At 38.8% G+C, this 72,089-nt stretch overlaps 1 protein-coding gene and 1 pseudogene across 3 annotated transcripts; both read right to left on the bottom strand.

Moving 5' to 3' along the window:
* Window positions 1–27,743: 27,743 nt before the first annotated feature.
* On the bottom strand, window positions 27,744–63,045 carry RIPK2 (receptor interacting serine/threonine kinase 2). 3 transcript variants are annotated; one of them, XM_045842182.1, is made up of 11 exons: window positions 62,669–63,045; window positions 53,993–54,146; window positions 51,520–51,675; window positions 44,207–44,364; window positions 43,425–43,474; window positions 42,503–42,664; window positions 37,038–37,123; window positions 34,466–34,555; window positions 33,380–33,473; window positions 31,609–31,758; window positions 27,744–30,179 (listed from the first exon to the last, which is right to left on the bottom strand). In XM_045842182.1, the coding sequence occupies exons 1-11, from the start codon at window positions 62,839–62,841 to the stop codon at window positions 29,842–29,844; spliced, it is 1,611 nt and encodes a 536-aa protein (XP_045698138.1). In that variant the 5' UTR covers window positions 62,842–63,045; the 3' UTR covers window positions 27,744–29,841. The 3 variants fall into 3 exon arrangements, with proteins under 3 accessions (XP_045698138.1, XP_045698140.1, XP_045698139.1); XM_045842184.1 differs by lacking the exon at window positions 62,669–63,045 and adding an exon at window positions 53,337–53,466 and having other exon boundaries at window positions 53,993–54,117; XM_045842183.1 differs by lacking the exon at window positions 34,466–34,555.
* Window positions 55,773–62,228, bottom strand: LOC123820912 (annotated as a pseudogene).
* Window positions 63,046–72,089: the final 9,044 nt, after the last annotated feature.

The raw sequence follows: 72,089 nt of genomic DNA, 5'->3' as shown, positions 1-72,089 counted from the left end.
CAAGGATTTAAAGAAGCCATATTCATCCAGACAGGTAGGAGGGGTGGAGCTGAGGAGCTGGGAAGGAGAGGACATGGTGTGGTGGCAGTGAGGTGGTGGCAGTGGCTGGCAGAACAGACAGTACCATATTTATGTGTGGTAAATAAAAATTGGAAAGGATACCTGGGGAGTGAGTGATCTCAGCTCCAGGCCAGACTGAGCAGCTGAGGGTTCCAGTGCTGGGAAAATAAAGCCTCATAACTTCTGGCTGTAAAAACCAGTGGGGTGTGGGGAAGTAGAAAAAACTGCTGGTCTCTCAGGAAAGTCTGTTTAAGGGGCCCAGATTGTCTTACAATGTATGCAAACCCACCCACTCTGGGAACCAACACCAGAGTGACAGCTTAGAGGTACTCCAGTCTCATGTGGAAAGTGGATGAAGTGACTGGAAAGGGGTAAGTGCTGAGTGAGCCTCCAGAAGCCAGTCAGCAGTACTGTCCCCTTTCTGACCCCTCACCCACATACAGAGCCACAAAATGGTGAAGTATGTTGCTCCATGCTGGTGAATACCTAAGGCTCTGCCCCATACAACTTAACAGGTGTGCTAAGACAGGGTATCAAAGCAGCTCTACCTAATACACAGAAACAAACACAGGGAATCTGCCAAATTGAGGAGATGAATATGTCCCAAATGAAAGAACAGAAGAAAACCCCATAAAAAGCACTAAATTAAATTGAGATAAACAGCCTATCAGATGCAGAGTCTGATAGGCTATCAAAACACTGATGATAAAGATGCTCAGAGAACTCATTGAGTATGGCAAAATAATAAGGGAAGAAATAAAGGCTACACTAAGAAAAGTAAAGAAAAATCCATAGGGAAACAACAGTGAGGGAAAGAAGTTGGGTTCAAATCAACTATTTGGAACATAAGGAAGTAATAAACAGTCAACCAGAACAGAATGAAGAAATAAGAATTCAAAAACAAGGCAAAACAAAACAAGGAAAGAATAAGACTCTGGGACATCTCCAAGTGCCAACATTCAAATCATTGGTGTGCTAGAAGGAGAAGAGGAAGAGCAAGAAATTGAAGACTTATTTGAAAAAATAATGAAAGAAAAATTCTCTAATTTGATGAAGGAAATAGATACAAGTCCAGGAAGCACAGAGAGTTCCAATTAAGTTTGACCCAAAGAGGGCAAAACCAAGACACATCATAATTAAAATGCCAAAGGTTAAAGACCAAGAGAGAATCTTATAAGCAGCAAGAGAAAAGTGGAGAGTTACCTACAAAGGAGTCCCCATAAGACTATCAGCTGATTTCTCAAAAGAAACTTTGCAGGCAAGAAATGACTGGGAAGAAGTATTCAAAGTGATGAAAAGCAAGGACTTACAACCAAGATCATTCTATACAGCAAAGCTATCATTTAGAATGGAAGGGCAAATAAACTGCTTCCTAGAAAAGTTAAAGCTAAAGGAGTTTGTTGTCACCAAATTCTTATTATATGACATGTTAAAGGGTCTTGTTTAAGAAAAAGAAGATAAAAACAATTAACATTAAAATGACAACAAACTCACAGCTATCAACTGAATCTAAAAAACAAAAACTAAGCAAACAACTAGAACAGGAATAGAATCATAGATATGGAGATCACATGGAGGGTATCAGTGGGGACCGGGGAGGGGGAAATTGGGGGGATAGGTGCAGGGTTAAAAAGCATAATTAGTAGGGACAAAATAGACAGGGGGGTGTTAAGAATAGTACAGGAAGTGGAGAAGCCAAAGAACTTAGATGCATGACCCATGGACATGAACTAAGAGGGGGGATTGCTGGAGGGAAGGGGAGGACTGGTCAGAGAGGCAGTGGAGGAAAAATTGGGAGAACTGTAATAACTCAATAAAATACACTTAAAAATGAAAATCCCAAGTAAAAGATTACATTATTTCCCTTTGGGAAAAATATTTGTTATATTAGCTTAATTGTATAAAATTTCTTCTGTCCCCCATTTTACATGATGAAATTTCCTTCTTTGTCTTTGGAAGTAGAAAGAATCTCGTTATTGCCTTTTAAAAATATTTAAAGATTATCTTCAGAGAAATGGAGAACAAGAAATAGAATCCCATTATCAAGCCCTTTTGTGCTGATGAGTAAAGTCATTCCCAGGGAGGACAAGCCAGTAGTGGACAGAGGAGTTCAACTCATTAAACTGACTCCAAACTGGGCTTTCTCTCCTATCCTTCTTCTTTCCCTTCTTTTCAGAGATTTGTGTCCTCTCAACACCTCTCATTTCCAATTCTGAGGCACAATATTTATACAGATGTGTTCACAGGGACTTGCTGATGCCTGAAATGTTGTTTCTGGTGCTCTCTGAGTCACCCTCCCCCAATGTGAGAGGGAAAGGATGCTCTGCTTAGTCTTTTCTATGTGACAGGCCTTTTTTCTCCTGCTAACCTGAGGAACCAGACTAGGAGCTGACAGCCTATTTTCACTTCTTCAGCTTCATCTCTCCTTTCTTCTCCCCTTTCTCCATCAGGCCTTGGAAGAGACCTGGAGAGCACATCCCTGTAGACACATTCTTTTTTTTTAGTGTGCACTAATTGTTTTTTATTTAAAAAACATGTAATATAAAATCTACCCTTTTAACCACTTTAAGTGTACAGTAATGTTAACTATATTTACATTGTTGCATAATAGATCTCCAGAACTTTTCCGTCTTGTAAAACTGAAGCTCTATACCCATCAAACAACTCCCCATCTCATCCTCCCCCAGTCCTGGTACCCACTGCTCTACTTTCTGTTTCCATAATTTTGATGATTTGAGGTATCCCATATAAGTGGAAACACAGTATTTGTTTCTTTTGTGACCGGCTTATTTTACTCAGCATAATGTCCTCAGTGTTCATCCATGTTGTAGCCTGTTATAGGAAGTCCTTTCTTTTAAAGGATGAATCATATTCCACTGTACGTATCAACCACATTTTTTTTATGTATTCATGTATCAATGACATCTGGCTGCTTCCACCTCTTGGCTGTTGCAAATAAGGCTGGTGAACATGGGTGTGTAAATATCTTTTTGAGATTCCGCTTGAAATACTTTTGGATAAATACCCAGGAATGGAATTGCTTGGTTATGAGGTAGTTATTTTTTAATTTTTGAGGTAACTCCAAACTTTTCCAGAGTGGTATGCCAATTTACATTCCCACCAACAGTACACAAGAGTTCTGTTTTTCCATATTCTCTCCAATTCCCACTATTCATTTTTTCTCCCTTCCCCTCCCCCCTCCCTCCTCCCCCTCCCTCCTCCCCCCTCCCCCCTCATCCCCCTCCCCGCTCTCTGCTCCCCCCTCGCCCCCCTTCCCCCCTGCCTAGCCCAGACCCGCCTCGCCCCTGCCTCACCTAGGCTCGCCTCGCCTCCCTTGCCTTTCTTCTGTCTCAGATAGTGGCTTACTGTGATTTTGTTTTGCATTTCTCTAATTAGCAAGTATGGTTCTTTTTAAAAAATTAACATGCTTTATTTTCACAATTGAGTACATATTGTGGTGTGGTGACCATTGCTTAGTGCTTTACATGCAGTAGTTCATTACTTTTAAACATCCTGTAGCCGAAGAGGTATTATCTTTATTTTGCACATGAGAAAAGTGAGAATCAGTGTTGGGGACCACTTTGTGTAGTTTCAAAGCATGTAGCCCTGCACAAGCAAGGCCTTTCCTATGAGTCTCAACTAGAAAGCCAAATGTAGGTGGCAGACATGACCCAATGTTAACACTGAGAGTTCCCTTGGAAAATCAGACGTGAAGTATACATTGTATCCTTTGAAGCTTGCTGTGCTTTGCTATAGCCCTGTCCATGTAAACCAGATGTTTAAATTCAAAGCATAAAGAGTAAACTCCTTATCTTAGGAAATACAGCTTAACAACCATCTGGTGCCAGCATGTCCAGCAGACCCTGACCTGATGCAGATCTCTGTGTTTCTTCAACTGTCATCTATAGATAATATCAGTTTTTTATAACTATAGCATTTAGACAATGATTAATGAGCTATGCATGTATGCTGTATATCCCTACACCTACCAATCCCAATAAAAGCCATTGGAGAAGGGCTCAGGGCATTCTCCACTAGAGGGAATTGCCACCCACTTCCCCACCAGAACAACAGATTGTGTCCAGGATGACTTATTCTCATCCATGGCAGCCAGGAGAGCTCCGCAGGATGGGGCATCCCACAAATCATAGTTTAAGTCATTTTCTTAAGGAAAATTAGCTTTCTAGCTACTAAATAGTGAAGCCAGAATTCAAAACCAGTTCTGACACCAAAGCTCCTATTGCTAGTCCTGAGCTGTTCTCTCCCGGCTTTTTGCTTAACTCATTCATTCCCTATAGCAAGTTTGGTGACTAACCCCAAGTGCTGCAGGAAGGAAAGGGAAAGTACCATTTGCTGGGTGCCTGTTTTGTATTGGACAGTTGCTCAAGGCTTGCAGACATGCTGTGGGGTGTTGAGGGGGAATTGAAAAAGAGAAGTTCTGTGTTTGGCATATACTCCATCTGCATGGTTAGCCATTGGAAGTCAGCAGTGGGGAGAAAACTGAATTTGAATTGCTGACAAACACTGAGTCTTTGTAAACTTAAGGTTGTTTAGTACTGTAAACATACTCCCAAGAAATGTGCAAGAATTTCAGGCAGAGAAATTCCTGTTCCAATTAAGCAGTTGATTAGCCCAGTGTGGAGAGGGAAGCTTGCCAGGAAGAGGCTGCACAGTGATAAGCTATAGGAGAAAAAGGGCCGAAATGGAACAAAAGGAGGAAAAGCAAATGACTGTGTGAGTGTAGGAGGCACTGGTGGGCTGTTGGCTCTGACACTCGCTCTTCATTCCCATGTGAGTTGCTCACACTCTGCTCCCAGGCTGGATCCCTGTCCTGTACCACTGTGCTTCCTGCCTGGGACAAAAGCAGTGTCAGGAGCTATAGGTTCTGTTTTCCTCACACAGTGATAAATGCACAACTCATTGTGACATTTAAGATGGCCCAAAACCCAGGAGAATTGGGCCATGTGAAGACATGACTCTGACTATCTATGGGAAATTCCCAGTACTGAAATATTTAATCCAATAATCATTTACTCATGGGAATCATCAAGAGAACAGGAAACCAAAATAATTTTGTCTGTGCCTTACATTTAAGAAGCACATTAATTCCCGCTCCCATTGTCTGGATTGAGATTGGTACATATTACTGCAACATTTCAAATTTATAGCACCAACTATAAACATAAACATCATTAGATAAAAGATATGAAATCCCCCAATAAACTTATAAAAGAGGCATTAAAATGTTGGTTGGTATTTACAATATTCATCAAATTCTGCCAATGATGCAGGAACAAATATGCTAGTCAGTATTTGTAGCCGAGTGTGGGACCATCTATACAGTCTTCAAGGGTAAATCTGCTAGCCAGAAACAGCAAGTCATATTATCTCAGTGTTTCTAAATTGTATAGATTTAGAATTGCTGAGCTGAAATGAGACTACCAAATATATTGAGTGCTTCTCACAGGTATAATGTTACATCCTATGGATCATATCTGTCAACATAATACACAGATTTGTCATTCTATTTCATCTGTTCTCATTAAAAATTCTTTTATTTTGCTTTCTTTTTCTCTTCTATGTGATTTATTATTTCCTTCTTTTATACTCTATTCATAATTCAACCTTTCTTAATGAAGTTTCTGAATGAAACTTCATTATACCTTCTTTTGAATAAAAATGGTTTATGACGGGAAATGAGAATACAAATCAAGAAAACAAAACTAGAAGTGTAACTTCTTGAGGTGATTAGCACTTTATTTCTACTGCTTCATCTTAGTTCTTAATTTTTATGTACCATTCACTAGGAAGATGGTCTAGTTATCAGGTCCTGCAAAGTACTTCACAACATAGCAGCAGGTCCTGTTGGTTATTTCATTGATGAGATGTCAGGGTTAAATCTGAAATGTAAAGTGTGTTACAAAGGTGACAATTTTTGAGAGTAAGTGACTTTCACATGAATATTTTTACTTATTTACTTTTATTTATTACTGTATTCATTTTAATTGTTTTTTTCTTTTTAAATTGTTGTTCAAGTACAGTTGTCTCCATTTCCTGCCACCACATTCCCTCACCCCACCTACCCCTACCTCCCATGCTCAAGTCTACTCACCCTCTGTCTTTGTCCATGGGTCCTTTATACATATTCCTTGACAACCCTTACACTTCATTTCTGTGTTATCCCTCTCCCACCTCTCCTCTGGTTACTGTCAGTTAGTTCTTTATTTCAATGTATCTAGTTATAATTTTGCTTGCTTGTTTGTTTTATTGATTAGGTTCCACTTGTAGGTGAGATCATATGGTGTTTGTATTAGTTTATTTCACTTAGCTTATTTCACTTAGCATAATGCTCTCCAGCTCCATCCATGCTATCACAAAAGATAGGAGCTCCTTCTTTCTTTCTGCTGTGTAGTATTCCATTGTGAAAATGTACTGTAGTTTTTTGATCCCCTTATTTACTGATGGGTCCTTAGGATGCTTCCAACACTTGGCTATTGTAAATTGTGCTGCTATGAACATTGGGGTGCATAGGTTCTTTTGAATTGGTGTTTCAGGATTCTTAGGGTATAATCCCAGCAGTGGAATTGCCAGGCCAAAAGGCAGTTTCATTTTTAGTTTCCTGAGGAAATTTCATATTATTTTACACAGTGGCTATACCAGTTTGCATTCCCACCAACAGTGCACTAGGGTTCTCTTTTCTCCACAATCTCTCCAGCACTTGTTGATTTGCTTATGATGGCCATTCTGACATTTGTGAAGTGGTATCTCATTGTGGTTTTATTTTGCATCTCTCTGATGGCTACTGATGCTAAGCATCCTTTCATATATCTCTGGGTCCTTTGTATGTCCTTGGAGAAGTGTCTGTTCAGGTCCTTTGCCCATTTTTTAATTGGACTTTTTGTCTTCCTGGTGTGGAGTCATGTGAGTTCTTTATATATTTTGGAGATCAAACCTTTCTTCAAGGTATCATTGGCCAATATTTGGACAGCTATATGCAAAAAAAAAAATGAAACTTGACCACCAACTTATACCATACACAGAATTAAACTCAAGGTGGATAAAATACTTACATATAAGCCACAACACTGTAAAAGTCCTAGAAGAAAACATAGGCAGGAAAATCTCAGATAGTCTATGCAGTGATATTTTCACCCATATGTCCCCTAGAGCAAGGGCCATAAAGGAAAGGACCATCAAGGAACATGTATAAAGGACATATGGACAAAGTCAAAGGAGGTAGGTTCAAGGGTGGGAGGTGGGTGTGTATGGGGGGGCATGGTGGGGTGAAAATGGAGACAACTGTACTTGAACAACAAATAAATAAATGAGTAAGTATATACATAAATAAATAAAATAAGCAAATGGGACTTCATCAAAATAAAAAGCTTCTTCATGGCTGAAAATAAATCAGCAAAATGAAAAGGGAATCACATGAATATTTTAAAGGGGAATTTCAATAAAATTTTTATAGTAGGTGAATTTTAGTTAAAAGACAGTTGTTCCTATGAGATAGATTTTACAATATTGGTATTTCTTGTTTACAAATAATGAAACAGATGTTCAGTGAGATTAAAGGACATGCTCAAGGTCACTTGGTTTAATATAACTAAGTGGTATTTGGATCAGCATCATCATTTTCTAAAGTCTGTTTTTACTCCACCTACTGCACTAATGTTACTTTGTATCATGTCATTTTCATTTGAATATTTTGTCATTCATATTTCTGAGTGTTTTATATGGACATCATTTTTAATAGCTATACAATTCTCCATCAAGTTGATGAATCCTCTTTTGTTGTTTGGTTTACTCTTACAAAGGAAGGTTTAGTTGACATTGTTACACATTTTTTCTGTTGAATTTTGTTCTTAGGATAAATTCCTAGACATGTAAGTGTTGAGTGAAGAATGATTTTTTAAAAAATTGTCTTTGCTTCTTATAAGTTATTTTTTATTTCAAAAATTTAATAAGAAACCATATAAATAATGCATAAATATGTACTAGTGAAAAATCCTAGTAATTTAGTGAGACATTTCCAGATATTGTATATTTCACTTTTTCTGATTGGCTTGGTCTTTCAGGCTGGGTTTTCCTTAAGTTCATTAATCCTGTGATTGAGAACCTGACCTAGAACCAGCAGTGATTTCTTCACTGAAGAAATGACAGTGAATGAGTTAAAAGATGACCCTCCAGAGGACATATCACAGTGCCTATGTCCCACCAGACCAAAGGATGCATTTGGTGTTACACAGATGAAATTTTAAGTTCATTGGTCTAAATCTCCAGTATCTCACAATGAATCCATTCACAGTAAATACAGTCATGCTTATTAATTAAGATCCTTTCCTAAGAACCTTTTATAATGTAGTTCCTTATGGATCTTCACCAACTCAGCCTTTCAGGTTTCTCTCTGGAAAACCCTTTAAACTAATAATTTCTTCTTACTGTGAACACTCCGTAGCTTATTGACTCTCATGACAGTTGGTCATTCATTTTTCCAGCAGGTCTCTGCCAGGTCTTCTAGAAGCTGGAGACAGGGCAGTGTCTAAGAGAGAGAATAAGTCTCTTTTCCCATAGATCCTATAATATTATTGGGGGAGCTGATAATACATAGTAATATACATTTTTAGGTTTAATAAGTACTATGAGATAGCTAAACAGGGAGATGGGAAGAGATGGTCTGAGGCAGGGGAGGGGAATAGAGCTGTGTTAGGTGCTAATGTAAGATTCTCAGAGCTAGAACCTGAAAGTGGAGGACTGAACAGTGCAGGGACAGCAAATGCAAATGCCCTGGGGAAGGAAGAGGTCGTCCTGTCCTTTAAAAGAGACAGAGAGAAAGGCCAGAGTGATACAGGTCAGTGGGTGTGGCAGGGCCTGATCATCCTGACATTGTGGATCAAGCTAGGGAACTTGGATTTTATTTTGTTTGTAAGGGGAATGTATCTTTGGAGGATATTAAATAGCAAAGTGAAATGATGAGCTCTACCCTTTTTAGAAGACCACTTAGCTGTTGTGTGTCTTGTCCAGAATCAGTCTCCACATCTCATAGTGACATCTAGCATCTTGCAATATTAAATGCTGAACAACTCAGCATACATTGTCCATTTATTGTCCAGTATCTTCTATGTAAGCTCCCCCTTTTAAGTGCCCTTTCACCCATTTCCCTGACCACAAGGAAATCTCCATTCATTAAACTCAGCCAGAGCACTACTGCCCTGGAAGTCTTGCTGATCTGCTGAAGGAGGTGGGGGTATGTTGCAAGGCCTCTTGCAAGCAGCCCTGGGTCTATTCCCATGCTGTTCTACATTGGTTTCCAAGGGCATTGTTAGATGATGCCTCTCTTTCTGCACAGTGCTTAGCAAGTCTTGTTCCTTTCTCTCACTTAATCTTCATGGACTTGTTAACATCATCTGCACATATTCCATTCCACATAAACTGGCTTTAACTGTCAGTTATTTCATTCAACTTTGGAACCAACTCCAGAGAGTGAGGCCTGACTAGAAGAACTTTCTGGACCTTCCTAAACCAACTTTGCACCCTTCACACTGTTTTAGCCTCACTCCAGGTAATTCTTGTTTTGCACTAACTATTGTCTCTTAACTGCCTCCAAGTTAAACCCATTTTTATTACTATACATGAGTTCTCTGAGGACAGAATCAAGTCTTATCTCTGAAACCATGGTCCCCTCCACCATATCTGGCATATAACAAATACTCAGCAAGTGGTAATAATTATTAGTCAGAGATTCTTAAAGCAAAGATCTCTGTTGTTTTTCAAAGACTAGCTACATGAGTAGAAAAGATACTAAAATCTTCCGTTCATAATATTTCTAAGGAACAACTATTTTTCAATCAGAAGGTGTATTTTAATCTTTTTCAGTGGTTCATAGGTGCGATTCATAGAACTAACTCTTTATATGTGGAAAGGATAGAAACTTTAGTCCTGTACGTTAGAAAACACCAGTCATGTTTAAGCACAGTCTCTGTGTGTTTTACTTAGTTGGCAAAGATTTGGTGTGATGCTCAAATGTAATTCCATGGAGGTGAGATTTCCTGGCTGTGGTCGGTGATCATCAGACATGGGAGTGCAGGAAGGGCCAGAGACTGCAGTGATGGTGAGGGTTCACAGACAAAGTCTTTATTGTTTATTTTTATTTTTGAACACGTGGGTAGTCATGGTAGGAAATTAGGAATTCAGCCAAATGAACATCTGCACTGTCTGTTTCATGGTTAGAAGAGAGCCCACTACATGCCCTCAGCACTGAGGCAAGTTGAGCATCTCTGAGCTCACTTCCCTTCCCCACCTGAGATTCCTGAAACAAGGAGTAAGCCTCACCAGGAAGGACTGTGTTGTCTAGTCAGTGCACAGTAGGGGCAAAACTGCTGCAGAGAGGAGCTCATGGAGAGTGGGTGCGGGCAGAGGGCATGAAGAAGGCACATGTGGGTTCAGATCTGTGTTCTGTTTGTCTCTGGTCAATGTCTGGCCCACAGTCTTAGGTCCCTCATGGATTTGGAAGCTGTAAGATTCCATTTTCTGTGGAGCCAAGAGAGATATAAACCCCTGCACTCCTTATATTAACACTGGTACAGATGTGTGATACCATCCAATAAATGAACAGGTAGAATGAGTGGGACAGAGAGGACTTGTTGTCAGTCACTGTGTTTGTAAGATCCACATCAGGTTTACTCACATTGGTGAGAAGTGCAAGGATGGTGTGAATGTTCCCCCAGGTCCTCCTTGAATGCACAGACTGTGCCCTTGTGTTGAGCCACTAAAAGAGCCTGAGAAATGGGTATGAAGAGTGTCAGAGCTAGATACTCTACAAACACAATGCTGGTATTTCTAATGTAAACACAAATGGCAGGAAAGAGGAATTCAGATGGCACATATGATGAGGTACTTTTTTTCTGACTACTACAAAAAAGTTGAAGACCACATAGGAACAAGACAGTAGGACAGGAAATCCCCCTGTACTTGCCCTAGTGTCTGGTCACTTACAGGAGTGAGGGGAGGGTGAGAGGAGGGCAGACAGTACCACGAGCTGCCCTGAGATTATCACAACTTCTGAACAAGATGAGCAAGAGCAAGTGAAGAATTGGAGCCAAACCACATCTTTATCTCGACAGGAGCAGACCTCAGTCACCACTGGCTAGAAGCAGAGAGGTGCAATGCCCAGGGAGCTAGAGTCAGAGGACTCTGGGATGTGGGTCCTGAGCCCTGCTACTTACCAGGACCTTGGATAAATCTGTTAAGTTACTTTGAAACAGCTGGTTTACTCAACTCCAAGAAAAGGGCAATGATACTGTTATCAGCAACAATTTCACAGCATTTATTGTAAATGAGATAAAATTAGCTAAACTAATTTATTATCATTTCGGTAAAAACAGATTCAAATGATCCTGGGTACTTAACCAATCCTTACTACTTACCATCCCAAATTAGAAACATGTCCCCCAGATCTTCTTTGGAGCACACCTGTACCCTAATCTGTTCTGAGGACCCCCATTCTTCCAGCCAGTGGTGGGGCCCAAGCAGACACACAGGAGGGAGCTGTGGGCACTGTCGCAGCAGAGCTTCTTTTAGACACACCCTGCAAAGAATGAACTTCTTGAGTCCATTTAATGTGGGCCATATTCATGCATCACCAGTGAGAGACAAAATGCAAGCATAGTTCCTGTTTTAGCACTGAAATCCTTGAGGTAGGTTTATGGTATATCAAGACCAGGAGAAGATGGGAAGTCTTAGGTGTTGTGCATGGGTGACCTGAACGTTTCCCTTACTGGGCCCTGATGATGTCCACAACCCGTAGCAATTTGATTCTCTAAGCTGGATGCTGTAATGATAGATGAATTCAGTCCACCGAAATAGGACCTGGTCACTATGATAGGAATTAGCCCTAGCAGGGCCAAGCACCCTATTCTCAAATGTCTGGGGCAGCTGGGATGGGGAGGATATGAAAAGGAAACTCACTGGGAAACTATAGTTTAATTTAGCACTAATCTCAGGTTATAAAGATTTGGAATGAAATGGAATGGACTTAATGCTACTTAAGAATTGATAAACTGTACAGATTATATCACAGTTTGCCCTGTGATGATGATTCCTGTGGTTTGTGTAGAGAAGTAGCTAAGTTAGCTAATTAAAACCTGAAAGAAAAATAATTCATGTTTATAAACATTCTTCTAAATTCAGTTCTCTTCAACTACGTAATGCTAGATTTATAAAGTCACATCAGGCCAGACTCTGCTGTTGTGTCAGGCCTAAGAATGTTGTTTTTCCTTCTTTCTCTCTTGATATATAGGAAGTCAGAATATCTGTAACAATGTGGCCATGGGAATGTAGGGGTGTCTAATCTGGAGTGTTTCCACAGGTGGAAATGAACCACCAAGAAAGAGGAGTGCAGTTGTGGGTGTGTAAGTATATTCTGAACAGTCAACCCAACACAATCCCCAGCAACCAGCCTCTGCACATGAATCTGCTGTAGACATGGCTTGCACTGTTTGGAAGCACCTGGAGGAGTTAGCTCAGGCCCTGGAACCACTCAAGCAGGGGTGCAGTGGCATAAACCACATTTGGTGCCGGTAAGCACTTCTCACTCCACGGGTTGGTTTTCTAAATAGACAGTTATATTTGTATGTTGTTTTCCTCTCCCACTAGAATGTAAGTCCCAGTGAAATACATCTTTTCCATGGCTTCTCTGCTTCCTGACATGAGGTCAGTGCTCACTGGCAATTTCTAGAATGAAAGAACAGTGAATTATGGCTATGCTCCTTTTAAAGAAAAGGGCACCTCAGCAGGAAGTCAGCTACCTAACATCGTGGGTGATGCTGTCTAGACAGATTGTGCCCAGGATGTCAGCTAAGCCACTGCTCTTCTGTCTCCCTCTGCAACCCCATGGGGTGTCTACAGTGTTTTCCAGTGGAAGCCTTTTACAATCTCAAAAGATAAGTTGACATTGGTAGAGGCAGTAGAGCATGCCATACCTACTGAAAGGAAATTTTCCTGTAAGAGGTACTACATTTACTATAGTTTATTCATTGATGTTACATTTCTTCTATAGTAACACAAGAATATTTAAGGAAACATTTTTGAATAGTTATCATTGGAAATAATTATTGCAAAATCTGAGCTTGTCTGGAAACAAACATATAAAAAGGTTTTCTCTGAGTCCCTGAAAACAATCTGTATTTATTAAGCTCTGAAATCCCTTCATCCACACCTAGCATGCCATATGAATCACTGACAAGTCACTGAACTGAAAGCTAATGGGAAACAAATCACAGTAGTAAAAATATGTTCAAAACAGTATACAAAATACAAATGGAATAGAAAATGTCATAGTTCTCATTTGGTTTTAATAAGTGAAAAATTTTATTTATAATAATGAAGATATGGGAACAACTTAAGTATCCATCAGTAGATGAAAATATAAAGAAGTGATGTATATATACATATTATCACTTCAGTGAAAATAGATTCAAATGATCTTGGGAGTAATATTCCATTATGTATATTCCATTATATATATTCATGTGTGTGTGTGTATGTGTGCCTGCATGCATGCGTGCACATGTGTGTGTGGCTATATATAATGGAATATTATGCAGCCACAAAAAGACATCTTACCATATCCAGTAACATGGATGAAAGTTGAAGGTATTATGCTAAGTGAATAAGTCAGAGAAAGACGAGTACAGTATGATATCACTTACATGTCAAATCTTAAAAGTCAAACTCATAGTATATGTGAAATCTTTTTTAAAGAGTCAAACTCATACAAACAGAGCAGAAAAGTGGTTGCCAAGGCTGGGGGTGGGGGAACAGGGAGATATTGGGAAAGGGTGCAGACTTCCAACTACAGATGAATAAGGTCTGACGATCTGATGTAAAACATGGTGACTGTAGGTGACAACACTGTATATGTAACTGCAGTTTGCTAAGAGAGTAGAAGTTAAATGTTCACACACACATGAAAGAAAAGTATGTGAAAAAAAGAAAAATTAAGGTTTGACAGCTTATGTGAGACAATTGTTCTTCCTGTGGTTGTACAGGAAAATGTACAGTGTGGTACAGTGTATGAGGTTACTCAATTTTATCTTAATAACTCATAAAAGAAGACAAGGTACATGGGATGGAGTTGAATTTCTGATTGGTAAAGGGCAGGAAAATAAATCCATATTCTACTCACTTTATTTGTGTCCTTTCTGAACAATCAGAACATTTGGTCATTTAAACCACATTTTCATTCCAAGTACCTCATAAATTAGTGAAGAACCAAGATAAAGTTTTCATGGCACAAATACATAAGATATGCCACTTGATTTTTAGAAATTCCAGAAAGTAAAGATATAAGCACTTATACTTTTCTCTCTGTTCAAACAATTGAATAGTTATGTTGCTATGATTGGTAACTGACAGAAATATCCAAACTTCCTTTTCCTGAGGAAAATCCAGACCTGCCCTTCCTGGCCCCTGCTCCTTCTAGTTTGAGAATGCCATTAGCATAACCAGTTAGTTTTGTGTCAACAGGAAAATTCTCCAATGAGCAGGAGTGGGTTTCTCTGCTGAGGTTTGACCTGAGAAAAATAGGATCTACCCAGAACATGGGGTCCAGTTGCTCAGTCCTGTCTTAATAAAACAGTAATCATGGAATCTGGACTTAGGGGGAGGGGTGGGGGAAGGAGGATTATGGTTTGGCACAGGAAATAGAAAGAAAAGGAAGGGAGGGAGGGAGGAAGAGAAAAGGTGGTAAGATGTTCTTCAAGGAACACTGTTTTGGTAAGAGAAGGATGTTAACAATTTGAAGAGCAATTGTCAAGTTCTTTCTTTAAGAATCTAAGTCTTCCCAGACCTGCAGGATGGGGCACTGACCTCATTTCCTTGCTGGAGCTTCAGCTTAGTCTCAGTCCTCCTGCCTGCACTGGGAAAAGTCAGACACCTTTAGTGGCCGCTAAATACAGCATTTCACTCTCAAGAGGTCTAGATGCAGTCTATACTTGATCTTCCTTTGGCACAAGTGTTAAATTATCTTAATAAGGGTGTGCTCATAAATTGCCCATCACCCATGACCATGAAAAGTATTCAAAAGAGAACTGAAAAAACATCAAACTTTTCAAAACAGATTTCCACTGGAAATCAACATCTCCTTCTTACTATGTAGATTTTTTTCTTATGAAGACTAAGTTGTTACAAATGACATCATTCTACTTTCAAAATTTCTTGATAGAATTCCAGAATCATGATTAACTTAAACAATTTTAAATAACATAGATTTATCAAAAGTGTACAGGGTCCAGCACAAATAATGCCCCTTTTATCATAAAATTGTTTATTACAAAATCTTAAGCATGTAATTCTGTAAGATAACAATATAGCATGCAAGCACACCATATGACATTTTAAGTGAAATGTTTAAATTGTTGTTCATCTTGTGTGAGGCATTCACATACCTTACCAACCACTCTCAAGCAGATGTTACTTCTGCCAGACACTGTATATGCAGGAAGAGAAGAAATAATCTTCAGGATCTTCCACTTATTCTTCTTTGGATAGTCACCATCTATTTACTATATTTCAGTATAACTTTATTTAACCAGTTTTCTCCTTTCTTGTTCCTAGTGACCTTACCCTTTCATTATTTTAAGTGATGTCTATATGCCCTATATTCATTGATGCCTCTCAGTTTTTCTTATTTCTCTGATTACAGACTTGATTGGACTTGTCATCACAATCCTAAACTTAATGTCCCCCAAACTGAACTTTTGGTGTTTTTCATCTGCAACCTGGTTGTTCCCAGTTTCATTTATCTCAGAAAATTGATACCATCACTGAACCACATTTTATAGCTAAAACCGTGAGGCTTATCCTGATGTCTCTTTCTACCCTACCCCTGTATTTCCTGAGCCAATATGTGGACAAGTCTTGTTCTATCTCCAAAATATATATTGACTTGGCCATTTGTCTCCACTGCCACTGCCAAGATCCTGATCCAAGCCACACAGCTCCCCACCTGGATGGTTACGTCAGTCATAGGATTCAAGGAATCAGACTCAGATCATGTACATTTTTTACTAAGCATAATGGAGTGTTTTAAGTGAAAGGGTGTTACATGTTTAAGCTGGTATGGTACTTGGCAAAGAGGTGCTGGATTTGAAGCATGATAGTGCAGTTGGGTAGAAAACATTGTCTTGAAAATTTACCTTTGGAGGAAGAATTGAAACACTAGTGATTTCTTGGATGGACATGAGTGGTAGAGAGGAAAGCAGGTTGACACTGTGTGTGGCAGTGCAGAATGGAAGGCTGGCTGGAATGTTGACTTTCCTGTGGAACTGTCGAGGGCCAGGGCTACTGTGATGAATCAGGTCAAGAGAAATGACTGGGTCTGGAGCCACTGATGTTTAGATGACTGAACAGGTGGGAAAGGGGGTAGCAATTCCCTCTAGTGGGGAATGTCCCAAGCCATTCTCCCAAATGGCTTTTATTGGGGATAGTATGTGTAGGTGTATACAGCATACATACATAGTTCATCAATCAATGTCAAAAACACTATAGTCATACAAAAACAGGTATTGAAGGAATACAGATCTGCCATAAGTCAGGGTCTGTTAGTCATGCTGACGCCAGAGGGTCTTTAAGATGTGTTTCACGAGGTAAGGAGTTTTCTCCTTATGCCTTGAACTTAAACATCCAATTTATATCACCAGGGCTATATAAAATAAAGCAGAGCAAGCTTCAAAGGATAAAATGTATTTATCGGGCCTGAATCCCATGGGAACCCTCGGTGTTAGAGTTGGGTAATGTCTGCCACCTGCGTTTTTACCTGGTTTTCCAGGGAGACTTACAGGGCTTGCTCTCGCAGGGCTATAGTCTCAGAAACCACACAGAATGGTCCCCAACAGGGGAGGTTAGGACTCATGGGGCACTTCCACTTTGTATATTGCATATATCTGTGATTTTTTATTTTCACCTTATTACCTTAGAAAGTTGGGGGGATAAAAAAAGGAATATGCTGTAATAGAAAAAGGAAGAAGAAAGAAAGAAATGGATGGAGAGGGAAGAGACTATTTAATAAAACATGAGACCTTTGAGCAAGTTTAGTGTTGCTGGACAGAGCCTGCAGAAGCCAAGGCTCTGGGGAGGCAGGCACTGGCAAGCTGGGGGTACTCAGAAACACAGGGCTATTCCTAGAGGGAGGGGCTACTTCTGCTAGCACAGGAAAAGAGCAAGAAGACAACAGCACATTGTCATTTCAGTTGCAGGAATTAGGAGTTCTCATCCAGTAAGATGGAGAATCATTTATCCTTTGTTGTGTGGTATATTTTGTTTATCAAATAACATCACAGTTTCACAATTTATGCTGTTTTAAGTTAGCATATCTCAAAGTCTGACCCTGAGACTCCCTGTGGCCCTGTCAGGAAGTCCATGAGGTCAAACATATTTTCAGTACAATTTTAAAATATTGTTGCATTTCTGACTCCCTCTCCCAGGTGAACAGCAGAGTTTTCCAGGAGCTTCATGACTTCTGGTTCTGCAACAGGCTGCATGTATATATGAGAACTCAGCTCACATTATATATCTCTCTTAAACATTTAATATCATTTGCAAAAATGTAACTAATATCAATATTATAGATTTTATTTCACTTTAGAATATATAGTTATTTTTCATAAAGATATATTAATGTGGGTATAATTATTTTTACATGAATTAATAACTGTTTTAAACATTTCCTCAGTTTAATTTCTACTGTGGTAGATATGGGTAGTTACTGCTCACATAAACAAAAGCTCTGTGGTACCTCTATTATTTTTAGGCATTAACAGTAAATGTCATGTGGCTTAATCTTTACACATACCTGTGATTGTTACCTTACAGAAGATTCTTGGATATTGAATTGCTGGGTCAAAAATATGTAGAAGCCTAAGGAGACAAGATAGTGACCTGTGATGTGGTACCCTGGGGCATAAAAAGGACATTAGGTAAAAACTTAGGAAATCTGAATCAACTGTGTACTTTAATGATAATGTATCAATATTGGTTCAACAGTTACAACAAAGACACAAATTATACTAATGCAAGACTAATGTTAGTAATTCTAATGTTAGTAATAGTAGAAACTGAGTACAGGGTATATGGGAATTCTATGTGCTGGCTTCTCGGTTCTAGAAATCATCTAGAATGTTCTAAAAAAATTGTTTTAAAAAAAGGGAGTGTATTTGTGTCCTAAGGGCTAATAATATCAAACTACCATAAACTTGGTGGTTTAGGAACAGAACAGAAATTTATTCTGTCACAGTTCTGGAGGCTAGAAGTCCAAACTCATGTTGTCCCCAGACCATGCTCCCTCCAGAGGCTCCAGTGGAAGGTCCTCTCTACCTCTCCAGCTTCTAGGAGCTCCTGGCATCCCTGGGTTTATGGCTGCATCATTCCAATCACTGCCTCCATCTTCTTGTGGCTTCTCTCTGTCTGTGTCTTTTTCTGTGTCTCTTATAAGGACTCTAGTCATTGGATGTAAGACTACCCAATTAATCCAGGGTGGCTTTAGCTTGACTTCATTAATATTTATTTATTTATTTATTTATTTATTTATTTATTTATATTTTAATCATTGTTCAAGTACAGTTTTCTCCCTTTTACTCCCAATCCAGCCGACTTCATTAATTTAATGATATCTGCAAAGATCTTTTTTTCCAAGTAAGGTCATATTCACAGGTTCCAGAGGTTAGGATATCAACATAACTTGTTTTAAGGCCACTATTTGACATATTTCATGGAGCAATACTACTACTACTACTACTTACTACTACTAAGCATACTAGTCAAAAACTGGGGAATCATGCAAAAATAATGATTTTGGTTTTAGAAGACACAGTCTGGGCCCTTCTTTCTGACTATACTTGACCAGCCATGCTCTCTGCCTTAGGGGACCACTTGGAGATTGAGATGGCACAGCTGTGTGATTTGCATGTGAAGGACCTGGGAAGGGGGATCAGCGGTTGAGAAAGACTGAAAAGACTCACATGTATGTCCTGGTGTGCCTGTGTGCCAAGTCCTTGAGCAGTGCAGAGCACACAGGGTTTCAGTAACTTTTGTTTAATGAGTCATTGATCTCTTTATGCCTATCTAGCATACACATCTCTACACCCATCTGTCATCTTTAACTGTTGATGTGTGTGTATCTTTCTCTACAATTGGAAAGAGGTGACTGGAGAGCACAGGTCCATGATGTGATTTTCTCTGTGCTGCATTGTCTCAACACAGAGACTTCTACACAAGGGGCCCAGCAAAGATGGGTTAACCCTCTTGTCAACCCATGGCTGATTAGCCAGGAGATGTGTTCATAGTCATTTTTCCCCTTTTCGTTAGGACCACAATTCTTTTAGTGTAAAAGAATACAATGTTAGGTTTCATTGTAGCACCTATCAAGTGTTGTCAGGGACTTGGCAAATGAAAGAGGAAGAATCTGTCCAGTAATGTAAAGGGTTCAAGAGTTGACTGAGGATGTCAGGGTGGTTATGGCATCATTGTTGGACTTAGCAGTGTGCTTCCTAGACTGCAAATGGTAGCTGGATGACCTAGGGAAGGTCATTTATCCCCAGTAACCTCCTAACCTCAGTTTCCTTATCTGTATGGTGGGATAATGATAGTACTATTCTCAGAATTAATGATATTTGCAGAGGCATTTGGCAGGATAACAGGTAAGCATTCAGAGATCTTAGCTACTGCATTATTGTTGACCAGTTACATAAATCATCTCATTGCTCATGGCTCTCATTTAGGTTTCTGGTTTGGTGCCCTTGCATGATATCCAGATGACTCCAGATGGGTGTCCGAAAAGCTTCTATTATACATTACATCCAGAACAGGTATCTGTTCCACTTCACCAAACCAATCATTAATTCAACCCCAACCCACCCAAACCAAACCAAACTAAAACTTCATGTCTTTCCCATCCACTAAGTTACTCAGGTCCAAACCTAGAAATACGGTAATTATTAGTTCTTCCCTTCCCTCAGATCTCATCCATTACCATATTATGTTGGTTCTAAGCCTGAAATGCATATTGAATCTGTTTGTCTGACCATCTAAACTGTACCACTCTGTCCAGGCCTCCAAGTCTCTTCCAAGTGAAGTCCCCTTCTTGCCTCTTGCCTGCCCCACAATCTACTACCAGTGTCATTAATTACTCCATAGAACTCTTTGGCAAATTCCTTCCATGTTTAGAATAAGATCAACTCCTTCTTAGAGCTAAATGCACTTCCAGTTCTGGGCTTCACTTATCTCTTCCACCTTTTCTCACCACCTTCCCCAAGGCTTCCAGCCATAATGCCCCAGCCCTTCTTTGAGCCTGCAAATGGCTGCCCCTACCCCTCATTTTCCATAATGTTTAATTAAGGGTCACAAGCTGAGAGGTGTTTCCTACCATTCCAAGAAAATTTATTCTCTCTACTACACATCAATTCTCTCATGAGACCTTGTTCATTTCATTTTCAGCTTTCTATAATCTGCAATTATCTTCCTTTTTGTTGTTTGGTAGATAATTTACTCATCCATGAAAAGGTAATTTCCTTTAGGATAGGGTCCTTCTTGGAATGATATTATATGAAAGAAAAGTTATGTGTACATTGTGAAATGAGTAGCCCAGCTTCCAGGCTTTCAAAAATGTGCAATTTGGTGTAAGGACAAGTGCAAAATGCAAATTAAAGCAAGAAGCTTCCTTCTCCCTGTTAAAGATGTTTTACTCCCATCCATTTTTACTCAGTACATTTACTTTTGAAAAGTTTTAATGGTAAGTACCTCTAATTTATTTGGAATATACACAAATTCTTCTGGAGACTAGGTAGGCCCTTGGTTATACTTCTATCCCAGTTGTGTCTTTCTCAAGGACCTGTGGACCATATCTTTGAAATGCAATCACCAAGGAAGAGAGCCCCCATCTCCCAGTATCCATGGAAGGTCTTAGCCTAACTTGGTGGGAGGCTGTCTGTCTCTTAAATATATGAGTTTATTTTTCCTTTGAATAAAGTCAGTTGGTCAATATGGATGGTTACTCCAGTTACTAAGTTTATCTAGGATGAACTGTGTGTGACCAATGGTGCTGTCCAGTCCTCTGATTTGAGGACTGGCTACTGTTTATCTTGAGAAGTGGAGTGCAGTGGATTGTGTTTGCTTGGCTACACACAAAAGGGCGACATTTCTGTCTTTGCAAATTGCTTGTGATGCACATCACATTGTGGCTGAACACTTATTCAGGAACTAACTTTCTTTACTACCTTTGTGGAGAGAATTTCTGGGTTAAGAAGATATTTTGTTTTTGATTATATTTCCTACAGTAGTAGAAAATTGTTTAAATATTTTAATTGTTAAATTCTTAATATAGTAATGTTAATATTTGGCAAATAAAATATCTAGTTAATTGATTTTTAAAAGTTCTAATTGTCCTTAGTTGTCACATAGTATCTTGAGGGCAACTGTCTATGCTGTAATCAATTTCTTTGCTTTTGGCATTTTTTGATGGGAAACAGTTGTGCAGGTCTAAAATGACCAACTATTTTACCTGTAATGTCATTAGCAAAAACTGTACTTGAACAACAGTAAAAAAAATAAAAAAAAATGGCTCTCTTTAAAGTGTGTTTACTAGTAAAGAAACTGGTAAGGCTGTGTATGACATGTCCACATTTGATTTTATCATAGAGATCTGTTAGACAGGGGGTTTCTTCTTTTAACTCAGTGTCATTTTCCTTGCTCAATGACTGTGGTGGGAATGATAATATGACCACTAATGGAGAAAAAGAGAAGTGATCTTAAAAGTTTTATGTTGATTAGAGCTTAAGAAATTGCATACTTCAGATAGACATCAATTTAGGGATAAATTAACTAGATAATATCCTAGAACTTGGAACTCAGTGCCTTGAGGGGAGGATGGGGTTTTCCTTGATCCCCTTAGGTCCCTGGCTGAGTCTGAATATCAGACTGACAAAGACAGATGAACAAAAGTAAAGCATACCCATTTTTAAAATTTTTTACATGTACATAGGAGCCTTCACAAGAGAATGAGGACCTGAAGAAATGACCAGAGCAGGAAAAATTGACAAGATAGAGCAGAGGTGTCAAATTCATTTTCATGGGGGGGCCACATGAGCCTCGTAGTTCCCTTCAAAGGGCCAAAATAATTTTAGGACTATATAAATGTAACCACTCCTTAACTGTTAAGGAGTTGAAATTACATTCTGCCCATTGAAGGCAACTGTGAGGCTGATGTGGTCCCTGGTGAAAATGAGTTTGACACCCTTGAAATAGAGGGATTTTGAATGAGGAATAGTACATGGTAGAGAAGTAACTGGGAAGATGAGGGTAAGTTTAACAGTCTTGGTACAAATTTCTTGGTCCCCAGGTCCCTATCCAGTGAGAAGTGTCTGCCTTTTTCCTGGTTCAGGGAGATCACCTTTCACAGAAAGTTTTGTGACTCATTTTTGGGAAGAAGGGCCAGAAGGCCAGAAGGTCAGAGCGACCTTCTTGCTTCTCCATTTTCTGAAATTCCTTCAGGTTAAGATATTCAAGGAGCTACCATGCCTTATGCTGCTGGAGGAGAGGCTACTTTCTGGGACAGACAGACAAGCACCTGCAACAGAGCATGTTTCCTCCCCAAGAATTCCATTTACTTCTAAAACTATGTTAGCAATTTAAGATGAAATATTTTTCCCTCAAAATTCTTTTCCCCAAAAAGCCTGTGTGCATCATCAGTTATTTTGCTTATAATGCTCAGGAACAAGATACATACTCATTTCTAAATTAAATCTGGCTCAGGCTTTTACGTGAAGGGGTTCGTGGGAAATCTGAATCTAGTGTTGCTTCTGGGTCCTGAGGGCTGTGCCCATCCTGGCAGATGAGATGGGAGAGCGCTCATGGTCCAAGGACCACACCTTAACTTGCAGTACTCACTGCCTGTCTGGCTGTTTGCTTTTCTGCCTCAGGCAGAGCTGCCAGGCACTGATTCTTCCTGAAGGGTATTCACATCTGTCCTGTCCCTCCTCATACCTCTGGAGTGCCCTGCTTGCTAGGTCCAGTCTTTACAACCCAGGAGAACATCCCAAACCACCGACCACCCTCCTTACCAGTGGAGTCACTTCTCAATCAGGGCTGCTTTGGGACTTTTGTGGGTTCCTGCCCACACAACATAAAATGGACAATACGATGTTTTAAACTATATTCTTAAGACTATTACAGTCCTAGCTATATTTGCTGCTGTCATATTCATTTTTCCTTCTGATTTTAAAAGAAATTATGAGTTAAAATATCTTCCTGGGCCCTGTGCTTGTGGTGCTTAGATTAGTGGGCCACAAGCCCCCCGCTGTGTCCACCTCCTTCCCTCAGGGCAGGTTCAGCTTCTTGCCCACTGGAGCCTAAAATTCTAAATCTATGAATTCTTCTGGGAGTAAAAGAAATTGAGAATTTTGAGTCCTCTTAACCTTCTTCGGAGGCATAGGTGAAATATCTCTCATTTGTGATAAGGCTATATCCCCCAAACTAGAGATAGTTAATTTTCAAACTTTGTTTTCTTGTCCCTTTAAACTGTTCACCATCTACTAAGGACAGAGGTGAAAATGAAGGTGTGGTCACTCTACCAGCTGAGCCTTTTTTAGTGAGCTTGTCCTCCTTTAGTTGCTGGGAGAGACTCGGAGCAGATGTGGGAGAACTCAGCACTGTTACCCAGGAAGAGGAGGGACTTAGGCTAGAAATGACAAGTACCTGCAGCCACGTCCTTTTCGGCTTCCTGTTTGGTCTCTAAATATCCTCAAAAGGAATCAACCAAAGTTTAGGAAGGTGGAGCTTTTGACTGGTTGTCTCCTGTAGCTATTGCCCTAGGTCAAGAGTCAAATAAGAAGGTGTTATAAAAAAAAATTGGAGATTTGGCTGCCTGCCACCCCAAAAGCCAAACTCGTGAGGCAGGCGTTGGTACAAAAGAAAAGGGGTTTATTCAGGTGCTACACTACCTGAGAGAATGGTGGATTCCTGTCTCAAAGACCATCTCAATCTTCCAACTCAAGCTCAAGATTTAGAGATAGGGAGGTGAGACTTTTTAAAAATATGATTATCTTTCTAGCTTTTGGCATGCTCAGGGCCCTATCCATTCATATTTCTAGCTTTCTGCCATGTCAGTTTAAGAACCTCTCCCTGCTGCCATCGTGGTCGATAGGATGACTCCCCTGACACTCTGGAAAGATAGTCTACCAGTAACAAAGGGGGATGGTTTTTAAGAATGGACAGTTTCTGGTTTACTTTGAGAATCATAGTTCCAAATTCTTCCAGATTTATTGTTGTTTCTATTGCATAGTCACTTCTAATTTTAAAGATACACCCACTGAAATCTCTCTAAGGGTATTATTTTACCTAATTTTAATATTGTTTTCTGTTTAATCTTTAATTTTCTAAGGTTTTTTCTCTTCAGACATTGAACTTGGGTATTCTTTATACAATTGGTATACTTAAATCATGAGATTTTGGTGGGCACACTGCCTTGCATCCAGATTTCATAGGCAGAGCCTGAACAATACCATATTGTTTTTATGTAAGGAGAGGGGGGTCATGTCCTTTTAATATTTTAATATAATCGTTGTAAAACAGAAGTGTGGTTACATTGAAATACACATTTTACATGAAAAACAAGCCAATGCTTTAAAAACTAATCCTGGAAATTGGAATTACATATTCTTTTATGATGAATATGTCCATACATTAACTTTGTCCTTGTCCCAGCACCATTCAGCATTTTAATTAGTGACCTGAATGAAATTACTATTTGCAATTTTATAATTTGTGAATGGTGAGCTGTGAGATTCCAGATTTAGGAATCATATACTGAATGACTGGAATGAATTAGGGATGAAGTTAGAAAATTTAATTTAAGAGAGCTGAAGGCAAAGTGTTATATGTGGGCCTAAAAGGAGAACTCAATTCTGAGTACAAAAAAGGAAAAAGAGAGGAGGGTCTTAAATACAAGGCCTTGTAGTTCAGATTCCATTCAATAGGCAGATTTCTGCTGCAATGAGATTTCTGCTGCTTCTTGAGCCTAGGCACAATGTGATAAATATGCTGATGGAGAGAGGGATTGTTAGAGTAGGGTGCAGTGTGAAAAAAGGAAAAATGATCCTGGAAGCTTTTTCAGTGACTAACTTAGGAGTTGATGGGACCAGGCCTGGGATAGTGGCAGTGAGAGTAAAAACCATAAATGTTGAGACATGGATGGAATGTTATCATGATTAGTATCCTCACACCATCACTCATCTTTGCAACCTAGGAATCAGCATCATGCTAGTGCTTAGGGCAAGCAGCAGCCAGGTTGATTTCTAGAACATGTCTGTCCTTTCCCATAATTATTCCTTCCCCTTGCCAAAGGGGAAGTACTTTTCTCATGCCAAAGATACTGTGCTTTTCATATGATGCTTATCTGTGAGCAAAGGACAGAAAATAATTAGGAGTATACAGTCTCTACCATGTGTTTGTCTGATACTTTTAAAAATAACACATTTTAGAGATCCGACCTTGTTTCTGCCATGCTTTTAGCTTCTGTCTCTTTGGTGCTTCTGCATTAGTTTTGTCATTTGTGCACTTGGTTCTTCTGCCTTCTTATAGAAATTTTTAAAGCAAGACAGTTCTATCAACACCACCTCTGTCTCCTGTTAAATGGATATCTAAGATGTTATTTTTCTGGCAGCTTATCTGATGGTGCTGAGATCAGAGGCCCTGTGATTTTCAGCAGTAAGAGGTTTGATTCCAATACGACATACTGTAGGGGCTCCAGCTTCAGCAGATTCTCCCCAGTGGCACAGTGCCAACAAAGCCCTCTTTGTCTGACTCCCTCAGCATCTGTTACCATCAGGAACAGTACACACACACATACATCCTGAAAAGCAGGTTAGGAGAGTTAAACTGATCACTTGGAATCCATGGACAGAGGACATATAAAAAAAAGGAGAAAAGGCAAAAATGGCACAGTAAGAGTATTTTAGCTGACAGTGACATATCAATTCAACAATGACAGGTGATGATGATAAATGGGCTTTTAGTATATTAGTTATACAGGAGGAGATATCCTACTGTGCTGGTGAGACCTAACTAGACTGGAGCATTGTGTCAGTGACAGGTACCATTCTGTACAGGAATATAGATCAATCCTCTTTAACCACTCACTGAAGGAAAGGGGATTATTTTGAAGCATAAAAAAGAAGTTACCAGGAACAGGATAGTTACCTGGAAATACATAAAGAGCTGTCATATATGCATGCATGAGATTTACTGTTTACTCTGTCCCAAGGTTTGGATCCAGGACTGGTGGATACAAACTATAGGAAGTCGATTTCTAAACCAGCCTAGGAAAGATTACCTGACAGAACTGTCTGGGGATGAGGGCACTCTGAATGGGCAGTAGATCCCTGTCATCAGTGGAAGTTTTTGCTTAACATCTGTAATGTAGAGGAATTTGATGCATATACAATGCATAACTATTCCTTTCAACCTAGAGAGTCATTAATTCTATGACATCAAATTTTAAATGATTAAGAACAAAATTGGTAGTAAGAGTAGAGGCAGTTAGAATAATTTTCCAGGAAATGGATTAGAAGAGATATATAGGAGAAGTAAAGGAATTTTGTTTTTGAAGGAAATCTTGATTGAGGAAGAAATCATCCATTGGAGAGAGAGAGAAAAATACAAGAAATGGTTGGGGAATCAGGCTTTGTGAGGGATAGGAGGTGCAATTTTAGAGGAGAAATAAATTTCTGAAACTAATGAGATGCTTGTGAGGATGGCTAAATGTGAATGTTTACTGATTCTCCTGTTCTCCCAACTGGTCATAAAACTTTTCTGCATAAATTAGGAAACCAGGTATTTCACCGAGGGTGTAAGGGTGGGCAGAGGATGACTGACAAAGGAAGGAAATGTAAAGCAGCCCCACTACTTGGCACTCCTCCTGGACCCCAGTCTTGTTGGTAGAACCTTTAGCAGTCAGTCTTTTTGTCTTGCTGTCATCATTCAAGTGTCTGTCCCTCTGAACTTCTCCCTTAAAGAAGATTCAATAATCAAGCCTACTGGCCTGATTATTGTGGTTAAGTGATCTTTCTAAAAAACAAAACATAACCATACTTGTTTTGGGAATTTAACTTGCATGCAAAATAATGTGAAATATTTTAATCAAACCTTGGTTCTGAGACTGTACATTCTGAAGACAACAGCAACGAGACATAAGGAGAACAGATTTGTGAAACTAAAGAGAAATTATTTTATGCACAATTATAGAACTTTTTAAAACAAGAGGTCTGGAATTTTTGCATGCATAATGAATGGCCTGGAGGATTTGTTACAAGAGCTTCCTGGGCCTCAAACCAGAGCCAGATTCAGAAGGTCTGAGGTGGCGCCACAGGTTTGCATTTCTAACATGCTCCAGTGCTGCCACACCATGGCAGCAGCTCTGTGGACTGCACTTCTGGAAGCACCATCCTAAAATACAGTGTGAAGAGTGCAATCCTCAGTGTTATCTAATAGTTCCTAGTTAAAACAGATCATTATAGATTATTTGGTCCCTTTCCAGAGTAAATGAACCTTAATCTATCATTCTCCTAGTACCACTATGATTATCACAGTCAGGTACAACCTATATAATTTCATACTTCAAATTGTCTTTATTTGGATACTGCAAAATGAAACTTTATTAAAAATAGAAAATGTATTAATTGTTACATGTAGAAGGTCATTTTCAAACAAAATACAATTTAAAACAATGAAAAAATTCTTGCAAAGTTCTGAGCCTGAAGTCTATTGTTTTTGTTAACAAGGGGGGCTAAAATGTGACAGCAGTCATGACATTCTCCTTTACTTAATTAGAAGGCTTGAGCAGGAACCAAAAAAAACTTCCTTACCACAGGACCCAAATGTCATTTATCACTCTATGTGCCACCCAATGTGGCCCACTGAACTACCACCTCTGCACCAGGCCTACTTGTTTTCTGGCCAGTTATACTCGGTATACCCTGCCACACTTTCCCTATACATCACTGTTGTTGAACATGGGCTGCAATGAAAACTGGCTGCTGGGATGGCAACAGTTCTACTAGGGATGAGGGCTGCTTGCATATCCACTTGGATCTTCAATATTTCACCATAAGTTGCTACTCATGGATGACTATTCTGTCTCCCCATATTAAATTATGGGGAAAAGTAGCTGATATGCATATATCATATGCATATAGACTGGTTGGAAGGCTGAGTTTTTAGATCTAGGCAGAATGGAAAACAAGGGGCAATGGTCACTTTACCAATCAGATTACCACATCATCAAACCAGCATAAAGGCCTATTAGAAACCATCAAGATTTAAAATAAATAAGATTTTAGAATATGTAAAGAGAAAGGGGAAACTTCTCAAATTAAATTTTTATCCTAACACTTTAAAAAATAATAGTTATAATAACAGATAACCCAATACTTAGTTTCCATTTTCCATATTAATTTCCATATTTCTCAGAGCCATAGTAATGTGGCACTACAGGTTAATGTCAACCTCCAAAATGGAAATTAAAATACATATTTTATAATCTGAATATGTTTAATTGCCTCAATGCCATCCAGTCATTTCTACTCTTACTCATTTTTTCATACTATTGGTGTAGTGCTTATTGAAAGTTTGTACTTTCAAATTTGTCCTGTATCATACTTTTTGCTAACATTGCTAATATTATAAATATTTTCAGAAAAGGGCTATTATTCCTTGTACATTTTTACTTTGACATAACCAAGAAAGAACTCACATTATATCTTAAAGAAAAGAAAAAGCTGCTTTGATATTATGCTGTTAAAAAGAATGCATCAGAGTTCTGTGTGGTACAGAGATGATGTTACTTAGCACAGAAAGCGGGCTACAGGATAAAACTATAACAATAGTATGAGGAAAGGCCCTTTTCCAAATGAGCAGGAAGGGGACAGAAGGAAACACACATCATGCTGTTCACTCTGTGATTGGCTGAGGTCAGAAATGGAGGTAGAAACACATGTGGAAAGATGAACATTTTTCTATATATACTTGGAATTGTTTTACCTCTGAAACAATTTTTAAAAGAATTATTCAAGAAATAACACTTAAAATGTAATCTGGGGAGTTTAATACAAACTCCTTGGGAGAGGATATGAACCTGGATGGCAGGGCTATGCTCTCTCTGATGCATAAAACCAAACTGCATCTCAGATGAGTAATAAATAATCCATAGAGTGAATGTGAAGATGATTTCCATGAGAAATGCTTGATAACTACAGACATCATTAGGTACAAAAAGCATATAATTATTTTTTAAAAAATTTCATTTATTTATTTTTAGAGAGGGAAGGGAGGGAGAGAGAGAGAGAGAAACATCAATGTGTGGTTGCTGGGGGCTGTGGCCTGCAACTCAGGCATGTGCCCTGACTGGGAATCGAACCTGTGATGCTTTGGTTCGCAGCCCGCGCTCAGTCCCCTGAGCTATGCCAGCCAGGAAAAGCATATAATTACTACATTTAAAAATAGCTTCAATTAATCAGAGATGAAAGGTGAACTATGTAGCAAAATGCAAATTTTCTACTACATTAATTAAAAAAATACTGTACTGTCATGTAGGAAACTAGTATTTATCTGAAGGAGAAACTTCATTAAAGCTACCAATACTCACATGGATTTCATAACAACAGTCTGATCAGGGCAACATAAATAAATATAAAATACCTTTTAATAAACTGAATTTTCTTCTTGAAAAAGAGTCACCTATAAGCTTTTGTTTTGAAATATATTTAAAGATGGTGACTGAGAAGCTGGCAGTATTTCCGGGTATGGCTGAAGACCCATCTGCTTGTTGTCCTTCAGCTTTTGTACTATAACTTTGGCAAATTCCTCTCCTTGGATGTCAGTGATGTCCAGTAACTGTCTGACTTTTGCAGTCCTTGTGGGTTTGGTGCTGATAAGTTCATAGTCCTCCTTCATGATCAGGTCCCTCGACAGAAGGGCATCCAGTGACTGGTTAAGGCAGGCTTCAGTCATCTGGCTCACAACATCCTCCCTTTTATTCTGGATCCACTGCTGGGCCACTCCAGGCTGTGACCATTCTTTATAGAGCAGGGGTAACAATTAAAAGGTAAGGACAGATATGTAGTGAGGAGTAAAATGAGATGAAAAAAGAAATGATAAGGCATAAAACCTAATTTACTATGATTGTGCTAATATAGAAAACTAGTATTTTGGGGGGATGCTGTTAAGTTTTAGGAAGCATTAAGATATTTGAGTTATCTCTTCCCATCCTGTCCCAGAAAAAAAGCACTGCCTTTTTATATGCTGTAAATCACAGGGGCAACACCATTTTTCAGGTTTTTAAAAAAATATATAAAAGATACCAGCATATTTGTTAAATAAATGGAAATAACTTTGCTTTTAGTAAGGTATCAGGTCACATCTCCTCTTAGCATCCCTCCCTAGAGTGATGCTCATGGTATACCATTGAGCCTTTGGTTACATATCAGCCTTCTTGCGTTCTGGGATTGGAAGCACTTTGCAACTTAAGAATGTATATGTTTATCATATTAAGGAAATCAAGACAAAACACTGTATGGTGTTGGGAACCACCATGACTGGTATCAGGAGCTGAAACCCCCGCCTAGCTAAGGCTAAGGGAACGCCCTTGGAACCGTAAGCCAGCAAGGAGACAAAAGCTTATCTTCCTGGCAGGAATGCTGCTTCTGCTGCTTTATTCATAACTGAACCCCAAAAAGCTTGGTCGGTTAGCCGAAGACGGGTAAGATTCCCCACGGGGGGAACGACCTAAGACAGGCACGATCACTTTGGGAGGCCCCCCCAAAAGAAGGACTTGGGGGGCTGCAGCAAAAGGGGGTGATGGACCCTGGCTCCTCGGCTTTGCCATAGCCTGAGTTCTCAGCGTCTGGGAAAAAACCTCCTTGTCTCCCAGTTGCCTTGTCTCCCAGTTGCCTTAGTTCCCTTGCTCCACCTAAGCCTGAAACAATGACAGGGTGGTGCAGCTCGGTACTGAGAAGTGCGGATTCCCGGGGGCGATCAGGCCTAAGAAAGAATATGTAAATTACTGTGAAACCTTCTTTGTTTAGAATGCTCTCAGTTGAATGAGAGGGGTCTTAGGAGGAAGTTATTTTGTTCCTCAGTCTTACAGCTCTTTGACCCCCAACTCAATAGACCCGGCAGAGTTCTTTGTTTTCTATATTCCTTACTTCCCCCTAATGAGTACTGTACTTTACCTGAATTATTATGCAGAATGAGCCCAATAAAAGCAGGTAGGGACTGTAAATTGGCGCGCTCCCCACTAGGGGGGTGGCCATTTCGTCCCTACTTCCCCACAGAAACTAGTTTGTCTCTGTGCATGTGTTTTCTCTCGCGTGTTTTTCGTCGAGCCATCCGCAGCGTTCCGTGGTCACTGCTGGCCGATGACCCACGCGCAACAGTATGGCAGATCTACTGAGCATGTAGTTGTAAGGTGAATGGTATCACAAGCGCCTCATAGTAGATATTTACCTGAATTTCCCTTGGCTGAGGGTGGATTTATTGCTAAAGAGCACAGGGCAGTCTTGTGGTCACAGAATGTGGCCCTTTGGGCTACACACATGTTGTCGCAGCTGTGATTTACTGGGAGGTGAAGCGGGGTAGAGAAGTCCTGGGTTTTTCCTGAAAAACAACATCTTCATTGGGGTAGAATATTCCTTAGCTATTCCTGTTAGATCAAGTATCAACATTTGGTCATACAGACGAGGGTACTCGCCTTACAAATATTACAGGGTACTCGTAACTCGTATTACGAGGGTACTCGTAATTACAAATATCTGTAATTTTTCATTGCTGTTAAAGTTGGCTCATAAACCTAATTCTACAAGTACATATTTTTTAGAACATATAAAAAGGTTTATACTGAATGTTTCTACCATACTTCTGTTTGTGCTTGTTGCTCCTATGTAAATTAAAAATCATGGAAATTCATTTCTTTACACCATCTCCTCTTTCTTCTTCCATGTCATCTTCCTCCTCCTGCAGTTTAAATGTGTCCTCTAATTCTGTGCATAACGTATGTCTCTACACTCTCCTTTGGTAATCCAATTCAGCCTCCGGGCCTCAGCTGTCACCTCTCTTCCCAAGTCTATGTAATTAAATTTTCTGACTTCACAGAACCTCAGTCTCAGATTTTTAAGTAGCCCACTGGACATCACCCTCATATACATTGCTGAGTACCTCAGATTAAAAAAACATAAAAAACTTAATTATCCATCTTAACTTTAAAATCTATTTCAGTTGTTAACACCAGTATTCTCCCAGTCACAGCTTTTATTTCTCTCTGTTCCCTCCTACAAGTGACAAGTTATCAAGTCCTATCAGAGTGTCCATACACCTGGCACACCTTTCTCTCTTCCTGTACTCTGATCAGGCAACCTAGTCTCAGCTGTGCTGCAGCAATAGACCAAGAGTCTACTCACTGATCTCTGCACCTTGTCTCCTTTTCCTTCCAAAATATCCTACAGACTCTGGCCAGGATGAATCTTCCTAAAACAAAAGATTTCATCATGTCATACCCTTGTTCAAAAATTTGCACTCGTTGCTCCCTACCCAAGGGAAAGCCCAGACAGTGCAGCCTGGTGTTGGATGCCACCCTATTGACCTTTGCTCCTCTCCTTCATTCCCTCTTCAGATAATCCCGACTACTCACTGTTCTGTTTTCTTGCTGCTGAGCCTCTATGCTGTTCCTGTGCCTGGAATGCCCATCCTTTAAAACTATAGGTCCAATCTTCAGTCAGAAATAGCTCTTCATGATGACCACATGGTATAGCAGAGTGACATGAAAACATTTATCAAAGACCTGGCTTCGAGTCTTGGATTTGTCAGCTACTAACCATGTGATCCAGAAGTCTTGATCTTAAAAATCTGTAAAATGAGGAAAGTCTCCCTCACAAGGTTGTTGTGAAAGTACTTATTAAAATGCTACTCTCCCACTGAAACACCAGTTTTGTGTCCACCTCCCTGTTACCTCACTTTCTATCTCACACTGTCGATACTTAGACATTGCTCCTTTTTCTTGCAAGAGATTTTTAAATTTTTTCTATAATGTCTAACATCATGTCTTTGATACTTAAGTGTATCTGTTGAACATCCCTAGAACATCTTTATTCTCTGTCCCTTTGTAAAAATGAGATAATGCAAATGAAAGACATGTGTCATACAAACCATGATGGTTTGCCAAGAATATCATCTTGAAAAAAAAGGAAAGTTATAAATCATACTGACTAAAAAAATTACATACTATATAAAAAATCATTGTCTTGAGGAGCTGACAGGGACCTTGAGGTTCCGGGGGAAGCACTATGTTTATGAAGCTGAGAGGATCCACATGATTCCTAAAGTAAACAGGGGATAAACAATTTAGGTTAATGAAAAGCCATTTGAAAAGTTATACAGCTTTAATTTCTAAATAGTTCTTGTGTTTGGTTTATTATAAACAAAGAATTAAAATCATTACAGATTCACCTTATAAAAGTAAAGACAAAAGTAAAAGTAAAGACAAATAAACAAGAAACTTGATTTTATCAACTCACATGGGGGTACAATAACTAAACGCATTATAAATCATTAGTTTTTCAGTATTTGCTATTTGATCTCAGAGGCTTTGTATAGTTGATGGGAAATCTGAAAGCTGTAACTCTGGTTATCTGCTGATTCAGAGCAAATGCCCACTCTTAATGTGTCTGATTCCTTCCACATGAAGGGGTACATGGAGAAGTGGGGGAGAGCTCCACCTACTTCTAGCTCCATCATGGAGTTATGAACTCACCTTCTACAAGGTTCAGCCCTCTGGCTCTCTGGTTCTTTTTCTGTGATCTCTGTACTATCTAAAAATGTGCATGTGTGGGCTCAGAGATCCAATGAGATACTGTATGTAAAGGTGATTCAGAGACCATGTAGAGTGCTTTATGGTTCATTTTGAAGCTATTTTCTGAATCTGTAAAGTGAACGAACACACATATTCTTAAATGAAATGACCAATATGAGGCAAGCCTGCATGAATGTGCCTGAAGAAATATTTCTCTGTGGATAGATATGCAAATAGCACTTTTCTTTTATTAATCACCGTAACAGGAAAGGGCAGGCAGGCATAACTCTAGAGGCAGAACTGTAGTCAGTGGAGCACTATAGTCAGTGCCAAACGAGGCAGAACTGTGCTCTGTGGGGGCAACTCAAAGAAGCGCTGCAGTTCCAGTGGGGACTTCCCAGACTACCTGACAGACCCTATAACCTCCCAGGCTAGCTTCCTGAATACAAAAGAAGGAGTTAGAGTAAATGACTTTGCATATTCTTCTCGCAGTTTGAGTTTATAAACAATTTTTTTTACCTCTTGTGGACTATGATTTAGAGATATGTTCAGAGATGATTCTGATTTCTTCTTGTCACATAAGTGAACAGTACTTGAAGCACTCTGCAACTGGAATATATATATATATATATATATATATATATATATATATATATATGTATTTTAATTGGAGATGATTAAGAAATTATATGAGTAAAACAGTCAAACAAAGCAACTCACACTAAATGGTGATCTTTGTTTTCAGAAATTTCTTTATGAAAAATCTTATTAAATTTGTATTCTACTTTTGGCTCTGCTGTTTGCTAGCTGTGTGTGGTGTTATGTCACTCACTTTCATGTACCTCATTATCTCACCTATACAATGGAGATAATATTCTTGCCCTACCAGTTTTATAGAACTGATATAAGGATTTTTTAAAATTAAAAAATAACTACAACCACTCTAAGTGAAAACAACACAGCAAGTTAAAAATAATGATGAAAGTAATGCTATTATTAAATGATATTTAGGTATTTGAGAATATATATTTAATACTTTAATTACTTTATTTAAAAACTCAGCATTTCTTTTTTTTTAAGTTTTTATTTATTTATTTCTAGAGAGAGGGGAAGGGAAGAATAGAGAAGGAGAGAAACATCAATTTTGTGTGGTTGCCTTTTGCATGCCCCCTACTGGGGACCTGGCCCGCAGTCCAGGGATGTGCCCTGACTGGGAATTGAACCCACAACCCTTTGGTTCACAGTCCAGCACTTAATCCACTGAGCCAACCAGCCAGGGGTAAAAAGTAAAAATTTCTTTTAAAATTAACAGTTTTAAATATAGATCCTAATGTGAAAGTTGTTTGGGGACAAAAAGGAACTGGAATGGTTCTCTTCTATTTTAAAACCAAGAGAACAGACCCTTCTATTAGCCTCTGCTTAGAAGAGAAAGTTATGAAAAAAGAAAAGGGAACTGAAAAGTAAAGCAAAAAGAAATGTTATTGGAAGTTTTTATCTACTAAGTAGAAAAATTGGGATGTTCTGGAAAAGACTGTACCTACTCAGAAGTAGGAAGTCAGTGGAAATTTATCAAAATAATTAACATAGTTCACCTTTAGTTCCTTAAAAATCTCAGGCACTAACTAGTACTATCATTGTCAATTTTTAGTTCAGTTAAGGGTAGCTGTCTCCTTTATGTGTGTCCCTTCCAAATCAAAAGCTATATCAATCCACCTGGCAACTTGCAAGAGGCCAACAGCAATGTCAGTTAGTGATAAGTAAATAATTCAAGAGTTTGGATCATAACTAATGATTTTTATTGTCACATTTCAAATGCAATATAATGAAACTCAGTAAGTGCTAAACTATGCTCCATCCCTAAAGGACTATAGTTGCTTTTTAAACATCTTTTGATAATGTTAATAAAACCCTGCAGTATTAGGTCTGTTCAGTTCCTCTGATTGGCAAGAGCCAGCATAAGTGAGTAAGGCACCTGTTTTAGATCCATATCGACTGCTACTTTGTTCTATGCAACATCAAGTAAGGACAACTAAAAAAAACAATTTAAAAATACACATTTTGGCCTCAATTTTTAGTAAAAATCCCACAGCATAACTTAAATCTCAGAAAAGCCTGAGAATACTGGACAAAGAAAAGTGCAAGAACCCAGACATCTATTACTTTGAATGTACTAAAACTTTAGGGAAATAAATGTAGATTTAAAAAAATCTCTAGTTGATTTAGGGAATTCATTGTAAACACTGGCACTTATTACATATTGCATTTAAATTTAATATATAGGAGTTCAGAAATATCTTTGAAATTTGGAGGTGGACAATTTGAATGAAATGGAGGAACTTTTAGGTGACAGAAGAATAATATTTATAGTCTCTAGTAAACTCTCCCACCCTATAGGGAACCTATTCATGTGGCATAGCAAATTTAGCCCAGCCCCTGATTTGGAAAACCAGCGGGAGTGAGTGGGCACACAGAAGCCAATCCCATGGATTGGTTTACCCGTGGGGAATCAGGCCTGCATTGTACCTAGGCTGCTATGAGGCTTGCTTTTTTGCTAAAACTCCCTCATCCTGAATTGAGGGAGCACATGTTTATTGCATATCTTTAAAGTAACTTCCCAAAATCTGTGCTAAACCCCCCAAGGATGGAGTGTAACCAGTTCAACCACTTTTTCCTTTGCATTTGCAAATATTCTTTTTCTCTGAAGTAATTAGCAACTTCCTCTCCTTTGTTATTTGTAAAAGGTAAACACCTAAGTGAACCTGTGCATAGTAAATGAGCACCATCCTTGATGTAATGTGCCCAGAAAAGCAATAAAAGTCTGTTCAGGCAGGCGTCGGGGCTCTCTCTCACTCAGAGAGTGGCCATGCCATCCCTTTTTCTCCATAGGACTTCTGTAGTCTGTGTGAATTTGTTTGTTGCAGCCACAACACACGGACCCCACTGGCCGGGTCTGCATCACCACCCCAATACTGTAGCCCATACCTGTGAAAAGTATACAGGTAAGAACTTTAAACTAAACTAAAAATTTTCATGACTAATATGTAATTGTTTAAAGTCTGAATTCCAGCACTTCATTTAGCAATGGATTTACCTTTGTTTTCTTTAGTTGCATAACAGCTTCAAGAAAACTTATCTCTTCAAATGTTCTGAGAACTGGTTCAAGTTCTATTAAACATTCTAAATAAGAAAAATAACATTAGAGTTCAGATTGCATATAAGCATTAAGTTGAATAGTATAAATACTAATATTTAATTGATAAGACCTTAAGTCAGTTTTTCCCCAAACTGATGACAATCAACTGTCTTAACAGCCTTTGTTATGGGCCTAGAGACATCATATCTACATCGTACAGAAAAATAAACTCAAAGTGGATTAAAGACTTAAATATGAGACCTGAAATCACCAAACTCCTAGAAGAAAACAGGCAATAAACTCTTTGGTATCAGTCTTAGTGATATTTTCTTAGTATGTCTCCTCAAACAAGGACAACAAAAGCAGAACTAAACAGGTGGGAAAACAACAAAGTAAAAAGCTTCTGCACAGCAAAGAAAACCATCAGCAAAACAAAAAGGCAACCTATTGAATGTGGAAAGTTATTTGTAAATGATACATCCAATCAGGGGTTAATATCCAAAAAATATGAGGAACTCATACCACAAACAATCCAATTGAAAAAATGGTCAGAATGGCTGAATAGACACTTCTCCAAAGAGTATATACAGATGGCCAATAGACATATGAAAAGATGCTAGATGTCACTAATAATAAGATGCAAATTAAAACTACAATGAGGTATCACCTCACACTGCGAGAATGGCTACCATCAATAAATCAACAAACAACAAGTGCTGGGAAGGGTGTGGAGAAAAGGGAACCTGGTGTAATGTTGGTGGGAATGCAGATTGGTATAGCCACTGTGGAAAACAGTATGAAGTTTCCACAAAAAGTTAAAAATAGAACTGCATTATGGCCTAGCAATTCCACTTCTAAAACTGTATTTAAAGAAAAAAACACCAATTTGAAAAGATATGTGCACACCTATAGTCACAGCAGCATTATTTACAATGGCTAAGATATGGAAGCAACCTAAGTGTCCATCAGTAGATGAATGGATAAAGATGTGGTACATATACAATGGAATATTACTCAACCACATAAAGAATGAAATCCTGCCATTACAGATAACATGGATGGATACAGAGTATATTATATTAAGTGAAATAAGTAAGACAGAGAAAAGACAAATACCATGTGACTTAATTTATATGTGGAATCTAAAAACAAAACAAAATACAACATTTCCGGCCAAGATGGACATTTAAGTAGATAGACTGTGCTTCCTCGTACAACCAAAAGGACAAGAACAAATTTTAAAACAAAAAACCAACCAGAACTGCCAGAAAATTGAACTGTATGGAAGTTCAACAACCAAGGACCGAAAGCTTCAAAATCTCTGACTCAAAAAACCTGAGGGTTGAGGGGGTGGAAGAAACATCCAGCTTCACAGGAGAGTTTGTTGGAGAGAACCACAGGGTCCTAGAACATACACAAAATCACCCTCCCAGGACTCAGCACCAGAAGGTCCCGATTTGCTTGTAGGTAGCAGCAGGAGTGACTGAAAGCCCTGGCTGAGAGCAGAGCAAGCAGCATTGTTTCCTCTTGGATGCCTCCCACACATACAGCATCACAAAGCAGCAATGTGGGTTGCCCTGCCCTGGTAAACACCTAACACTCCATCCCTTACTACATAACAGGTGCACTGAGACAAAAAAATATGGCCCAAATGAAAGAACAGATCAAAGCTCCAAAAAAATACAAATAAGTGACAAAGAGATAGCCAACCTACCAGATACAGAGTTTAGAACACTGGTAATCAGGATATTCACAGAATTGGTTGAGTATGGTTGAAAACTAGTGGAAAAAGTGAAGGCTATGAAAAGTGAAATAAAGGAAAATGTACAGGGACCCAACAGAGACAGGAAGGGAAACTGGGACTCAAATCAATGGTTTGGACCAGAAAGAAGAAATAGACATGCAAGCAGAACAAAATGAAGAAACAAGAATTAAAAAAATAAAAATGAGGAGAGGCTTAGGAACCTCCGGGACAACTTTAAATGTTCCAACATCCAAATCATAGGGGTGCCAGAAGGAGAAAAGGAAGAGCAAGAAATTGAAAACTTATTTGAAAACATAATGAAGGAGAACTGCCCTAATCTGGCAAAGGAAATAGACTTCCAGGAAGTCCAGGAAGCTAGAGAGTCCCAAAGAAGTTGGACCCAAGGAAGCACACACCAAGGCATATCATAATTACATTACCCAAGATTAAACATAAGGAAAGAATCTTAAAAGCAACAAGAGAAAAGGAGACAGTTACCTATAAGGAGTTCCCAGAAGACTACCAGCTGATTTCTCAAAAGAGACCTTATAGGCAAGAAGGGGCTGGAAAGAAGCATTCAAAGTCATGAAAACCAAGGACCTATATCCAGTATTATTCTATCCAGAAAAGCTATCATTTAGAATGATAGGGCAGATAAAGTGATTCCCAGGTAAGTTCAAGTTAAAAGAGTTCATCATTGCCAAGCCCTTGTTATATGAAATGTTAAAGGGACTTATCTAAGAAAAAGAAAATAAAAAATATAAACAGTAAAATGACAAAAAAGTCAGAAATATTAATAACTGAACCTAAAAAAATGAACTAAGCAAACTAAAACTGAAGTAGAACCATACAAATGGAGATCACATGGAGGTTTATCAGCAAGGGAGTGGGAGGGGGGAAAAGGTACAGGGAATAAGCAGTATAAATGATAGATAGAAAATAGAGGGAGTTTAAGAATAGTCTAGGAGATGTAGCAGCCAAAGAACTTATATGTATGACCCATGGACATGAACTAAAGGGGGTGGATGTGGGTGGGAAGTGGTATGCAGGGTAGAGGGGAATAAAGGGGGAAAATGGGACAACTACAATAGCATAATCAAGTAAATATATTTTCAAAAAATAAAAACTGAAAACAGAAACAGACCCATAGACATGGAGGACAAACTGATGCTTATGAAAGGGGAAGGGAGTAGGGGGATGTAAAAAGAAGATAGACATATGGATCAATGGAATAGAAACAGAATAGAGAGTTTAAAATTAAACCCTTACATTTATGGTCAACTGCTTTTTAGGACAAAATTACAAAGGCAATTTAATGGGGAAAAGTAGAGTCATTTCAACAAATGGTGCTAGGACAGTTGGATAGACACAGGGGAACAGATAAATTTAGAATCTTACCCTCATACCATATGTAGAATTAACTTGAAATGGATCATGCAGGTAAATGTTAACATAGGAGAAAATCTTCATGATCTTGTTAGGCAAATAATTCTTATATATGACATAAAAATACAGGATCCATAAAAAACCTGATCATTGAACTTTAAAATATTGAAAACTTTTATACTTCAAAAGACACTATTAAGAAAAATGAGACTTCTGGCCAAGATGGAGGTATAGGTAGATACACTGTGCCTCCTTACACAACCAAAAGAAGGACAACAACAATTTAAAAATAAAAAACAACCAGAACTGAGAGAAAATCAAACTGTATGGAAGTCTGACAACCAAAGAGTTAAAGAAGACACAGTCATCCAAGTAGGAGGGGCGGAGATGGGCAGCTGGGTGGAGAGGACTCACGGCAAGAAGGTGGCTGGTGCCCTCTGCCCCACCTCTGGAGTCCCTCACCACACCTTAAGAACAGCTGGTATGTCAGAATGGAACAGCATATATATTTAAGAAGCAGTGTTTAGGGCCCAATTTGGGCCATTGATTTAAAGAGAAACCAGGAAGTTCCACTGTGGTCAAGATGGAGTAATAGGGGCAAATTTACTCCCTTGCCTGAAGAAATCCAAAAAGCCAGAGAAATATACAAAACAGTGAGTGGTTTTTAAGACAGTGGCCATCAGGCAACAAAGGACAGTGATCTGAGAAATGAGAAACATGCAGTGAGCCTTAGGATTGCCAGGCTTCCTGCCTTGAGAGAAGGATGTGCATGAGGTATAGCCTGGGGACATTGAGTTCAGGATACTGTCAACCAAGGCAGACTGTGTCAACAGGACAAAGTATAGGACAAAGTATAGGAGAGGAGAAGTACTCTGGAGTTGTAGAGTGTAGAGGATTCTCAAGTATTCAGAGTCCTGACTAATGCAGGTGGAGAAGTCAGGAGACCAGATGCTCCAGTCTTCAGGCAATAGCAGGGAAAACCCAGGAGTTGTGCAGAGGAAGTAGTATTGCCTAATGCATGATCAGCAGAAGAGCTAGAACTTTAAGGAAATGGAGAAGAAACTATTTGGAAGTGGCACTGGGGACAAAGGAGGTAGTAACCTCCCACACAGTTCTGGGAAATAAGAGATAAAATGTGAACCCATTATTTTAGCAAATTTTGATTTTTTTAATATAACACTGATGAGTCCTGAATATAAGTTTTGAGTGGAAAATATATTTCATTTTTTAGTTGGAATGAATATTCCCAGTCTGTGGCTTATCTTTTCATTTTTAATACATCTTTGAAATGCAAACAATTTCAGTTTCTGTGAAGTCCAAATATCAATTCTTTTATGGATTTTGTATTGGATGTCATATCCTAGAACTCTTCTAATCCAAGGTCATGAAATTTTCCCCTATGTCTTCATTTAGGTGATGATCTATTCTTCCCCCTGAAGTAAATCTTAATTTTGTCTAATTTTTCTGCCTCCAGGATTACCATGCCAATTAGGAAAGTCTCCTGGCTAGTCTCTGTCTCCATTCCACACAGCAGCAAGAGTGACTTCTAAACTCACATTAGATCAGCTCATTTTCTATGAGACATGCTTCCATGGTGTCCCACTGTACTGGGAACAAATATCTAGCCTTTTCATGATAGTAGCAGCCTCTCCTTCCCTCTGCGCATCATTCCCTTTCCAGCTCATTGTATTCCAGCCACTCAGGCCTCTTTTGTTCTTCTCAAATACAAACTTTCCTCTTCCAGCTGAATGCTTGTCCTGGCTGTTTTCTCTGTCTGAAATACCTGCCTTTAGCTGTAGAAGGCTGCCTCCTTTCAAGCTGTGAATTTCACTTTAAACATTTGTTCCTAAGTAAAAGGGTTTCCTTCCCCTTCCATTGTTACCTTGCTTATTTCCTTATAGGACTCCTGTAATTTACAGCTTGTTTATTTATTTGTTTTTTTCTCTGCTTTCTCAACTAGGATGTGAGATACAGGAATTTAGCAACTTAGACTGTCTTGGTCACTACTCTGCTCCCAGTGCTCACCTCATAGGCATGGCACAAGGGAAGTGTTCGGTAAATATCTGTTGCATACGAGAATGGAATTATTACCCCTATTAGATTTCTTTTCTATTAGGAATCTCAGTTCTGCTCTAGAAGCGGTTACCTTTTTATTAATACTATGAATAACAAGAGTAAAGAGAATAAAAACAACTTTGAGCTTGTCATCTAATTTGTGTTTCAAGGAATATTTTATTCAGAGTATATTCACTATTTTCTAATTCAGAAGGTCCAGAGGAAAGTATTTACTCACTTAGGAAGGATGGCCTTTCATCTGGGTTTTGTGCCCATCCACTTTCTATAAGCGAAATCATCAGTGTTCGATGAGGTATATCAAATGGCAGACTTTCTTCACTAGTGTCGGGTCGATGTCCTTGTGACACACTATACATAATCTGCAAAGGATTGGTGACTTCTGTCAACAAATAAACGTCATTCATTAGAAATATTTTATGATCCAATTATGCTAAATGTACTCCACACCCAACCAAGTGAAAATAAGGAAATCTTGAAATCTTGGGACTAATTCACTGCCCCTGTTGTGTAAAGGAAATATGTATACCCAGCCATCACAAGGCTTGTCTGCCTCCACGGGCGGAGTTTACATCATCACCTCATTGGCATTGGGCTCCACCATGTGATTGGATTTGGGCAAGCTGAGCTGAACTTACTAGACCCAGGAAGGGCCACAGCAACTAATATCCAATGTAATTGAGAAATAAATGTTTATTTTGTAAGCTACTGAGATTCTGAGATGTCTGCTACACAGCAAGCTGACTTATACAAACCTCAAAAGAAAGAAGTATTTTCAGAAAATTTAAACATTCTTTAATGTTTGCTGGTCTTTGTACTGGGACCACTAATTAAATTTTCATATGAAGAGTTTGATAGTTGGAATGCATCTTAGAAATAGGAATTCAAAATTCTCATTTCACAGAGAAAAATGAAGACAAGAAAGTAGCTTGATGACAGAACTAATTACTGTCAAAATAAGAATTAGCATCTAATTTTTCTGATTTGAATCTAGTACATTTTTTGGTGCACAGTGGATTCATGGTAAGTTATGTTTTATAGTGTGTTTTCTACAAAATGAATGGTAGGCAGATTTAAAATAAAATGAGCTTTAGAGAATTCTACATGTGGCCCACCAACATGATGTTTCCCAGAACACTTACCCTCAAAAGGCTGTTTTCTGGATAAGACTTCCCATGTGATAACTGCATAGCTGTTTTAAGATAAAAATATAGAGGCAGTATATTATAAACTAGCTATGCATAATAAACTATAATACTAAATTTAAAAGCTGACTGTGGAGATATCCTTTTCTGAAAGTGACAAAGTAGTGAATTGTATTAAGAATTAAGTGTTTAGAACCAAGATGATGAATATTCAGTTTGTTTTAAAAGGGAATTAATCTTAAATTGAAAAATTTGGCAATTACTGTAATAAAAATGAAGTTATATGCCAAAATAACTTGTGGATAATTCAGTAATCATTCTTAAACACCTACATAAGCTATGCCCTCTAATTATATGATTTCATTATTCACACACAAGAGAGAGCAGTAAGAAAACTGTCCTATGTAGCCCTATTTATTGACTTTGTTCTGGTCTAAGTACTGTCTTCTTCAGTAGTGATAACCAGACTGTCCCTATCTGTGCCCCTCTCCCCACCCCACTGCCCACATCAAAGTCACATATGAATAAACCCTAAAGTATTATATTATAAATTGACAGGACAAAAAGATGCGTTTTAAAATGTTTTTAAGGACATAAAAGTGGCTTAAAGCAAAGCATGTTTAATTTCAGAAATAACCAGCCACTGTGGGCTTGATTTTACTTTCCCCATACTTAGGAGAGAAGAAGAAAAATCACACTTTAAAATGTACTTTCAAAATTCTGATGGATTAATCTTGTTTTTAGACAAGTTAACTCTGAGCATAACTAATGCACTATACCTGTATATGTCATGCTTGACACTGGCCCTTGATTTTTGTCCAGGCTCATAGTTTTCAGGTGGCATATAGATAATGGTCCCTCCTTCTGGTGCAGATTTGCTATTTCGTGATTGTGACAAGGACATCATACGCCATTTTGACAAACCAAAGTCTGCAATCTGTGAGGGAAAAGAGTGATTGAATTTAAAGATTTTCTCTTCAAACAAATCCAAGAATCAATTGCCTTTCTTCACATGTATTCAATATGAGACCAGAGGAAATATTATAGATGTTAGTATTTTATTTCTACATATTCCATGAGTTTCTTGGATTACATAATACTGAGCCCAATAACTCTAGAAGCAATACATACTGGCTTGAAGTTTAGCAAACTATTACAAATTTCAAAAGGGAGACTTTTGAAAAAGGAAAGAGGATTATTTTTTCCTTATAATCTAGATGAGTGTATACACTAAACACTTTACTGTTTGTGACAAATAGCTTCATAGCATGTGATTTTCAAATTCACCTATAACTCACAGAACTGCTAAACTACTCATATGTCATTTGATTGTCACTGGCATTTTTATAACTCATTTATATAAGCTGTAAACAGGCTTACATGCTGTTACATATATATATTTAACACAACAGGTTTATATGCTGTTATTTATAATGTTCTAAAAATAGCATCCTTAAATTCTGAAGTAAGCACGATGCAAATATCATATAGTTCATTATTATATTATTTATGACTACTCTTAAAAGTATCATCTGTTGGCAACAGTAGTTAGCATGTAAAGCATATTTATGTCCATGACAATGACTACCTAAAGAATTATCAGTGACAAACACTCCATGCTTTTTATATGTCCTTTATAGTTTTATATTGCTTGTAAATCTTGTCTATATGTTATACAATATCTTATAATTAAATATTTAAAAGGTACCTTATTTTTCTAAATGGAAGAAAAAATATAAGAACAGAAACAATATTCAGTGGACAGAAGAGTATGGGAAAACATTGAAGGTACTTAATTTAAATTACTTACATCTCTACATTGCAGAATTTCAGAGTCAACATAGTGGATTGAGTGCCATCCAGGACACTGGCTTGTGTTTCAGCTATTTAATGCTTATATTTTTACTAGTTTTAAGAGAATAAATTGTTTGTTTAGTGTGTAGATGAATATGAGATAAAAATATGGACCCACTCTAAAAAGGGAAGGGGTAGATTGTATGAATCTTTCATAAGTTATTATAACAAAAGGGTTAGTCTAAGGAAGAATATTAGAAAAGGTGGAGAGAAAACATGGTGCCAAGCTGGATAGAATTAAAAGGCACATGCTGAGAACATGGGTTCTGGAGCTGAGACTGTTTAGATTTATAGTCTGTTCTAATTGTACCACTAATTAGGTGTGTGACCCTGAGAAAGTTTTAAAGTTTCTCTATTGTTGGGAGCCATATTGCCTGGTTTCAGGGACTGTAGCCTCATTAATGGACAATAAGGGTCCCACAGCTAGTGCTGAGTGAAAAGACCTTTAACATGAGCCACTAAGGAGACAGAACATTTCCTCCTGGCAGGAGCACAGCCCCTGCCTTCCTCACTTCTGCCTGCTTGGCTCTGGGCAGATGCCTGGTTAGTCAATGATGGGTAAGAGCCCTCAAGGGAGGGGTGACCTAAGACAGGCACAGTTGTGACAGGCCATCAGGGAAGGACTTAGGGGTCTTCAGAGAAGGGACATAAAGACCCTCATCCCTTGGCTTTGTCATAGCCTGAGTCCTCAGTCTTTCTGTAAAAGTCTCCTAGTCTCTTGGCTGCTTGGCTCTCCCCACCTGACTCAGCCTGGGAAGTATGCCAGAGGCAGCTTCAACCTTGTATTGGAACTTATATTGGAACAGATGGCTCCTGCTGGCAAATCTGGCCAGAGAAATACTATACATTGTTTCCGTTGAGGTTTGCTTTGCCCTGTTGCTATGAAACAGACACTTGAGCTAAAGCCAACCCTGACCACAGACAATCCCTGTGTTTCTTCAACTATTATCTGTCAAAGATGTCAGTTTTTCATGACTGCAGCTTTTTGGACACTGGTTGATGAGCTTCATGTGCATACTATGTATCTCTGTGTGAGCTGAACTCAATAAATATACAGGAAAGAAGGTGTTCCGGACCTTTCTCCTTTGAGGGACTGGTCACCTTTCCTCCCCAAGCAGATTACCTGTTGGGCATTTTTATTCTCATACCCGATGACTCAGGGGACCTCTGCTGGTGGAGCACCCCATTACTCTGTGCCTCAGATTACCTATCTGCAAACAGAGTAGTAACAGTCTCCATAGTGTAGGGTTGTACTGTGAAAATTAAATGAGCTGAATTAGTATTGCTAATGTTTTGGTTACAGGAATACGTGTCTCCCTAAAGGTTGCTCTTATTCATACAATACTGTCAAGCACAGAACCAGGTTTTAGGCTCTAAGTCTCTCTGAGTGGTATTAAGGTTCCAAGGAGCATATATCCCACTTAATTCCATTTGGCTTTGCAGAGTCTACTCTTCCCTCACCCTCTGAAGGCAAAACCAGTATTCCAGGAATACACCTGCCAGGACTGTAAACATTACCATGGCAACTGATTTTATTTTTGTGCCAGAGTGAAAAACTTAAAAAAATAATAGGGATGTGGTCTCATTTATACTCAATCCCTCATTTACAAACTACTGGGATCAGTATTGATTTGGGTACAATGTTGGAGAAAACAGCCTGAGTTTGCTTCCTATGTGCTCCTTTTACTTCAGATAAGAGCCTCACTTTTGAGTTTTCCAACTCGGCCTAGAACCCTTAGTCAGGATTCCCTCTTATCAGCTAATTTAGTTTGTCTTCCACATGGAGCCACACATCTCCCCTTCCTCTGTCCCAAACAGTGTCATACATGAAATACATAGTTCATTACACCTGGGTTTTCAACAGAAGGAAGATAGGACGAATGTGATGAAAATAATAAGAACTCCACAATTTCTTGAGGGTCTTGATAAATCAATCATTCACCAATGCAGACAGAATAGGAACTTTCCCTTTTTATACAAGACCTTTAAATATATTTCAAAGCTAAAGGTTGTCTTTTTAATTAAAAAGATGATAAAAATGAGAGGAAATTAAAATACTCTATTCAAAAAATTATCCATAATCCTACCACTCCATTAGAATAGCTGCATACTTTCATTTATATATACTATTCATCCTGAAAGTATAAACAAGCTAGGAAGAACCACTTGTAAGTATTCTGGTTTCCACACAGGACTGACATAATAGCAGAGAAATATACTTTCTTTTAAATTCTATTCATATCAAATAAAGACCAAGGGTACCCTACTGATTAATGAAGAAGAGAAAGGATGATTGCCCATTACTTTGCTTCTGTTTTCTCTGGACTAAGACTCAGAAAGTAAAGCCCAAGGAGGTTGAAAGGTTTATAAAGTGCAAGTCTTAGGTTATTTTATATATGTTTCAGGTTACCGAACACTTGCAAATACCTCCTGGGTCCTCTCAGTGTTCTTTGTGGGATAGCAGATGAGAAAAGTAAATGTCATTCTGATTTTTAAAAGTGAAAAATATTATTGATTTCACAAATCTACATACTAACAAGAGACTATCCTTAATCTCTGGTGTAAAAATTTAGAAAATTTTTATAATTAATGAAAAAGCCAGCAAGAATTCATGAAAAAAAATTATATTAGACCAGTTGTCAATTTCAGACCTCATATGCTATGTCAGAAGTACTGGACACAGTGCCTGGCACATCATAGTTGCTCTACAAATATTCACTGAATATAAGAATGACTGACTTCATTTCCTTTTTTGACCATATCACTACTGTTGAAGAGTAAGTGTAAAAACAGTGTGTATATTACAAAACATTTTGAGGTACTTTAATAATAACATACTTGACTACAAAGCTAGTAGGCCTATCTGGTACATATAGAAGATCAACAGATTATTGAATAGCATGAATATGGCACATGCTGAGTATATGGCAGTTAATAAAATAGACTAAATTTCTGTTTTCATGGAGCTTACATTCTAATTGGGGGAGATGGTCAATAAACATATTAATAAAAATGTTATGTCAGATGGTGAAAATAGTAAGGAGAAGCATAAATTGAGGCATGATGTTAGAGAGGAACTGGCTGGGTGGTCTAGGGACAGTCATCTAGAAACAATGGTTGAAGATATAGAAGGAGTAAGTCATGAGGATGTCTGGGAAAACAGTCAAGCAAGGACTTCCATAATATTCTTATGGACAAAATAAGGACATATGGGCTTTTTAAAAAATTCTTTTAGGAGTACTCCAAACAAACAATGATTATCTTCCAACAGTGCTGATGACACGGACTTGAGGGAGGTTTTTAGTATCATGTAGTGCAGCTCTGACCTGAGCTCTGCATGGTTAATAATTGAGTCATGACTCAAATACATGAAAAAATGCCTAATTAAATTTTAGGATGATACAAAGCTGGGAAAGAACTTACAACCCATAGAATACAGAAATAACATTCAAAAAAGTCTTAAAGGGTGAAGTGAATTGCTCTAGACTAACAAGATAAAACTGCCAATGTCCAAAAAGTTTTCTGCAAAGCACATGATAAGATGATGTGACAATACATAAAAAAAAGAACATCTCAGGACTTTTTCTTGACACTAAGCCCAATCTGAGTGTTGTCATGTGGCTGTTCCCCAAAAGGTGATGAATTATTAAGAAACTATTAAGAAAAGTATTTAGGACTAGAGGGTAAATGACAGTTCCATTCAATTTTAAAGTGGTCAGACCACATGGAGAACATTTTGTTCAGTTCTGAGGATCAAAATTTAAGAGAGATTGAAACACAGATTCATATACATAGTATCTGGGATTAAAACCCATGTCATAAGGACTCTGGTTGGCAAGGAGAAGGCTGTAACACAACAGTGTGAGGGGCAGGCTGTAGCCATCCTCAAATATCAAAAGAGCTGTCCTGTAGAAGCAGAATTGAACTGACTCAATTTATTACACAGAGAAGGTGTTTTGGGTGATCACATAAGAAAATGTCATGGTTATTCAAGAATGGATGTTGAGACTCTCCTGTCATAGGATAACTGCCTTGGGAGGCTGGAGATTGTTGTAGTGAGGACCCAGGGGACTGAGTGATTGCTAAGGAACTTCCACATGTAGGGTTCCCTAAACTGATATCATAGATTAGTCTCTCTTTCTAGCAATACTGAAGCAGCAGTTTGCTTCCCTTTCCTCTCCCATTTTATTCTAGGAGGAGGAAGTGCCTTTAGTAAAGGTTTATTTTTTTCACTTAATTTTTCTCAAAATTTTTTGTATTACTTTTTCTATTGTTCTAACTTCCCTACTAATTATTTCTTAGAACATTTTTGATATTTATAATAATCTTCAATTATGTACTTTATTGTGAAAAATATAGCAAAATAATATGTAAAAATAAAGTGAGTTACACTTAGTGTTAATTACTCAGCAACTACCTCTTATTTGCTGTCATTAGTTAGATGCAGGGTAATTGAAATCACTACTATCTACTGCCTTAAGATACTTAAATCTTTTACTTTACACAAATATTAATTCAAAATAAAAAAAAATTAGTTCAAAAGCATAAAATTACAAAACTTTTTGAAGATAACATAGAAAAAAACATTCAATACCTATGGCTTAATGAAGAGTCCTTAGACATGACAGCAAAAGCATCATCATAAAAGAAAAAATGGTTAAGTTGGATTTCATCAAAATTAACAGTTTTGCTTTGTGAAAGACCCTGTTCAAAGGATGAAAAGAAGAAGCTATGGATCAGGAGAAAAATATTTGCAAACTACATATCTGATGGAGGACTTATATCAAGAAAATATATAAACTCTCAAAATTCAACAGTAACCCCCCAAAATTCAATGAGGAAACAGCGTAAGACATAATGAGATATTTCACTGAAAAGGATATATAGATGATACATCTATAACCATTCATCATTAGCCATTAGGAAGATGCAAATTAAGACCATGATGAGATACTTGTATACATTTACTAGAAGAACTAAAATAAAAACTGTGGTAATACCAAATGCTGGTGAGGATGTGAAAAAGCTGGGTCTATGACACATTGCTGGTGGAATATAAAATGGTACAGACTCTCTGGAACACAGTTGGATAGTTCCTTAAAAATGAAGAATGCCCTTACCATGTGACTGAACAGCTGGGCATTTATCCCAGAAGAATTAAAACTGATATTCATTCAGAAAGTTGCACAGGACTATTCACAGGAGCTTTATAATAATTGCCAAAGACTGGAAATAACCAAAGTGTCTCTCAATAGGTGAATGGTTAAGTAAGTGGGGCATACTCATACTGTGGAATATTATTCAGCAATTAAAAGAATAATGAATGGGGTAACAACTTGGATGCATCTCAAAGGCATTATGCTAAATAATCAAAGGCAATCTCAAAATACCACACACTATATGATTCTATTTATAAAGCATTCTCAAAATGACAAAATTATAGAGATGGAAAACAGATAAGTGGTTTCCAGAGGCCAGGGATGGTAAAGGGCAGTAAGCAAGTGTGACTGAAAGGAGGAGCCTGAGTGCTGTCTGCGGTGTGGGGTAGTGCTGTATCTTGATTGATTGATTATACAGATTTACACAGGTGACAAAGAGATACAGAACTATATATATGCATTGTATTAATGTCAAATTCTTGGTCTTGAATTGTGCTATCATTATGTGTGATGTAACTATTAGTGGAAACCGGGTGAAGGGTACATGGAACCTCTTTGTATTATCTTTGCAGCTTCCTGTGAATCTATAATTTCAAAATAAAAGTAAAAAAAGCCATATTCCCCAATTTCAGTTAAAACATAATGACTTTGTATTTTGTACTATAATTATATCTATATCTGTGGTCTAGGAATAACTAAAGCCATTAGGGCAGGAAGAAGGGACACTGAAGATAAGAATTAGGAACAAACTGACAGTAACCAGAGAGGTGGGGGGAGAGGGATAATAGGGGAAGGACTATCAATAAATGTATAAAGGACACATGGACAAAGCCAAAGGGGGTAGGTTCGAAGGTGGGAGGTGGGGATGGGTAGGGCGGGGGAGGGTGTGGTATGGTGAAAATGGAGATAACTGTACTTCGACAACAACAAAAATAATAAAACAAAATAAAATATTAAAAGAAAAAGAATTAGGGGCTATGGAAAAGGGAGAGATATTTTGTTGGCTAGGTGGAAAAATAACTAAGGCCTTCTTAAAGCTATTAATCACAAGGATACACATAGTTTTAAAAAGTAATCACCTTAACATGAAATTCATCATCCAATAAGATATTCTGAGTCTTTAAGTCATGATGAAGTAGAGGAGGATTCATATTGTGCAGGTAATTTACGCCCAGTGCAATTTCATGCAGGATGCGAAATCTTAATGGCCAAGCAACATCAGGATATTCTGTTTTCTTCATATATACAAGAAAGAAACAAAACCAAAATCACTGGCCAAATTTCATTACATTCCCATTTAGAAAATTAAACTTTCCATGATGAAATACAGTATAAACTAAAGTCAAAACATATGCTCATTTTTATTACATAGTATCAGTTTGACATTAACATACTTGTATCTTATTTTCCTTACTTTTTAGGGAAAATAATAATTATATAGCATTAATACTCCCTTTTAGTTTATATTAGTACTATAAACTACATGATATCAAATCTTTTTCTTCTGCTGACACAGCTTCAATTATTTTTTAATTTGTATAATATCTATACACATAAACCTATACCTATATCCATCTTCCCATTCTTTGGCTTATATCAAGTAGTCTGTGCATGCACCATGCACACACAAAATTCATTTCTAGTCCATACCAAACCATTTATTCAAATTAATGTTTTAATTTTCCTATTAATATAAAAATATAACTTAAGGTATTATAATCATTGCATAAATTAAAAAATATGACCATATTATGTTTATTGACTAAGCATTAATATCCCATACTTTTAATTATATAGTTAATTTATTTGCATTCCAACTTGAAAAATTAGCCTTAGGTTTTATTTTTATGGAGACAAAGATCATCTTCATTTATAAAGCATATATAATACAGACACATTACAAATGTTTTATATTTTTGGTGCTTAAAAGTGATATCCATCTGAACTTTCATAAAATGTTTCTGAACATAAAAATTAATGCAGCATCTCAGGAGAATGAGTATACTCAGAAAAATTAGATATTCTGGGGAGATCCTCCAATGAATCCTCAGGCACCAGCCACTGGGTACATTTTTCTAAATGATATGAAAAAGCACACTTCTACTGAAAGCTCCAAACTGTTATCGAGAAATTTTTCTGTAAGTGGATCAGTTTATAATGCAGTGATCAACTTGGCAGGGAAGTGGGTCAAAATACTTTGTGTTTGCATTGTAGTTTGATTTATTTCAATAATCTTGTGTGTGGGTAGAGGAGGGTACTTCAAGATAAATCCCACCCTAATAATGCGATACAGAAAACCAAAAGAAACACACATATTCATGTTGAACATTACTTCTTGAATAACTGAATCTTGAGTAACTGAATCTATTAATCTGTAAAAAGGTAACTTTTCTGAAAATTATGTAGTTTTAAAGCCAGAAGAAGTCCTCTTTATACTATAGTGTTAAATAAGGGCTTCTGGTCATGATTCCTTCCAGGAGTTAGTAGTCCTCCTACAGGAGGCTCTAGAAGTCCTAGTGGGCTCCAAATTTAGGTGTCTGAATATCTACTAGAGTGCTGAGGTATGGGAATAAAACATTAATATTTCTACTGATTTTTCAAAAAGAAAAAATATGCTTAATTAATATTTGCAACTTGATTGCTGTGGTGGTTACACAAATCTCATACACTGACACCAGCTACTAGGCCCCATCCTGTTTTAGATGGTCACATCATAAACAAAGAGGGAGTCACTCCACCAGGGGCTGACTGTGGCACCCACTCTTTCTTTTCACTTACAGAATACTGACCTATCAGGATTTAGGAGCACCCCAAAATTGGATTTTACACTTTATATTATCCAGTTTTAACTAAACCAACTTTCACTAAATGGACTGAGTGGTACAAAAAGACTTACTGAGAGAAACTGCAGGTTGGAGATAATATCAGCTTAAGCAAACAACAGATGAATACTCATATTTTGAGAATGAAGAGTCCTTAATTTGTTTACTGATGGGATTCACAGTCAAAGCCAGAGTAACTGGTACCTTGAGAAAAAAAGTAAATGGCTCATGCCATTGTTGATTGTGGAAAAGCTAACGCATTTGGTATTCAGAGGTAGATTTATTCTGCCTATTAATTTAGAGCTTTATGAACTGGTATTATCAACATTTAGCTTGAACCCTAAATTGTGTTTAACATAAAGTAAAATCCAGCCTAACTAACAGTGGACTGTACAGAGAGCAGAGTTTATCTTTTCTCTCTGTTACATCTACCTGTGTAAATATACACGTGGAATAAGACAATTCAGTGTAAAATTCAGGAACAGTAACCTAAGCAAAAAATCTAGGTCCCTTAGAATACAAGGCCTGACTCCACATAATTTTTAACAACACAAAAGAAGCTGTAAATGGTGAAACTTTACAATTGTAATTGTTTTTCATTATTCTTATTTTGGTTCATCCATATATCCCCAAATAAGTTGATCATTTGTAAAACTAAAACCCTATATAGCTTGATTCACAGAAATCAAGCCACTGAATATTATAGCCACTGAAAGTGTACAATACTTACCCTATGTAGGAGTTCATTTAATGATCCATTTGGCATGTATTCAGTAACTATTCCCAAAAATTCAGGCTCATTGCAAATTCCCAAAATAGGAAGAATGTAACTAAATCTAGCTTTGTGTAAAATTTCAGCTTCTCTTAAGACATCATTTCTTTCACTAAAGGAAAAAAAACATAATTATTTTAAAGTAATGAAAAACACAGTTATCATGTACATGATATTAAGTTAGTCTAGACTTTTTCAGTAATTAGCTTTTAACTTCTTGTGAATTATGCAACTTCTCTGTCCTTTAGTTTCATCATGGATAAAGTAGGGAAAACACCTGCCTTATGTATTGTAAGGTTTGTTTAGAGACCAAAGTAACTTTTATAAGCCACTGACAAAAAAAGCTGTACCTAGGTTATCATTAAAGTACTTTTCTAGGAAAGGGAAAGAACACAAGAGATAAGTTTATAAAGTCTGTATTAGAATGATTAGTGTATGAACTAATTAAATGAATAAGTTTATGTTGTATTAAAATGACATTTGATTAGGATATTATATTAAAGTTTATGGTTATATACTATGTAAAAACTTACCAAATATCCTGAATATTAAAACATCTAAATGTTGTAGATTTAAATGACTATGTGACAGTTGCATGAGGGTCAATAATACTTAGAAATTATATTCTGGAACCCAGGGAAAGAACACTGAGAACAGGTGAGTGCTCCTAACAGATGCCTGGGATAACTCTGGGTCCCAGGTGCATTTGCTTATTCATATACAAAACAAATAAATATCAAACTATTATTAAGAATAAATTGTGCTCAGCAGTATGGAGAATATAAAGATGAAAAAACAGTGTGTGCTTTCAAGCTGCCCAGAAATCTTTTAAGAAAAATACGTATAGCACTGGGAATATAGGCAGTAATAATGTAATAACTATGTATGATGTCATGTGGGTACTAGATTTATTAGGGTGATCACTTTAAGTTATATAATGTCTAATCACTGGGTTGCACATCTGAAACTAATATATTTTATGTCAACTCTAATTGAAAAATAAAAAAAATAAGAAAAAAAAGAAAATACTCATTGTCGTTTTGATTTGCATTTTTTCTGATGGTAAGTGATGTTCAAATACCTGTTGGCTTTTTGTATGTCTTCTTTGGATGTGTTAATTATCTTGATTTGGTAATCATTCCACAATGTATGTATATCAAATCATCATGAAACACATTTTATATTTTCTTTTAAGTATATTTTATTGATTATGCTATTATAGTTGCCCCATTCGCCCCCTTTTATTCCCCTCCACCCGGCACCGCCTCCCACCCTCATTCCTGCTCCCTTAGCTCATGTCCATGGGTCATACATATAAGTTCTTTGGCTTCCCCATTTCCCATACTATTCCTAACCTCCCCATGTCTATTTTGTACCTACCATTTGTATTTCTTTTTTTGTTTATATTTAGAATTTTATTAAAAAAACAACAACAAGACATCACAACCATGAACATTGTTACAACTAGTTAGAGGCCCTCTTGGTTCTTCACAATGATACTAAGCATGCTCACAAGGGGTTCCCATTGTTTAGTCTTAAACAACCATCTTTAGAAGGAAAAAAAAAACCAACTCAGCACACTATCATTTAACTTGTTTTAATGTTTCTTTACCAATGGTGAAATAGAATAATCATAATGTTGTAACCAACATTATAAATATGGAATTATAAATTTTAAACATTTTCTGGTTTAAAAAATAAATCTCGTAGTCAATGCAGCTCTGTGGCATCTTTGCATCTAGTAGGGTTGGTCTCTTCGCTCCTGATGGTGTTCACCTTTATCCATTTTTCCAGGGCCTCCACGCCCTCCTCTTCTTCCTCCCATCTGTTCCATCAAAGGTCCAGGAGGACCTCCAGGGCCACCTCGTTTTCATCCATCAAAGCTACCTCAGTCCAATAACCAGCCACCATGGAAGCCACCTCTGTCTCCACCATGGCCACCTCTGAACATGCCACCAGGACCACCACAGTCCCCGCATCCCACCAGGGGCACCTCTGTCACGGTCATCACCTGGAGGTGGAAAGGGTGGTGGGAGGAAGCCTTCAGGCTTCGGGGCCTTATGCTGGCTGCATTCTGTTCTCCAGGCAAAGTTCTGGTTTCCACACCCTGGATTGGGGCACTGCTAGTCTCCCACTTGGTGCTGGACATTTCCTCCTCCAGATGGGTTTCCTCGGAAATCCCAGGGTCTTCTTGGGGGAAAGCCTCCTCCATCTCTACTATGGCCTCCCATGTGGTCCATAGGAGCCCCAGAACCTCCTGGGCCCCCTGGACCTCCACAGAGCAGTGGCGGCATCCCCCTGCCCTCTCAGGGTGTCAAACCCACCCCGCTCCAAGCTGTTCATTGGAGGCTTCTTCTAAGCAAGATAAACTTTAAGTTTGCTACCTTGAAAATCTTTCCCATCAAACCACTCCACGGTGGCTTTGGCAGGTGACGGATCTTCATACCACATTGTAGCATCACCTTTGGGCTTTCCCATTTCATTGTCTAAGTATACATGGATCATGGGTTGCCCGGTTTTCTTGTTCATCTTAACAACTCCGCACTGCCTGAAGAAGTCTGTCAGATCATCTAGAGTCGCATTGTCATTTAATCCTTGTACATAAATTGCATCGTTGTTAGAATCTTCATCTGAATCAACAGGTGGGCCTAGATCAAGACCTGGTCCTTCATCCAGAGGTACATCAGGCTTATTGAAGCCACCTCGCTCTCCAGCACTGCCCATTCCAGTGTCACCTCCTCCCCACCCACCTCTGCTCAGGCCTCCACAATCAAATCCCCCTCTTCCCCTGACCTGGTTATCAGGGCCACTCATGCTTCGCTTCTCTCCTGGTCCAGAAAATCCTCCAGACTCCTGCCCATAAACACCCATGCTACTGGGGTGGTCCTGTTGGAATGAACTCTGCTGCCCATAGCTGCTGCTCTGTTGGCTATACTGACTTGGAGCCTAGCTGTAGGATCCAGTTTGGGGGTGGGTAACTAGTAGGTGGATGCTGCCCATAGCTGCTTTGTTGACCATACCTACTCTGCTGTCCAAAGCTGCTCTGCTGAGTAACTTCTCTGATCATAACTAGTTGGCTGTGTACAGGTAGGAGGATGGGATGGCAGTGCTGTGACTGGCTGCACTGGGTAGCTCCCAGGTACCTGGGGATAACTGTAGTTACTCTGTCCGAATTCCAGATTGGGCTGGTTGTAGCTCCCTGTGCTAGGTTGAGGCTGATTAATCTCAGTGGTCTGTTACCATCCTGTGGTCTTGCAAGTGCCATGTCTGCCAGCTGTTGCCTGTAGGCTGGGTAAGCAGGCTGAGTGCCATATGCAGACTGAGTTGCATAGGAGGCCTGGGTGGTAGTGACCATAGCAGTGGTGGTATCATAAACACCAGTGCCATACCCTTGGACAGGCTGACTATATGCCTGGGGGTCAGTTGGAGCAATATAACCTGCATAAAAAAGTTGCATAGGCTGTCTGCCCATAGATAGCAGTGGCTGCCTATTTCTGGCCCTCCTACCAGTCTGGATGAATATTTCTTCTTTAACTCCTTAGTTGTTGGACTCCACAGTTTGATTTTCTGGCAGTTCTGGTTGTTTTCTGTTTTAAAACTTGTTGTTGTCCTTCTTTTGGTTGTGCGAGGAGGTACAGTGTATTTACCTACACCTCCATCTTGGCCAGAAGATCATGAAGCACCCTTTAAAATGCCAGTCATATATGCAGTCCATGGACCATAAAGAATGGTGGACCCGTAAGATTGTAATGGAGCTGAAAAATTTCTATGACTTAGTGACATTGTACCCATTATGATGCCTTAACCTGGTGTTATTTTGTACACCAGGAGTACATGCTATACAGCTTGTAGCTCAGGAGTAATAAGCTGTGCCATGTAGCCCAGTGTGCAGTAGGCTACACCATCCATGTCTGTGCAAATGCCTTCATGATGTTTGCACAATGACAAAATCATTTAACAATGCAGTTGTTAGAATGTAAGCCTGTCATTAAGTAGTACATGGCTGTATACAATTGTATTTGTCAGTTATTCTTTAATAAAGTTAAAAAATAAGAAAAACAAAAATAAAAATAAACACTTAAAATATAAGGCAGAATGTGATTAGTTCTCCCCACAAACTACCTAAATGAATAAATAGACAACTGTGAGAACCCAAAGAAAAAAGAGTAAACTTTGGGCTTGGGGTGTCACTACAGTCGTCAGAGAGGTGGGATTTCAACTACACTTTAAGGATGGATAGAATCTCAATGTTTGGAGAAAGGACATCCAAGCTAGATTTGGCCTCCAAGATGAGAGGGACCTTGCCTGTTTCATCTGTGTGTCCCTAGGACCTGGAACAGTGCCTGACACATAGTAGATAGTAGATAATAGATATGTACCAAATATATTCAAGGAAGTTAAAGTGAGGGCTATGTTTGGAAAATGGCAAGTCGTCTAATATGAGTCAGGGTATATAGCAGTTGTTATAGAAGTGAAGGTTATTGCTGCAGGTAGGACTACATCTCAGAACCTTAAAGCCAGACAAGGGTGTTTACACTTTATTAGTCTTGAGCTGTGACTGGTTTCTAAGCAAACGAATGACATGAGCAGAACAAACTTTTAGGATTCACCTGGCAGAAGGTTGGAGGATCAGCAGAAAGGTAGAGTTTGAAAGTCAGGTGTTAGCTATAATACTAGTTAAGATGTGAAGCAATGAAAGCCTGAAACTATAAAGGTCACAGTGGAAATGGAAAGAAAAACATCAGCTAACTAGCATGCCTAGGCTGTGGTGACTGACTGACTCACTACAGGTATTACAAAAAAGGATTTAAAGATGTCATCAGTTTTCACTCTATGAATGGGTGTTGGTAGCAGCAGTAATAGAAATAGAACAGTCTCCAGGAGAAGCCTGCTAGGTAAATGATGGTGATTAGTTGGGTCTTAAACCACCCAACCTCTGGGTAAATGGCAGTTGCAAGAAGAAAAGCAATAGACATTCCAGACCAGACGGATGAGGCCTGCTTTAAAAGTAAACAAAAACAAAATATAGCAAAATATCTTATTTATGTTTTGAATAAATGATCATATATGTTTATAATTGAAGAGTTACACAAGGGTACACACTCTGCTCTTCACCCATTTATTAAGCTCCCAGGTGAGAGGCATGTTTTAATTAAACTTCTTTCCCTAAGTTGGAACGGTTCTGTATTTGCATCAAGAGATGTAGGTCAACAAGAGAGGTACTGGGTAGCACACTGGCAGGGAGGCAGAGGTACTACACTCTTTCCTCCTCCCAGTAGGAGGGGTATGAGGCATTCTTCCTTCTAGTTTGATCTATTACGTGTCAGCCACTTTATATACCCTGTCATTCTACTATCAACCCCTAAAGTTTGGTTCATTACCCCACTTGGGGTAATATCTGAGGACACTGAGGCTCTAGTCAGTTCATAATTTTCTAATGGTCACGCCAATAATAAGTGGCAAGGTTGGAATCAGATTTGAATTGCAATTGTGAGACTCTAAAGCTTGTGCTTTTTCCATTCTAGTGCATGATCGGAGAAGACAGCGGGTTCTTCAAATCAGGTTTTGGGAAGATTTAGTGATTGGAAAAAACAGAAAAAGCCAAAACAGTTTAAAAAGTTTTTTATATATTTAAAAATAAAAATGTGTTTTGGAGATCAAACCCTTGTCCAAAGTATCACTGGCAAATGTTTTCCCAAATGGTTGGTTTCCTTTTCATTTTAATGATGGTTTCTTTAGCAGTGCAGAAGCTTTTTGATTTGATGTAGTCACTTTTATTTATTTTTTCCTTAATATCCCTTGCCCTAGGGGACATATAGGTGAAAATACTGCTCCATGTGATATCTGAAATTTTCCTGCCTATGTTCTCCTTTAGGACTTTTATGGTGTCATGATTTACATTTAAGTCTTTTATCCATCTTGAGTTTATTTTGGTGTATGGTATAAGTTGGTGGTCTAGTTTCTTTTTTTTGCACATGCAACTGTCCAGATCTCCCAACAGCATTTATTGAAGAGGCTATTTTTACTCCACTTTATATTAATGTCCCCTTTGTTGAATATTAATTGACGATAGAAACTTGGGTTTATTCCTGGGTGCTCTATTCTGTTCCATTGGTCTATGTGTCTGTTCTTATGCAGTCAGTACCTGACTGTTTTGATTGTAGTGGCCTTTAATATGGTTTGATAACTGGTACTGTGATCCCTCCTACTTTGATCTTCTTTTTCAAAATTACTGAAGCTCTTTAGGGTCATTTATAGTTCCACATAAATTTTTGAATTATTTGCAAAGATTTGATCTTGTAAGTATATTAAAAACTCACATGACTCCACACCAGGAAGACAAGACAATTCATTTAAAAAAACGAGCCAAGGCCCTGAAAAGGCACTTCTCCAAGGAAAACATACAGAGGGCACAGAGGTAGATGAAAGGATGTTCAATATCACTAGCTATCAGAGAGAGACAAATTAAAACCACAATGAGATGCCATTTCACACGGGTCACAATGGCCATCATAAACAAAGCAACAAACAACAAATGCTGGCAAGGCGTGGAGAGAAGGGAACCTTAGTACACTGTTGGTTGAAATGCAGACTGGTGCAGCCACTGTGGAAAACAGTTTGGAATTTCCTCAGGAAACTAAAAATAGAACTGCCTTTTGATCTGGCAATTCCACTGCTGGGATTATATCCTAAGAATCCCAAAACACCAATTAAAAAGAACCTATGCACCCCAATGTTCACAGCAGCATTACTTACAATAGCCAAGGGCTGGAAACAACCTAGGTGCCCATCAATAAATGAGTGGATCAAAAAATTGTGGTACATTTACACATGGAATACTACACATCAGAAAGAATGAAGGAACTCCTACCCACTGCAACAGCATGGATGGAACTGGAGAGCATTATGATAAATGAAATAAGCCAAGCAGTAAAAGACAAATACCATATGATCTCACTTGTAAGTAGAAGCTAATCAACAAAGTAAACAAATAAGCAAAAAAAAGAAACAGAGACACTGAAATGAAGAACAAACTGACAGTGACCAGAGGGGAGGGTGGCAGGGGTTAAAGGGGGAAAGAATGGGAAGGGTTAAGCCAAGGAACATGTATAAAAGGACCCATGGACAAGGACAATGGTGGGATTGTCTTTGGGAGCAGTTGAACAGGGAAAGCAATGGGGGTAGAATTGAGATGACTGTAATTGAACAACAATAAAAAAAAATTAAAATGTAAAATACAGCTTCTGTAGACTTATCACCAAAAAATTATCAACAAAAAAACACTTACGGTATCTACAGGGTGTTTGAACGACCTGTTAGTACCATTATACTCCTAAGGAGTTGGGAAATTGTTGGGGAATGCCCTCTCAGGAGCTGAAATCAGGTTACAGAGGAGGATTGACCAATTGCTAAAATAAGAACAAGAACCATCATATACACTTATTTTTCTTTCAGGTTATCCCAAAGAACAAAGCAAACATTATCCACACCAGAGCCCAAGAAGTCCATGTATTTATTATTCCCATTTTATAAGTGAGGAAATAGCCTGTGAGCCAACAGCACACAGCTCAGCCCTGTGCTCAGTCTATGCAAATACTGCTGATGTTCACATGCCAGGAATCAAGTGGTAGAAAAGCATGTGATGCAGAGATGCTGGAGTATTTCACTAGTCTTATGGCTTTTTTGAAGACAGAATTAATTTCCTACCCATTTAGTGAAGAATTTTAGATTATGAAAATTATTAAGGAGTAAGCAAAGGTAACTCCCTCTCCATTCCTTGGCCCCCAAAAGGCACAAAACTTGAATTAATATCCACAATGGAGGGTCAATTAGCTTTAGAAAAGGTCCCTCAGCACTGACTTTCAGTGTATTTGCACAGTAGATTCCCCCGCCACCCCACAGATCGGCTGCGTGCTGTCCACACACTTGTCTTGCACTTGCGCAGAATTAAAGGCCCAGGGTAAAGAGGCCGCACCCTGCGTTGATGAGGCTTGGGTTGGGGGTATGCATGAGGAGGGCCCGCCTTAGGGGCGTCGCCAGTCTGCTGAGTTCTGGGCCAGACAGGCCGGATACCATAGCAGCTACAAAACGCAGGGGCCAAAGCTGAGGAAGGGCTTTGACGAGAGCCACTTCGACTCGGAAGTGAGCTAAGTAGAACGGACAGGAAGAGCAAAGGGAGGTCACGGCCGGCCATGCGTGGTTGAAGTGCTTCCTGGAAACAGAAAGTAGAGCTCCCACTAAGTCGTGCAGGATGTGCCAGGCTGTCCGAGTTTCTGACCCTGTTTAAGTTCTGATTCAGGTCACTGTTAGCAGAAAGCACAGTATTTCCTCTGCGACAGGCTCTCCTGTGAGAATAAGCCTCAGTGACCAAGCGTTGAGCCGCAGAGTAAGTACAAGGGCCCCAAGCCCAGACGTCCCAGACCCAGAGCCTAAAGGGACACCCACGACGCCCCGTGGTGGGTGCCCGGTCCAGCCACACTGGATGCTCAAGGCGCAGTGGGCAGAGTGGCCGGGAACGCGAGACGGGGACCCAGGGAAATGCCCGCCACGGGGACAGTGCGTGGGGACCAGATACAAGGAGGGAGCCGGGCTTCCCGGCTGTCGCAGTCTTCGCGGTGGTGCGGAAGGACCTACCTGTCTAGCAGAGGGGTGTGGATGTTCAGGTGCTTCACAGCCACCTGCACGCGCCAGTCCGAGTGGCGCGCAGACGACACGGTGCCGGACGCGCCGCGGCTGAGGAAGCGCAGGTCGGCCAGCTTGTGCGAGGGTACGGCGGGCAGCGCGCTGCAGATGGGCTCCACGCTCATGATTCCCGGCTGCGCGGCCGCACCCGGCTGCCCGCTTCTGGTTCCTGTACCGTCCTGCTGCCGGCCGGAACCCCTGCTGCCGGATGGCACTAAGTCGCCAGGACGCCCATGCCCACGTCGCGCGCCGCCCAACGCTTTCCGGGAGACTAGCGAAGTGCGGTCAGGAAGGACACTGGTGGCTCCACAGGGGCTGCAGGGAGGAGTCTCCGGCTCACCAGCCCGCCCGGCCGGCAGCCACCGACTCCTCCTCTTAACCCTCCCACACCACGCCCCCTTCCCCGCCCGACCCCTCCCCCAACACCACAAGCTTCCGCCGGCTCCTCCCCAACCAAGCGCCCCCGCCCACGTCCTCCGGCTCCTCCCCTCATCCTGCCCACATCCATCACCCGACCGATCCCACCCCCAACTCCTCTACACTCGGAAGGCTCCAGCCAATGCAATCGCCACCTGGCCCCGGCCCCGCCCCCGCTCGTTGGCTTTTCGCGGCACACCTCTACAAGCAGTTAAGGCCCGAGTCCGCTTACTCTGCGACTCTTGAAGGCGGTGAAGAAGCAGCACACCCATTTGGCCCCCTGGCTCGGGTTTGGGGACGCGCTGTCGGCAGCCCGCCGGTTTGTCAGCCCTCTTGCCCTGGGCACAGTCTCCTCAGCTCCGCTTCTTGACCAGGCGGGGAGGTCGGCTCCCGCACTGACCAGGCTTCACACCTGAGGAAGCGCAGCGAGCCAAGTAAAGCTTAGGGCGCCAAGTTTGCGGAGTCGGGTAGGGCAACTAGTCTCAGACACACGCTCCAAAGCCCTCAGCCTGCGGACCTAGCTAAGATCAGGACCAACGGACCAACGGCGCCTCAGCGACAGAAGGCTAGGCGGCCATTTGCGCCCTTGTATGTTCTTGTGACCGGGGTGTGCGAGAGCAGCGGCGTCCTAAGAGCTCGCGTCACTCTCAGTGAGAGGCTCTGTATCACACGTGGGTCACACTCCGTGCTTTGTCTTCAGTGAGCGCTTGGCTAGAGTGTTGTACAAACTCAATCATTCCCTCTGTCACTTACTCATCCTTCACTTATTCACTCACTAATGCATTCACTCATTCATTCAGCCACTCATTCTCTCACTTCACTCATTTATTTATTAATTCGCTCATTCATTCGCCCACTCACCCCCTCACTCATTCACTCTCCCACTTACTCCCCCCACTCACTCACTCTCCCACTTATACACTCTTTCATTCACCCACTCATTCATGTACTCGCTCATATATTCATTCACCCATTCACTAACTCATATTTACTCACGCATTCATTGATTCATTCACTTGTTCACTCATTCCTTCACTTACTCATGCATTTATGCATTCATTCATTCGCTCACTTGTTCTCTCACTCATTTTCTCTCTCACATGCTCTTTTATTATTCACTCATTCACTCACTCATTCACCTCATGAGGTAACAAAGAGTTCCAGAACAGGAGAACAGAAAACAAGGGACAGGAAATGACCCCAAAATAATTGAAGCACTTTTCCTGGCCTAAAGCACAGGGGTCTCCACACTGAGAGGAACCATGTGAGACTTGTCATTAGGAAGCTCAGGACACTAGGAATACAGAAGATTTCAAGAGTTTTCAGATGGGAATTGGAAGGCCACTGGATTTCTCAGCATTAACACTTTTATGCTAAAGCCCAATGGACTGAAATGTCTTTAAAATTCTGGAAGAGAGTAACTTTAACCTAGAAATCTGTAGTCAGTCAAACCAACCATCAAGTACAAGGGCAAGATAAAAACATTTTCACATACACAAGAAGGCAAGTTGATGCAGACACAGGCCTGCACTGTCCACCTCATTATGGATTAAATGAGACATTCACACAGACTACTGAGTCTGGTGGAGGAAAAGGGACAGCATGGCTTTTCTTTCAAAGGGAGCAAAAGCCTTGGCCCTTGCGGTGACTGGCCTTTATTGGGTTTCTAGGCACATTACATGATGGTCCTCATTTACTATGCACGGGTTCGCTTTAGGTGGTTACCTTTTACAGAAAACAAAGGAACCAATGTTTGCAAATGAAAAGGCAAAAGTGGTTGAAACAGTTATACTCATCCTTGGAAGGTTAAACATGGATTTTAGGAAGTTACTTTGCAGTAAATGTCCTCAATTCAGGGTGAGGGAGTATTTTAGCAAGAGCAAGACTCAAAGTGGCCTAAGCACATTGCAGGCCTGATTCCCCATGGGAGAACCTATCCATGGGTGTGGGTCCTGTGCATCTCTGAGTGGGAGCTGGGCCCACGCCACGCAGAATGGTCTCCTACAGCAATATTTACTTTCTACCCATCCACCTTTTTAGAAAAAACTCTGTTAGAGGATGTGCTCCAACAAACATGGAAATAGTCAGAAAAGAGAAAGACTTGGTATCCAAAAAATAGGACATGGACAATGTGAGGGTAAACCGAAGGATGGAAGAACTGTCTTCAATTTATCTACCACAACCTCAGATCCTTACCTTTCATAATAGTTTTCACCATATACAGTTTTTGAAAATATAGCCCTGGCTGGTGTAGCTCAGGAGATTGAGCATGGGCCTGTGAACCAAAGGGTTGCTGGTTTGATTCCCAGTCAGGGAACATGCCTGGGTTGTAGGCCAGGTCCTCAGTAGAGGGCCTGCAAGAGGCAATCACACATTGATGTTTCTCTCCCTGTCTTTCTTCTTCCCTTCCCTCTCTCTAAAAATCAATAAATAAAATATTTATAAAATATGTTATTAATCATATATAGTTTAATTAATTCCCATAATTAATTGGTTGACAAGAAAAAGCTTAAGGAATACTTACACTGAAGTACATCAACTAAATGAGAAAAAAGTAATTATCCAAATCAAGCTAAAATCAATTCACCAGTTACAAATCCTCTAAAATCAAGATTTGTTTTCCCATGTGCTATTTTAGGAAATAATAGCTTGGAATCTCTTATCTCTTTAAATAGAAATGAGACAGGAAAATTGAAAAATGAACTGCATAAAAAGTAGAAGTCCAAGAATTTAAAATATTTCATATTCTAGTTTTTTAAAATTTTTAGTTGAAAAGCATCTATTAAGTTTTAAAAACAAGTTCTGGAGAAGTCTCTATAATTACATAATAATGAAAGTTTTGCATGAGAAAACAAATATTTGGGGTATATTTGGTGTCTTTTCCCCAAAAAGCAATCTTAAAAATACTTGGTATGCTTGATAACATGGAGTCTATTGTTATAAAGAGTCAGAAAAATACACATTTTTGTGGTTAATGAGCACAATAATGTTTTTCACTTAATTATGTTCAGTTATAGATTAAATATGATGTCATTTTAAAATTGATTGATAAATGTATTTCTGATAACTAAATTCTCCACATGTCAATTAGAAAAAGTAAATAGTTGCAGTAGATCTATTAGTAAAGATAATATTAAATCAAGCTTTTAATATAAAGAAGATAATATTAATATCAAGATAGGGAATACTTTTCTCAAACATTTTTCAATTTAAAGTTACATCTTTGTCCTTTAACCTGGAAGACAGTATTTACTTTTTAAGCAGATTTTTAAAAAATTTTCTATATTTATTATTTTTTGCATTTTTTAATTTTTTGTGTTTTTTATTATTTTTTAGCATTTTTTAAAATTGTTGTTCAAGTACAGTTGTCTCCATTTTCCTGACACCACTATCCACCAATCCACTCTAAATCCTTCTCACCTTTGGCTTTGTCCATGGGTCCTTTATACATGTTCCTTGACAACCTTTCCCCTTCTTCCTTTGTTATCTCCCTCTGCCCTCCCCGCTGGTTACTGTCAAGTTGTTCTTTACTTCAATATCTTTGGGTATATTTTGCTTGCTTGTTTGTTTTGTTGATTAGATGCCACTTACAGGTGTGGTATTTGTCTTTTTTTGCCTGGCTTATTTTACTTAGCATAATGCTCTGCAGTTCCGTCTGTGCTGTTGTGAAGGGTAGGAGTTCTTTCATTCTTTCTGCTGTGTGTATTCCATTGTGTAAATATATCACAACTTTTTGATCCACTCATTTACTGATGGGCACTTAAGTTGCTTCCAACACTTGGCTATTATACATTGTGCTTCTGTGTACACTGGAGTGCCTAGGATCTTTTGAATTGGTGTTTCAGGATTCTTAGGGTATAATCCCAGCAGTGGAATTGCCAGGTCAAAAGGCAGTTCCATTTTTAATTTCTTGAGAGAATTCCATACTGTTTTCCACAGTGGCTGCACCAGTCTGCATTCCCACCAACAGTGTACTAGATTTCCCTTTTCTCCACAACCTTGCGTAGCATTTGTTTGTTGCTTTGTTTATGATGGCCACTGTGACCAGTGTGAAGTGGTATCTCATTGTGGTTTTAATTTGCCTCTCTCTGGTGGTTAGTGATGCTGAGCATCTTTTCATATGCCTCTGGCCCTCTATGTCCTTGAAAAAATTTTTTTCTCCTTGAAAAAATCTCTGTTCAGGTCCTTTGCCCATGTTTTAATTGGATTGATTGTCTTTCTGGTGTGGAGTTATGTCAGTTCTTTATATATTTTGGAGATCAAACTCTTGTCTGAGGTATCATTGGAAAACATATTTTCCCATAAAGTTGGTCCCCTTTTCATTTTGCTGTTTTTTTTTATCCTTGCAGAAGCTTTTTAGTTTGATGAAGTCCCATTTGTTTATTATTTCCTTTATGTCCCTTGCTAGGGAACATTATCAGTGAAAATATTGCTGCATGGAGTATCTGAGATTTTCCTGCCTATGTTCTCCTCTAGGACTTTGGTGGTATCACAACTTATATTATTTAAGTCTTTGTCCATCTTGAGTTTATTTTGGTGTGTGATGTATGTTGGTGCTCGAGTTTCATTTTCTTTTTTTTTTTTTTTTTGCATGTAGCTGTTCAAATCTCCCAACACCATTTGTTGAAGAGGCTATTTTTACTCCATTTTATGCTTCTGCCCCCTTTGTCAAATATTAATCAACTATGGAGACTTGTGTTTATTTCTGGGCTCTCTATTCTGGTCCATTGGTCTATGTGTATGTTCTTATGCCAGTACTATACTGTTTTGATTACAGTGGCCTTGTAATACAGTTTGATATCAGGTATTGTGATCCCTCCTACTATGTTCTTCTTTTTCATAATTTTTGAGGCTTTTGGGGTCATTTATGTTTCCACATAAAGTTTTGAAATGTTTGTTTTATATTTGTGGAATATGTCATTGGTATTTTAATCAGGATTGCATTGATCTATAAATTGCTTTGGGTAGTATGGATGTTTTGATAATGTTAATTCTTCCAATCCATGAACATGGTATGGGCTTCAATTTATTTGTGTCTTCCTTAATTTCTTTCTTCAGTGTTGTGGAGTTTTCTGAGCCCAGATCTTTTACCTCCTTGGTTAGGTTCATTCTTTGATACTTTATTTTTCTTGTTGCTATATCAAGTGAGATTTTTTCCTGATTTCTGTTCCTGATATTTCATTGTTGGTGTACAAAAATGCCTTTGATTTCTGAATATTGACTGTGTATTCTGCTCTTTTGCCAAATTCACTTATTAGGTTGAGTAGTTTTTTGGTGGAGTCTATAAGATTTTCTGTTTACACTATCATGTTATCTGCTAACAATGACAGTTTTTGTCCTTCCTTTCCAATTTGGATGCCTTTTGTTTCTTTTTCTTGTCTGTGGCTAGATCTTCCAATGCCTTTTTGAATAGAATTGGTGAAAGTGGACACCATTGTCTTGTGCCTGATCTTAGAGGGAAAGTTTTTAGTTTTCCCCATTGAGTATGATGTTGGCTGTACGTTTCTTGTATGTGGCCTTTATTATGTTGAAGTATCTCCCTCTGTTCCAACTTTGCTGAGTGTTTTTACCACTCAGCAAAGTGGTAAAAATGGGTGCTGTACCTTATCAAAAGTTTTTTCCTCATCTGTTGATATGATCATGTGATTTTTGTCTTTTCTTTATTATGTTTATTGATTTGTGAATATTGCACCATCCTTTCATCCCTGTGATAAATCCCACTTGATTACGGTGAATGATCTATTTAATGTATTGCTGGGTGCAGTTTGCCAATGTTTTGTTGAGGATTTTAGCATCTATTTTCATCAGTGATATTGGTCTATAGATTTCTTTCTTTCTTGTATCTTTGTCTGGTTTTGGGATTAGGATGATGCTGGGCTCCTAAAAAGAGTTTGGTAGTTTTCTCCTTTCTTGTATTTGTTGGACTAGTCTGAGAAGGATAGGGGTTAGCTCTTCCTTAAATATTTTTTAAAGTTCTTCTGTGATATCATTTGGTCCAGGGCTTTTGTGTGCAAGGAGATTTGTTTATTACACCTGGAATTTCACCAGCTGTTTTCGGTCTGTTTTGGCTTTCTGCTTCTTGATTCAGTTTAGGAAGATTATATTTTTCTACAAATTTGTCCATTTCAACTATGTTTTCAAATTTTTTGGCTTATAGTTCTTCATAGTAATTTATTACAGTCCTCTCCATTTGCATGGTATCCATGGTAATTTCTCCTCTTTCATTTCTTTTTTTAAAAAAGATATCGATATTTCCTTTTCTTTTTAAAGATGTTATTTATTTTTAGACAGCAGGGAAGGGAGAGAGTAAGAGGGAGAGAAACATCATGTTTGTTGCCTGTTGCACACCTCCTACTGGGGATATGGCCTACAACCCAGGCATGTACCCTGACTGTGAATCGAACCGGTGACCCTTTTGTTCACAAGCCTGTACTCAACCCACTCAGCCACAACAGCCAGGGCTCATTTCTGATTTTGTTTATTTGGGTCCTCTCCTTTTTTTTCTTGTTGTGTCTGGTTAAAGGCTTGACAATTTTGTTTATCTTTTCAAAGAACCTGTTCCTGGATATATTGATCCTTTGAATTGTTCTTTTAGTCTCTATGTCATTTGCTACTACTTTGACCTTGGTTATTTCTTTTCTTCTGCTTGCTCTGGGCTTTTTTGTCATTGTTCCTACAGTTCTGTTAGATGTAGGGTTATGTTGATTATTTGAAATGTCTCTATCTTGTTTAGGTAGGCCTATATTACTATGAACTTCCCTCTCAGGACTGCCTTTGCTGTGTCCCAGAAATTTTGGGCTGTTCTTATGTGTTCATTTACATTTGTTTCCAGAAGCTTTTTGATTTATCCCTTGATCTCATTCTTGACCCATTCATTGTTTAATAGCATGCTGTTCAATATCCATGAATTTGAGTGTTTTTGAGTGTTTTCCTTGAGGTTGGTTTTTAGTTTCAGATCCTGTGGTCCAAGAAAATGCTTGATGTGATTTCAATTTTCTTGAATTTGTTGAGGCTTGTTTTGTGTCCTATCATGTGGTCTATCTTTGAAAATGTTTCATGTGCATTTGAAAAGAATGTGTATTTTGCTTGTTTAGGATGAAAGGTTCTATATATATCAGTTAAGTCCATTTCATCTAGGGCATTGTTCAATGCCTCAATATCCTTGTTAATATTTTGTTTGGAAAATCTATCTGTTTTTGACACTGGGTTGTTAAAATCCCCTGTTAAGTGTGTTGCTGTCAATATCTTTTTTGAAGTCCTCCAAGATTTTCCTTATATATTTGGTTGTTCTTATTTTGGGTGCATATATGTTTATGATGTTTATGTCTTCTTGGTGGATTCTTCCCTTGAGTTTTCTTCCCTTGAGTATTGAAGTGTCCTTCTGGGTCTCTTTTCATGGCCCTTTTTTTTAACTCTATTTTGTCTGATATAAGTTTTTTTTTTCCCTGTCCATTTGCTTGGAATATTTTTCACAACTCTTCACTTTCAGTCAGTATAGGTCTTTTGTTCTGAGGTGGGTCTCTTCTAGGCAGCATATGTGGGGGTCATGTTCCCTTATCCATTCAGGTACCCTATGTCTTTGGACTGGAGCATTTAATCCATTTACATTCAAGGTTATTTTTGATAGGTGCTTATTCATTGACATTTTACTCCCTTTGGACCTGTGTTTCTCTCTCTCACTCTTTTTTTTTCCTCTTGGTAAAGCAGTTCCTTTAGCTTATGTTGCAGTGCTGCTTTGGTGGAGGTGTATTCTTTTAGCCTTCTTTTGTCTGAGAAACTCATTATTTTGCCTTACATTTTAATTGAGAGCCTTGCTGGGTAGAACAGTCTTGTTTGCAGTCCTTTGCTTTTCATTACTTAGAATATTTCTTGCCATTCCCTTCTGGCTTGTAGTGTTTCTATTCTGAAGTCAGCTGCTAGCTTTATTGGGGCTCCCTAGTATATTACTTCCCCCTTTTACCTTGCTGCCTATAAGAGTCTCTCTTTGTCCTTGAGTTTTGCCTTTGTAATTATGTGTTTTGTAGTGGACCTCCTTGGGGGTCCTCTTGATTGAGACCCTCTCTACTTTCTGACTTCTCTCATCAAATTAGGGAAGTTTTCCATCATTACTTTTTCAAACAGGTTTTCTATCCCATTCTCCTCTTTTTCTTCTTCTGATATCCCTATTATATGGGTATTATTATGTTTCATGTTGTCCTGAATTTCCCTTAACCCCTCTTCATTCTTTTTGAGTCTTTTTCCTTTTCTTTCTGGGAGTTTTTTTCTTCCTTGTCTTCCAGCTTGCTAATTCAATCCTCTGCTTCATCTAACCTGCTTTTGATTCCTTCTTTGTGTTCTTCAATTCAGAAAATGTATTCTTCATTTCCTCTTCGCTCTTGTTGATAGTTTCTATGTCATGTTTCATGCTGATATAGTTTGCAGTAAGGTCCTCATAGCTTCCTTGTAGCCTTTGGTAATTCTCAGTGAGCTCTTTGAGCTTCCTTATAACCATTGCTTGAACTCAATATCTGGTAGTTGATTTGCCTCCATTTCATTTAGTACTCTTTCTGAGGATTCCTCCTTTCGTTTTAATTGGGGGTTGTTTCTTTGTCTTCCCAATATTTGCAAGACTCTTCTTGTTTGCTTGCTTCTTAAATTGATCTGTTTTGACTCCCTGAGTTTGTGTTATGAACTTTTATGGTAGGAAACCATAAAAGTTCCAAAGTTTCATAAAAGAACCATGAGATTCAGTGGTGCAGTCTCCTTGATCTCCCAAACTTGATGTTCTTGGGATGCCCTTTGTGTTGTTTATCTTGGTTCTCTGTATGTCTTTGGGTTTTGATTGTTGTTGGGTTATTCTTTGGTGGGTCCTTCCCTCCAGCTAGTTGACTGAGAGTCGGTCTGCCTACTACTTCTTGTATGCTATTGTGCAGATGCTGCCAGAAAAAAACCACAATCCCAGAATACAAACCCACAT

This window comes from Phyllostomus hastatus, unplaced genomic scaffold (genome assembly GCF_019186645.2).
Source record: "Phyllostomus hastatus isolate PE091 unplaced genomic scaffold, TTU_PhHast_1.1 phas_contig_38, whole genome shotgun sequence".
NCBI lineage: Eukaryota > Metazoa > Chordata > Mammalia > Chiroptera > Phyllostomidae > Phyllostomus > Phyllostomus hastatus.
Note: the sequence above shows the minus strand (reverse complement) of the source record. Positions and strands in the feature narration are given on the sequence as shown.

What these genes read in the sequence shown, in the direction of transcription:
- RIPK2 (XM_045842182.1), bottom strand. Translation starts at nt 62,841, where the DNA reads ATGAGCGTGGAGCCCATCTGCAGCGCGCTGCCCGCCGTACCCTCGCAC. An exon ending in TAAATGAACTCCTACATAGG is followed by an intron (nt 51,676 to 53,992) that starts GTAAGTATTGTA and finishes GTATATATGAAG; the next exon opens with AAAACAGAATATCCTGATGT. An exon ending in TGCAACTAAAGAAAACAAAG is followed by an intron (nt 34,556 to 37,037) that starts GTAAATCCATTG and finishes TATATATTCCAG; the next exon opens with TTGCAGAGTGCTTCAAGTAC.